Raw genomic sequence first — 72,089 nt, 5'->3', positions numbered from 1 at the left:
TTTTCTTATTCAAAATTCTCTAAAAGGTAATTGAGTGCTCGAATAAAAATGATTATGATCGATTGTGGAGTTTATGACATGTGCAAAACAAAGTATAATAACAGCACAAAACTAGAAAGGGAAAAACAAAAGTACATAAATATAGTATATTAGGGTTTTTCCACTCTGTGTGAAGTGGTATAATGATTTGAAGATTGACTGTGATAAGTTAATGATGCACATCACAAACTCTAAAGTAACCAAAGAATTAGAACTAATAAGCCAGCAAAGGAGACTAAGGGAAATCATTAATAAAAACCACTCAATCTAAAGGAAGCCATAAAAAGGACAAAGAGAACAAAGGACAGATGGGACAAATAGAAAACAAATAGCAAAGTGATAGGTTTATAGGTAACTACTGTATAACAAAACTACATAGCATTTGTGTTAGTGATTGAAATACTCCAAACGAAAGGCACAGATGGTCATTTTGGATAACAAAGCAAGATTCTACCATATGTCACCTCTGAGAAGTATGCTTTATTTTTTTCCTCATTTATTTATTATTTATATAATATATATTTATGGGATGTAAGTACAATTTTGCTACATTGGTACATTGCACCGTAGTGAAGTGGGAACCTTCAGCGCATACATCACTGAAAAAATGCACATTGAACCCACCAGGCAACCTCCCTCATCCAACCCCCCCACCCTCCCACCCCTTCAAGTCTCCATTGTTCATCATTCCATGCTCTGTTTCCATGTGTACATATTATTTAGCTCCCACTTATAACTGAAAATATATGGCATTTGTTTTTCTGCGTCTGGTTAAGACGATGGCCTCGAGTTCCACCCATGTTACTACAAAAAACACAATTTCATTCTTTTTTACAGTTGGACAGTATTCCCTTATGTATATATACCATTTTCTTTAACCAGTCTTTCATTGATGGGCACTTACGTTGATTCTGTATCTGTGCTATTGTGTATAATGCTGTTATTAACATAGGAGTGCAGGCATCTTTTTAATACATTGATTTATTTTCCTTTGGGTAAACACTCAGAAATGAGATTAGTAGTTCCAGTTTTAGTTCTGTGAGAAATCACCATACTGATTCCATAGAGGTTGCACTAATTTATATTCCCACCAACAGCATATGAGGGTTCCCTTTTCTCCACACTGTTGCCAATATCTGTTTGTTGTTGTTGTTGTTTGTCTTTTTAATAGCCAATCTCATTGGTGTAAGATGACATCTCACTGTGGTTTTAATTTGTGTTTCTCTGATAATCAGTGATATTGAACACTTTTCATATAAAGTTTGATGATTTGTCTTCTTTTGAAAAATGTCTATTCATGTTCTTAGCCTACTTTTTAATGGGTTTAATTGGAGAATGGTGTTGCTGAGTTGTTCGAGTTCCTTGTAAATTCTAGGTATTAGTCCCCAGTCAGGTGTATAGCTTATAAATATTTTCTCACATTCTGTAGGTTGCCTGTTCACTCTGTTAATTTATTGATTTTTCTTTAATTGTCTGAGACAGAGTCTCACTTAGTCAACCTAGGGTTGAGTGCCATAGCATCATAGCTCACAGCAACCTCAAACTCTTGGGCTCAGAGATCCTCTTGCCTTAGTCTCCCAATTAGCTGAAACTAAAGGTGTCCACCATGCTTCCCAAATAGTTTTTTCTATTTTTAATAGAAACAAGGTCTCACTTTTGTTCAGACTAGTCTCAAATCCATGATCTCAAGCAATTCACCCGCCTCAGTCTCCTGGAGTGCGAAGATTACAGGCATGAGCCACCAGGCCCTGCCTGATTACTTCTTTTGATAAGCAGTATCTTTAGCCTGTGACAAGAGAGGATGGAGCCTCTTCCAGGCCAGGAGCATAGGGAAAAAAACTGTAGAGTATAGTCTGCTTGTGTTTTGCTCTTAGAGCAGCTGGTTGGAGGCTGGTAGATATTGTCCTATCCAAGCCAGAAGACCCTGGTTTCCTTGTTCCTCCTCAGCCTGGCAGTGGCTGCAGCCAGGTTGACCTAATCTCAGCCCAAGTATAGACTGCAGCCCAGAATTAAACTCTCAAATGGTACTTTGGGCCTTTGACCATCGAGGATGGGGCCCCTTCTGGGAAAGCAGCACTGCCAAGGATCCATGGAGAGTGTGATCCACTCACATCTCAGCCCCAACAGCAGCCCACACCACAGTGGTGGGGACCTCCCCGGGGCTGCGTGGGAGCACCTAGTGGATTTCCAGCATCTAGGTGCTCAGAATGGTGCCCTCTGAAGCTGCTCTGGGCTTGGACGCCTGCGGAATCTCTGTGGAGCAACATCTCTGCGCAATTTGTTAGGCTCCCCATGTTAGTGGGGTCTAGGGGTTCCCCTGTACCTGACTTCAGAATATGAAGCCCTGGAGGTTTCTCTAATACTATTTCTCAGAGTCCAGGAGTTCCCCTCAGCTCAGCCACTGTCTGGCCAGGCAAGTTGCCTTGCGTCACCTCCTTCCTTCCTTTTGGAGCTTTTCCTCACTTCTCTGGGGAATCCTAGCATTTTTCTCCTAGGCAATCTGTTCAAAACGTATCTACTTACTGTTTTGGTTCTCTTTGTGAGGCAGTACATCCTACCTGTATCTAGTTGGACAAAGTGACTTTAAATATAAAGACACAAATAGGTTATAGAAGAAGGATGGGGAAAGGTGCTATACCAATAAAAACAATGTGGAGTGGCTATTAATATTAATATTAGACAAGGGAGATTTCAGAGCAAAGCAGATTGCCAGAGGCAAGGCAGGAATTTCATCATTATAATGAGGTTAATTCATCCAGAGAACATGAAAATATTTAACATTTATGCATCTAATAATGGAGCTTCAAAGTGCATATAGAAAACTGATGTGACTAAAATGAAAAACAGAACGCATAATTATAGTTAAAGATTTCAATACTTAATTGGCGTTTATAGAATATTCCACCCTCAAAAACAAAATACATGTTATTTTCCTTTGTACAGGGAACATTATGGAGATAAACTATAAAACAACTATCAATAAATTTAAAAGGATTACGTTTATATACAGTCTGTTCTCTAAATGGAATTAAATTAAGAACTTCATAGAAATACACATAAATCAACTAATCATTCCCATTAAAACACAAAGATAGTGATATTTGGTATGTGTGTGCATGAACACAAACATGACTGGGTACTGTTTGCAAATGCTAGGCCTAAGACGTAAAGGCTCAGAAAAGCTGAAAATCAAAAAACTGAAAAGGATATTTGAGGTAAAAAAAGATCTAAGGCTAGTTTAAAAAATAATGAAGAGTGTGTGGTGCCTGTGGCTCAAAGGAGTAGGACACCAGCCCCATATGCCAGAGGTGGTGGGTTCAAACCCAACCCTGGCCAAAAACTGCAAAAATAATAATAATAATAATAAAGATACGTTGAAAGAAAAAGCATTACTAGGATAAATAAAGTCACTATAAAAATGAAGATTTTTAATTCACCAAAAAGGTAAAACAGCCCTATTATACATTAGTCAATTTAATAGATATCAGTCTAATAGAAATAAAAAACAAGTACCACATGAGAGTTTTTCTGGGTTCTGTACCCAAAAGTAGAATTGCTGGCCCAAAAGAAACACAAGTTCTTGACTCGATTAGATTTGCCAAATTGCTCCCTGCAGTGTCTGTACCAATTTCAACAGTCAAAGTCGCTATTTCCTTCACGTCTTGAAAAACATTTGCAGACTATAAAATGTTTGCTGCTGTAATAAGCATGAAATGTTTCTATGTTTATTTTGTCCTTCCAGATTTTCAGTGAGTTTAACTATCTTTTTATATGCTTATTGTCTAGTCAAGTGCCTGCTTATATATATTACATATGCGTGGACACAGACAGAAACACACACACACACTCACACACTTGATTCTCATTATTCACCATACTTATAGAGACACCACAGATGTTGAATTAGCAAATAGGAAATGATCGCTCCTAGAGAAAATACACAGTTAGGTTCCTATGAGCCTCTCTAGTCACAATGTTTTTGTTACCAATCAATATACAACATTGTATTGTGTCGGTTTCTTTTTAGAAACACTTTATTATATATTGTTGGATCATTAACACTGAACTCAAGGCCAACTGCACTGTACACCTCATTCCTAACCAAAGCTTATCTAACTCATGTGTTTTCTCCATATGACACACCACAGCCTTCTCAGGCTTTGAACACTGGATAGCACTTCAGCACCATGCTGGGGCAATTTTCGACAGTGAAATCACCAACAAAGAGCACAAAAATGTAATAAATGTGGCATTAAAAAGATCACTAAAGGACATTTCTGAGAGCTGAACCAAGGAGACAGACTATTACCTTAGTTAGGAACATGTGGGTTGAGTGACTTAAATTTTTTGCTACTTTATATATCCATGAGTGATTATGAAAGCTCTGTGAGTACTGAGTCAGGTGTATGGCATACCTCTTGGGGCTTTACCTAACAAATGCAATCAGTGCAACTAATTCCTTGTACTCTTAATGAATTCTAAACAATAAAAAAATTAAAAAGAAAAAGAAACAGGATCAGCGCCCATAGCACAGTGGTTACAGTGCCAGCCACATGCACTAAACATGGCAGGTTCCAGCCCAGCCCAGGCCAGCTAAACAACAATGAATAACAACTGCAACAAGAAAATAGGTGGGCATTGAAGTGGGTGCCTGTAGTCCCAGCTACTTAGGAGACTGAGGCAAGAGAATCTCTTAAGTCTAAGAGTTGGAGGTTGCTGTGGGTTGTGACAGCATGGCACTCTACTGAGGGCAACATAGTGAGACTCTGTCTCAATAAATAAATTAATTAATTAAACCTGCTCGATTTGGGTTAGAATTGCGTTGGGTCACATTAGAGATAGTTGACAGCTTAACAGTATTAAGTCTTCTGATGAGAGTATTTCTCCTTTTATTTAGTTTTACTTGAATTTCACTTGGTTTTTTTTTAAAAAAAATTTTTATTAAGTCTTTCGTACATAGATCATAAATACATTTATGCCATTATAGGATTCAATGTGATGATTATTTGTACAAATTGGAATGTTTACACCCTGAAGGGAGGAGGGTGGGTCGATAGAAGGAGGTTTAGTAGGGGGACCACACCTATGGAGCATATTGCAAGTACAAGTTGGATCTATCAGGTGTAGGGCATAAATGAAGGCTATAATGTTCACTTGGCATCTTATAGTTTACATTTTATAGATCTTTCACATGTTTTAAAAAAATTATCCCCAAGCATACAGGATTTTTTGTGGTACTGTGAATGGTATTTTTTCAAATTTGAATTTTAGATGGTTTATTGTTACAGACAGAATTTATTTTTGTATATTGATCTTGTATACCACAACTTGATACATTTCCAAATGAACAATTATGTTGTCAGTGAATAAAGACAGGCTTCCTTGTTCCTTTCCCATCTGAGGAACTTTTCTTCTTACCTTGTTGCACCAGTTAGAATCTCCAATATGATGCTGAATAGAAGTGGTAAGACGAGACAAAGGTCTGATCTTGAGGAGAAAGCTTTCAGACTTCCATCACTAAGCATGATATTAACTGTATGTTTCTTGTAGATGCCCTTTATTAGGTTGAGAGACAGACCTCCCTGCACCACAATGTATGTTACATCTTCATGGACTGTTGGATTCACCTTACTAAATATGCTTATAATCTTCACTTCTATGTTCATTGTATTACGTTTTCATAATATTTTTGTCTGTGTTTCATGTCAGCCTGATGTTGGACTTATACAAGTATTTTAGAAGTATTTCCTACTCTTTAGGTTTTCTGAAAGAATTTGCACAGCATTGGTATTTATTTTTCTCCTTTAAATACTTGGCAGAATTCACCAGTAAAGCCATCTGGTCCTTGAGTTTTCTCTGTAAGAAAGTTTTTAACTACAGAGTCAATTTTTTTGAATAGATCAAGGCTATTCAGTTTATCTGTTTCTTCTTAAGAAATCTCTGGTAGTTTGAATCTTTCAGAATATTATCTATTTCACCTACATTTATTAACATAAAATTATTTATAACATTCCCATATTATCCCTTTAATAAAGTCATGTCACCTTTGTTCTCCCTGTTAGAAATTTGTATATTCTCTCTTCTTCCTGGTTACTATAGCTAGAGGTATATTAATTTTATTGATCTTGTCAATGAATCAGTTTTTGGTTTTGTTGCTTTTCTGTTTTCTATCTTACTGATTTCTTCCCTACTCTATACTATTTCCTTTCTCCTACTTACTGTGTAGGCTGAGTTTACTCTTTTTTTCTAGTTTCTTAAGGTTGAGGTTGTTGATTTAAGACCTTTCTTCTTTTCATTTCTTTTTAAACTTCATATTAGCATCGGGTACATGCGTTTTGGTTACATAGCTAGCCTTTGCAAGTTTAAAGTCAATTATAGGTGTGTCCTTCACCTGGAAAGTGTGCGATATATCCGTGATGTTTGCCACCATAAATTTTCCTTTTAGGACGGCATCAGCATCATCGGACTAATTTTATACACTGTGTCTTCATTTTTATGTAGCTAAAACTAGTTTATAATTTCCCTTTAGATTTATTTGTTCCACAGGTTATTTAAGAGTATGCTAATTAGTTTCCAAATATTTGCAGATTTTGCAGATTTTTTTCCTACTATTGATTGCTAATTTAATTCCATTACGACTCAGAAAACATTTTTATGTCTTAAATTCTTTTAAATGTATTGAGACTTGTTTTAATAAACTTGTACATGTTTTATACATGATTGAGAGGAATAGTGACTCAAGGTTTTAAATCTTTATTGGTAAAGCTTTATAATTGTGTTGTTTAAATCTTCTATATTCTAAGTATTTTTTGTCTCGTTGCTTTATTTCTGATATGGCCATCAAAGTCTCTGCTATGTGAATCTGTTCATATCTTCTTATAATTCTGTTAGTACTTCTTGCAAGTTTCAATTTGTTAGATATATACAAATTCACAATTGCTGCGTCTTTTTAAAAATGTATCTTTTAAAAATGGTCTCATAATGCAAAGTGTGCGTCTTTCTTCCTATTGAGGCTTTTATTTTTAATTCTTTGTATGGCAATAACATTGCTACACCAAATTTTCTATTTGTTAATATTTGCCTGTTGTATCTTTTTCTATTTTTTATTTTCAATTGTTGTATGTAGTTTTGTTCTAGGTATGTCTTTGTTTTAATCAAATATGATCATCTTTCTCATTTGAGAGTTTGACCCCTGTACACTTACGTAGTTGGATTAATTTCTACTCTATTGTGCTGTGATTTCTTTGTACCGTGTTTTTCTCACCGTTGTTTTTTGTTTGTTTGTTTGTTTTACTTCTGCACCCCCGTCCACATTTCTTCTCTTGGATTTATTTTTAAAAATTGTTTTTTTCTTGAGCATCACCTGTGGCTCAAAAGGGTAGGGCACCAGCCCCATATGCCAGAGGTGGCGGGTTCAAACCCAGCCCCGGCCAAAAAAAAAAAATTGTTTTTTTCTTTTTCTTCTTTAGTGGTTTGGCTGCTATAGATTGAATTTCTGTTATTTTGGTGATTACTTTCAACATAAACATTAAATCAGCAGATGCCCTGGCATGGATTCTGTCTCCGCTGCCTCCTCTGCTTCCTCTGGCTGCCACAGCTACACAGCTATACAGCTTTACTTGTATTTTCTCTCTTAAACAAATAAAAAGCTTTTTAAAAATGCCAGTATTAAATTAGATAAATACAAGGTATCCCCCAGCCAATGGTCATAGCCTCTTTTCAGCTTCCTGTCATGGCTAAGAAACCTCATCCCTGCCCTGTTGTCACTCTTGCTAGCACCAGCATGCAAAGTGTTCTTGGTCCTGTGTACCCCACAGGAATGCAAGTTCTGGCCAACTCTGAGCATTTCTGGATTCAGAATCCAGTGGGTATGTGGTCTCCCTCCTACTTATAGCTGGATGCTTCTATTTTGATTTCTGTCTGCATAGACAGTCTGGTTTGGGGTATGGAATATCTTTGGAGTGTGTGTGCAAGTCCACATGTGTGGCTGCATGAGTGTGTGTTGCATTTGAACCAGTGTAAAAAGTGAACTCACACCACCATACTTCAAGGAAGCAGAGAGCAGAGTTTCTCCACCTTCCATAGAATCTGCTCATTTTTGATATTTATAAAAATCTTAGGTATACTGTTTTTACATATAAATCATTCTATACTATTTGAAATTTCAAGATACTATAAATAAAACTATCACTGCCTTGACAGGAAGCTTGAATTCTTTCCATAGACTGTTTTAGAATTACATATGTCACCCCACCCCGACCCTTTCCACTCTATGTCTACCAATCTCCCAGGTTAAATATCACCAACCTGAAAGGAAACAAGTTACTCTAATCAGATCAGCTTCAAAGAACTCAGAAAGGAGAAGAGTTAACATCCAGGGACTCTGTGTTATTTGTGGCAGACAGCAATGCCTGGAAAAAAACCAGCTTGATGTACCCACACAGAGGGAGCCCCTGGTTCTAGAACCCAGGAGAGAAGCTTATGGAACTGCACAGCCAATAACCATGCCTCGCTTGCCCTGGTCAATTTGTTCTCAAATTCTTACCATGGAAATAAACACTACTTTCAGTGAAAACATTTATTTTTATTTCAAAAACAACTTCATGACAACATTTGCAGAAATTAAATCAAAACCCATTTACCCATAGGTAAATAGGTAAAGAATAAGAACAGGCAGTTCTCATAAAAGGAAACAAAAATTGATCTATCATACACGTGCGTTCTCTTTTATATTAACCATGCAAATGAAAATTAATGTACTATTTTATATCTAGGAACAAATTTTAAAATAATACTCAAGTATAAGATTGCTATTAAACTAGTATATTCATACTTGCTGCTACACTGGAAATTGGCACAATCGTTTGGAAAAGCAATATAGCGATATGTACTGGGAGCTGTAAAAATGGTGGTTTATCTTTTAGTCACTAATCCAACTTCTAGAAATTTATCTTAAGGAAACATCAAAAGGAAAAAATCTTCATGCAGGAAAGTGCTCCTGTGGCATTATTTACAAGACTGCATCTAAATATTGAAGGGGACAAGCAGGGAGCAAAACCCCTCAACAACTTTAACAGCTTTTATCAAGGAATAATTGACAGCCAACAAACTACATTTAGTTAAAGTTTGTAATTTGATGAGTCTCGACATGTGTGAACATCCAGGAAACCATCACCACAACTGAAGAAACAAACATAACTACTGTGCAACATTTTTAATTGAGCAGAAAACAATTAGGGCCAGACACTTGTTAAATAAGGCAACCCCAGCCATCACCCTCCACTCACTCTGCAGCAGCTGACCCCCCACCCCCACCCACCCACAGCAACTTGGAGTCGCTGGGAGGACAGTGCTCAAGCTGAGTCTGTTTGCTTTCCCTGCTCTCCCTTATCATTCATCCTCTAGTGGCCAAGAAATGGGACATCCAAAGAATAACAGAGATTAAAGAACAAGTCAAGAGGAGACCAGCACCCACCTGCTGCCTGGACAGATCCACGCCTCGATCTCGGCAAGCCCACTTGGAAGACAGTTTCTTAGCTGGAGATTTCTGAGAGTAGAAACTTGCTGGAGCAGCTCAGACCAGCAGCAAGATGGGCTCATGTTAGAATTGTGCTTGGGTAAAACATGATGTTACACTCTATGGTCGGCTGTAGCCCTTGAGGGTGTAGAGGAGAATCTAGTGGCTTTCCTGGTTCACACGAGGGAGCTGAGGGGTAGAAAGAGAGGCAGGAACTGTGGTGCCCACTAGCCAAGGCAATTAATGTCCTACTGAGACAGGGACTTGAAGGTGGGAGCCAACAGCATGGCTTAAAAGGGATGCCACTGTCCCTTTCTGAAAGGGTCCACAGTGACAGGAGGGACCAGAAACACAAGCCTAAAAAGTCACATGAGATAAGTATGTAGCTCCCTTTCTTCTTCAATTCCTCTTCTTCCCACTCTCAGAATTTTTGGAAAGAGAGGAGTAAAAAAAAACAAAGCATGTCCTTTCCCAACTATACTTTCTAAAGACCATGATTTAGCCAAGAGGAAAAAGAGAAGAGAAAATGGGTGTAAAACTAGACTAGACAGAACTTTTAATAGTGAAAAATGACTTTAAAACTATGGGATATATCCAGAAGACCAAAATCACATTATAACAAAGATATACGTACCAGAATGTTTATTGCAGCCCTATTCATAATTGCTAAGTCATGGAAGAAGCCCAAGTGCCCACTGACCCATGAATGGATTAATAAATTATGGTATATGTATACCATGGAATATTATGCAGCCTTGAAGAAAGATGGAGACTTTACCTCTTACATGGTTACATGGATGGAGCTGGACCATATTTTTCTTGGCAAAGTATCTCAAGAATGGAAGAAAAAGTATACAATGTACTCAGTCTTACTATGAAACCAATTTGTAACTTTCTTATGAAAGCTATAACCCAATTATAGCCCAAGAAGAAGGGGAAAGGGGAGAGAGAGGGGAGAGAGAGGGGAGAGGAAGGGGAGGGGAGGGGGGAGGATGGGTAGAGGGAGACCCTACTTTGGTGGGACCACACCTACAGAGCATCTCACAAGGTTACATGTGAAATTTACTAGGTGTAGAATATAAATGTCTTAAACACAATAACTAAGAAAATGCCATGAAGGCTATGTTTACCAGTTTGATGAAAGCATTTCAAATTGTATATAAAGCCAGCACATTGTACCCCATGATTGCATTAATGTACCCAGCTATGATTTAATAAAAATAAATAAATAAATAAAAGAAATGTAAAACTATGGGATCATCTCAAGATATCACTGAAGGACAGGAAAGGGAGGTGGGGATTGGAAGAAATCAACAGATTCTTCATGCTGTTCCTCACTCAGTTCACAGAATTCACTGTACCTGACCCAACCACAAAACTAGGAGGATAATTAATGAAAGCATAGAATATCAACTCAATGCATTATACAACCAATAAAAATATAATTAGGAAGAACTATGTAGAAAAACGGAGTATGTTTATACAGAACCATCCTAAATAATGACAATAATAATAACACAACAATAATAATAACAGTGATTAAATAACAGAATAATGAGAACAGAATAAAGAACAGAATAATAATAACAGCAATTAAAACATGTACATAGATAAAATCTTAAAGAGACTAAGAAAAATAAAGATTATTTTGTTAATGTGGTATTATTGTTTTAAAAATTACTTCTATCACATTTCTTTTATAATATGAAAAAGAGGGGGAAAATCACCCACTACCCTGTCTTACTGTCAAGGAAAATATTTTTATTTCCCATGTTCTTTTCTCCCTGATGCTTTGACAAACAGTTTTGAGCACTTAATCTGCCAACTTGAGGGTATGCACATGCTATGGACACAGTCTAGGGCAGGGGTGGTGGCCTCCCTGACCTCACTGCCCTGTCCTGTACAAACCTGCAGGGAGGCAGTGAAGTAGGGTGGCCAGAGAGGGCACTGGAGGCCCTGAAGGCTTCCAAGAGAAAGTGCTAAGTATGGGGGTGGGGGGGTGGCCAGGGGAATGTGAGGGAAGAATGTGCCAGGTGGGAGACAGAGTTTACAATAGAAGTTCTCAAGGGCTGGAAAATGAAGTTCAAGGTTGGAGCTTCAAGTCAGGGGAACAAGAATGTAGAGATAGAAGCTGGGTCCAGCCTTACAAATCTTGGTAAGAAACACTGATTTTGAGATAGAGTGTAGATTTTAAGATAAAAAGAGATATCAAGATAAAATTTTTAAGAAAAACATTACCTTAAGGTAACATATAAATTTACGTTAATACATATTCATTCATGATACCTGCTTTTTGTTTTTTGTTTTTTTTTTTTAGAGACAGAGTCTCACTTTATCACTCTTGGTAGAGTGCTGTGGCATCACAGCGCACAGCAACCTCCAACTCCTGGGCTTAGGCAATTCTCTTGTCTCAGCCTCCTGAAGCTGGGACTACAGGTGCCCTCCACAACTCCCGGCTTTTTGTTGTTGTTATTGTTGTTGCAGTTTGGCTGGGCCAGGTTTGAATCCACCACCCTTGGTATATGGGGCTGGCGCCCTACCCACTGAGCCACAGGAGCCACCCCATTCATAACACTTTTGCAGCTGAGTTTCTTAATTTCTGTGAAGTAGGATACATGTTTGAATTTGAAACTTCCCAGTCTTCTATAATATCTCCAATTCTGCAGGTTATGATCTTGGAGTCTGCACCATTCTGAGACACAATGCAATTATTTAGATGATGCAGGATGTTACCGGGGGCTCTCACGGCAGGCTCGGGGCCTGCTACTTCCATCTACATCATTTTTCTCCATGTTACCAGCTGAGAGCTGGACTTCCTCAGGGTCATTCTCAGAGGTCACAAGCACAATCTTCCCCATGTATGAAGCAGTGGTGCAGAAACTAGAGGCATTTCTAGCCGTGAATTCGGATTCACTGGTTTCAGCTGTTTGTCATCCACCTGCAGCTTACTCAGGGCCAAAAAAAGGCCTGGGTTTCCACAAGTTTCTCCCACAAGAGGAAGCTGAAGTAGAAGATATGAAGGAAGATGTTGCTGTTAACAGATTGTATGGCAAGTGTGGGTCCTGGCCATGAACTCTTCACATACAGTTTATGAGGCAATGATGGGGCAGCTCGAAAGAAGCAAATCTCTGAGACTTGACAGTTCTGTCTTTTGGCCAAAGACCATTAACAGGGGATCAGCTCAGCAAACACACCTGCAGAAACAGCAGAGCCGCAGCTGCAGAACTCCAGCCACACCAGCCCCGGGGCAAACTGATGAGCCAAAACAGTTCACTCCCCACGGCCACCAGCTTCTGAGAATCTTCTTCGTCTCCACAAAATTTAACAGCTCAAGGAAAGAACCTGGAGGAAAACTTTTCAGCGTGCGTTTTTCCCCTTACAATTTTATTTAAGTTTGAATATGCTTTATGTAGGAATAAGGGAGTTAGTTATGAATTATTTTTGCACCAAAAAGGCTCCTATTTTAATTATAGGAAGTTGTTTTGTAGCTTAAATATAATTAGAAAGTTATTAATGAGCTTAGACTTTTCCTCCTGTTTTCCTGACATGATCACATCTCTGTGTGTTTTTTGATCAATAAAAGTAACACATATTCATGGCAAGTTATGTAGATGTGTATACACATAAATATTAATATATAACACATGTATATTTCTACATACTGCCATATACATGGCATGCACACAAATACACATCTATATACATACATATACTCACATACACACTTCTATATGACTAAAAATAATCTGGAGAGTACAAGTGCCCCATGACTGCTTTGATCCTTTCTGGCCCGAAGCCAGCTCTCACATCAGTGTTGGCTTGGGGAGATCACTGTCCAGATGAGAAAGAACTCCCTTGCACCCCTCAGTCCTCTGCTACTTCTGCCTAGAGGGGTCAGAAGCAGAAGATCATGCCACGAGGGGGCGCTGGGGAGACAGCAGCTTGACAAGGCCCACTTGCCCTGGTTTGCCCTGGACTTTAGAACTCATTGTCCTATGTCCTACAGAACAGAGAGACCACTCCCACTTTCCCTTCAGGGCACTAGGTCTAAGCTGTAGGAGGTGACAATGGTTAAGGCTAAATCAGGTGGTAAATTTGTCCATCACAAGAGATTGATGTTGGCCAGTTACAGTGGCTCACACAGGTACTCCTGGCCCTCTGGGAGGCCAAGGAAGGTGTGGATTGCTCAAGCTCAGAAGTTCCAGACCAGCATGAGCAAGAAGAGGTGCCCATCTCTACTAAACAGAAAAAGTAGCTGAGTGGGATGGTATGTGCCTGTAGTCCCAGCTATAGGGGAGGCTGAGGCAAGAGGATCACTTAAGCCCAGGAGTTTGAGGTTGCTGTGAGCTATGGTGTTGTCACTGTACTCTTTCCAGGATGACAGTGAGACTCTGTTTAAAACACACACAGGACTGATGTTTTGTCTTTGTACTGAATTGAAACTGTATTTGCAATGTAGTCTAAGTGTGTAAGCACAGAACTGCCTCTTACCTAGCATGAGCAGACAGACCAGAGTCCTGACAGCACTTTTATCCAGAGGCAGTGATGGTAGGGACAAAAAATTTAAGTTGTATTGTAAATATATAGATGTGTATAATTTTTGAAATAGTATATTTTAAACAGCATTTTCTGACATTTTGCTTTTCTTGCAACCCATCAGTCTGTAAATGTAGACAACCTATATATTTAAAAATTAGGGTGTATTCACATAATGTGATAATATTCTCCACTGAAAGTGAGACAGATCCATATCTAAGAAGGTACAAAGAAGTCCTATTTGAGCCTAAGCTGATGAGTACACATTTGGCAGAACATTGCCCTGAATGCCAAGGGCCAAGTATACTGGGATCTCCTAAGAGTTTGTTAGATGTACAGAACCCAAGGCCCACGAAGACCTACTGAACAGGAAGCTTCATTTTAACACGATCTCCAAGTGATTCATTTGCACAGTAAGTGTGCAAGTGTGCAAGTGTGAGAAGCTTGCACCATTCTATTTAATGGTTCACAAATAATATAAGTGTGTGATTGGGCCATGGTGCCTAGAATTGAATCATTTGACTCTAACTAGTGTTTGGAGAGTTTAACCTTCTGGATGGCCAGGAGCCATTTACTAGAAATTTTTGTTAGAGCCAATCTCATTGTCCTTGGGTGACAGAGACAATTCCTGCTGGGCTGAAGCTGTAGGAAAACTGTGGGTGGAAGCTGCACAGGGAAGGCGTCTTACAGACAACTGTTCTCAGAACTGTTTAAAAAAACATGTTCACTATGGTATGGTGACAGGTGCCTCCGAACAAAGGGAACAGGAAGCGGCTGCCTGTTCTATCTGCCATTCAACAGGGCTGAATACGTTCCATTAAATTTGCCTGCAAACTTTGCTGAGGAACCCAGCAAACAGAGATGAAAATTACAGAGTTGCTCCCAGGCACTTTAGTGGGTAATCAGCTGAAATTGAGCTGTTTTCCATATCCTTTGCTGATAAGGCAAAAGGAACCTTTAAAACAAACAGCTCCAAGTTACCACACATCCTAGAAACTGAAAGGGCCCATGTGGTCCACACAGATGCTTCCACTGCAGCCCAAGCCCTGCCGCAGAGTACTGCTTTCCCGCAGCTCTCAGCACCAAGACCCAGCAGGCTGCCTGCACCTTAAAGAATGGCCAGGCTGAGCTGGGGGTTTCATGGGTCCAGGGCCAATCATCTGGATGAATTACATGGCAGGAAGTAAAAGCAGCTCTAGGGAAATGGCAGCTCTGTCTAAAATCCCTGTGATTTTCTTCATACCTGGCTCAGCTTTATCTTTGAAAGGCGCAAGCTCGTGCTGTCCAAGAGAAAGGGCTGGGGTGATAAAGCAAAGGGCTCCATCCCTAAAGTGGCCTCAGGCTTTAGATGCTCCAAGGTCATCAAACAAAAAAGCAGAAAACAGATGTAGGAGTTGGTGGTTTGGTAAAAGCTGACTACTTTCTCCCAGATTTTCTTTGCTCTGAATAATGCACCTGAGGGGGGAAAAAAATCCCTTTTGTGGGTTGCTCAGGGGTCAAGGGAAGGAACAGTGGAAAGGGAGCTGCATGCCACACAGCAGGAAGTGCAGGGGGCTGGGACACAGGCCCCAGTCAAATGGCAACCCGCCAGGCCCTACCTATGCAACCACTCTTAATGATGACCTAAACTGTCTGACCCTTAATGTCTATGAAATAGAGTAATTATGTCCTCATGAGGAGAGATGCTATCGCCTGGGACATGGTAGTTATTTGATAAACGTTGTTTGCCCGCTTTCATCCCCTGAAAATGAACAAAGCATCACAGCCTTCCTCCTCTCTCATCCCTCACATCTGAAATATCAGAGATGAATGCAAAGGCCCAGAGAAAGCACTTGTCGCTTCTAGACAGTTATGGGTGCACATGATATTTTTAGTGTTGTTTACAAACAATAATTTTTTTTCCAAAATATTTGCTTCCCCTATAAACAGCTCTCAGTTTAATTTCGGTAGGAAAAAGTATTCTTAGCACACATTTGATGTGTGAAATGTAAAAAAATCCTGTTGTCTGGCAGGAAAATGAGTCCTCAAACACACCCGGTGAGTGTGTAAATTAACACCAGAGCAGTGATTTTCAAGTGGTGTACTGTGAGAGACTCTTAGGTGTGCTGCGAACAGTTTTAAAGATCATTAATTATATTATTTTCTATAGAAGCTTAAAGCACAGTAAGCATATTCTTTTTTTTTTTTACTCTATTTTTTTTTTATCAACATCATTTATAAGTGTGCTGGGGAAGTTTAACTATAGGTTCATGATGTTACAGATGTTAGTGTCAGGGAAGATTTAAGAAGATAGTAACTTTATTCTTTCCATTTTTTAAATTTGTACAATTCACAAATATTCTTCACAGAAGTCAGAGAAAAATAGTTCCTTAAAGGCATTCTTTGCACGTGTTTTAAACTTATGTATAAGCTTTAAACGTAAGTTTAAAACACATACAGGGCATGGCCGTACTCTGAGAATTGGCCTTGTAGAGAAAGCTCTAAGCAAAGGACCTCTGCCTGTGTCGTGGGCTCCACCCAGAAGGTCCAAAGGCGCTGTGGCTCTATGTGTGTGTGGTGCTTCCTGTTTGTTTCTTAAACCTCTAAGTGAAGGCCTGCCCACAGACACAGCTGCTGATTCTTTAGACATTGTTGATCTCTCATTCTCTATGAGGCCATGAAGAAATCAAAGACTCATCCTTCTGTGCACTATGGAATCACCCATGCAAAATAACAAAACTTGACTGAACAGCATCAAGGCCACTGGACATGATGCTTGAGCCTGTTTACTTTTATTATGCCCCAGCCCATCCTATGAGACCACATAAAAATTCTAACACATTGACATTCTTGGTGTATACTGACAAGTCTCAGAACCCTCATTCCGGGCTTTGGGTTAATGCACAATTGTTTGAACAATAAAAACTGATTTTTTTTTTTTTTTTTTTTTTTGTCCACAGTAGAGCTTTGTGTGAGCAAGCGTATGCGCTTTTCATTCAAACATAAATAGCCCCACTTGATTATGAATGAAATCAGTGTTTATTGTACTAATAATTCACAAACATGAATTAAACATACCTAGAGTTGAATGAGCTTTATTTCCCACCTTCAACCCTGACAGCTCTCCCCTTCCTCATTCTCTACCTCAAAAGGGTATTTAGAAATAAATTCTGAATTCATAAGAAATAAAAATGAATACAGTTAAATCTGTTGTAATGTTAGTAGACATGAATAAGACCTCCTTAGACGTCAAATGTGCAATCTATTCCTCTGCTTGAGTGCTGGCTTTATATCACATTCAATACCTTTTCCTTGCAGGGAGTTATGGGAAAGATAATACACTGAGTGGTACACTTATTTTCTCTCCTGAAAACCTCAGACTTCTCAATAATAAATGTCCCATTCCAGCTATGACACTTTATGACTAACAGTCTAACAGTCATAAAGACTGTTGATAATGATAATACAGTTGATAATGATAATGTCTACCATTTATTAGATGATTCCTATGTGCTGTCCTCACAGCAATGCCACCAGGTAGTTATTGTCATCCTCCCCACAAGGAAGCAGGTGGACAACCATGTCCAAGGTCACAGCTAGTAAGTGGAGAAGCCTAGGCTGTAATCCAGTCCTTTTTCTTTCAGCAAGATGATTAGAGAGTGAAAAAACAAAAATCATCCCCAGCATTGTGAGATTGTTCATTTTAAAGAACATGTAAACAAGCTAATAGATTTTTCTCAAGTTTCTATTTGTCTTGGGCTCCACGGCTAACTCTCTCAAGTGAACTTAAGAGCTCAAGAAAAATCTGGGGTGGCTGTCATCTCCACAGCCCACACAAAGTGGGATGATGGGGAACTGAGAGTGGGAAGAGGCCTTGGTGTGGATTCTAAGGTAAACAATTTGAAGACATTTAAAGATCTGTAATGTGAGCCTGGAAGGTTCCAGGCATAGAGGTCAAAGACCTTCAGCACTGACTCCCATTACCCAAACACAAATCTCTCCAGGCCCCAAAGCAGTGATAGCAACTTGTCTTGACAAGTCATATTTCTGGAAAGTACAAAGTACAAGAAGTTGTCTTGCATAGATTTCTGCTGTGTCTTCATCAGTGATGCATTTGGCCACCAAAGGAATGGAGAGCATCAAGCCATGATCAGACCATGAGGTGTTTCTTGTGAAACAGTAAGAAAGCATATGATTCCCCAGTCAAATGGAACTAAAAAGTAGCTATTAAATACAGCTACACTGACACCAAACATGCATGTCTAACACACATGTCACTTGGCAATACAGACCCTGTCTTAGTTTCTAAGCTGAAGGAGGGGCAAGGAGAAACAGATATGCTCTTTCTTAAGGTGACCAGATTTTAACACTGGTAAAGCGGGACACCATTGATGGGGTTGGGGGGGTTCTTAATTAAAAATTTGGTCTATATGGAGCAACAAAAATTTTCATAGAACACAAAATAGTATTGTAATATTTTTTTTAATTTCACCATAAGTACAATCTACAAATATGATACATTAAAAAAATTATGTATAGTATTATTTTATTCTTTGGCATATTTCTCATTTGAGTGAAATTTTTTTAGTAGATTGCTGTCATTGTTTAAAAGGTCATGAAATTTTTCACAAGAATTTGTTAAATTATATTTCACACATAAAATGGCTTTCAAAGTTTCAACATTTAATTATGATTTTTCTGATGTCCACACTTTATTTACTGTAGAAAAAACGCATTCAGTCACAGCATTAGTTCCTGGTAAGGACAGTACGTATCCCACAATTTTTAGTGCATTATTGTATGGAACGTGGTTTGTTTCAAAATGATGAAATATTTCTAACCATTTGTTCTCTATTGTGATTTTTGCTGATACTGAAGATTTAACCTTTTCCTTATCAATATATTTTTTTTAATAATAATACCTCGTAAGTCATAAGTGTCACTTTCAAGGCTGGCACTAGACTTTTTGCTGCCGCTATAAAATATAAATAATACAAGTACTGTCTGCTAAATTCATGAAATAAATAAATAAATAAATTACCTAAATTATCTGAATAGTTGATTTGTTGACATCACTTGTTTAGCACTAGCACACAGTATAATATGTATTGTCTGAGAGCCAGTTACAAAATGTTTTCCTCATTGCCAATGCCAAAAAATGCCATTGTTCATTAAGTCCAAACAATGGTGGTTGAATTCTAACAACTGATCAACAATGCAAACTTTGATAAGTAGTTCTCGATAATCAGTTCTCCACAATTATTCGTTATTATTAAAATTTAACATTATAAAATTAACAAAAATAATATAAAACTCACATCCTGGCAAAATAGCCACATGGCAGCCAAAAACCATAAATTTGCTTTCCATTCTCCTGCCGTTACCTAGCTTGTTGTGCATTTTTTCCAAAAATTGGGACTTTTTTAAAACACCACGGGACATGGGACAAATTGTTAAAAATCAGGACTGTCCTCCGAAAGCAGGATGTCTGGTCACCTTACTCTTTCTCCCCATCTCTTTGCTTTCCACCCCTCAAAGAAGGAGAGATGTTGCTGTAAGGGTCTCACGGAAAAGCAATGTCGTGGAGAATAAGCACACTTATTGAAACTGTGTTTTAAATAAAGGTGACCATCTGCTCACTTAGGCAAAATGGCGAGCTTCTCTATTTGTGGTTGGTTTATACAGGGAATTTTGTACATGCGCACAATACAGCAATGACCTAATTGATCCATTTAAACATCATGTGACTACCTCATGATTAGCTTTTAATAATCCACTCAACATACAGTTTTTGACATAACCCTTTCAACATAACCCAATTTAACATAACTTAATGGAGAACATGTTGTTAGTCATTACTTCTTTGTTATTATCTGATGATGCCTGAGGCTATGGAGGAACAAGGTAGATTGAATACCTGCCCTTGCTGGCCTTGCCATTTGGAGACTGTTACTTCGGATCTTTAAACAAGGCATAAAGAAACTTCTTGGGCATACAGGAATTTGTGTGCAAACCTCTGCTCCCATGTAGGCCTTAAGTCAGGGGGGTTTTGCTGGAATCTTTTATAAGGAATTTTCAGGCTGGACTTCTCAAAAGCCTTTCACAAGCCCAAGTTTCATCTATGCCATTAGATACCTGTATGCATTGGGTAAATTCCTCTTCTCTTGAGGTCCCCAAGCACATTTCCATTCCCAGACCCATCAGCAAGTAACCTTCTTTACTTACCACAGATCAGGAAAGGTTACTGATGGGTATCTGGCCAGTTTTCTAAAGGGCTTTTTTATTGGCCTTATAAAGTCAACCTTAATTCCTTAATGCAGTAAATGCTATTCCAGCTGAAGCCTTCGTCGTGTTAGGCTGACAACCAACCTGGCCACATGGGATTCTGCCTCAGTTTCTTACAAGTATGCCTGCACAAAGTCTTTTCACTGCTCTCTCTTAAATGGCTTTTTTGGCCAGAGGCATATAGATGTTTCGCCTATAGAGAGGGGGCTGATGAGTGTGGCCAATGGGGTTCCTTAGCCACATTAAAGAATGGGGTGAAATATTTTCTTACCCAGGATCACAGTTAGTATTAAGATCTTTTTTTAAATTAAGTCATATGTACATAGATCATGAATAAATTTTTGCCACTATTAAGATCTTAAGGGCAAGAATTGCTGAGTGGTAGACCAGTGATAAGTTGCCAAAGCAGAGATTGGGAGTGGGGTTGAGGCCATCACCAAATAAGACAGGAAGCTGAGGTCCCACTGAGTTAATCATAAATGAACCAAAATCAGAATTTGGGAGTCCACAAGGAGGGTCTGAGCCATTCCTAAGCCCAGGGGCTACTCTTTGAGACTGTAGTGCACCAACAAATAGACTTACAGGGCAAAGAGAAGAGGCAATAGGAGATGCCCTGGGAATCAACACTGGAGCAACCCAGGACCATCATCACAGTGGGTGACTCTGTGGTGCCTTTATTTACTTCATGCCAGCCTTATGCTAAGTGCTCTAAGAGTATTGGTCTTATTTAACCATCATAGACCCTATAAGGGGAAGAGCTGGCCACAGAGCCCAGCTTCAAACCACTTCACACTATTGCTACCTAAAGAACCTCATGCCTCCTGAGTCTCAGGCATGTCCTTCTTAAACGTCAGCTCTCAGGCTATTCTGAACAAAAGAAGTGACTCATCCCAGAAGCTCCTTTCACTATTATGGCAGATTGTTGTACAGATGCTGTTCTCTGCAGAAGCACCAGCACTCTAATTGTCCTATGGGGGGATAATCGATGCCAGCTGCTAGACAGAGGAAGGCAAAGCCTCCACTGAGTAACAAAAAGCCCCCTCAGAATCTGATTGGGAATGAGTTGAGAGAAATCTTCTGATGTTTAAAAATAAGGAAAAATTAGAAAGCATGGGAAGAGGGGACTGAAGATCCAAGAAGAGCATTTGTGGCAACATCCTGGAAATATCTCATCTTCCAGATTGAGGACACACTGGAAAAGTGACAGACATGTTCACATGTCCTTGGGAATCTAGTCTGCCACAAAGCAAAGTTTTCCTCAGTCAAGAGTTTTGCTTCATTCATTTGTTATCTTCTTTCACCTTTAGCATTCTCCCTTGTTCTTTCTCCCTTGATCTTCTACCACCTAAAATCTTGTGCTCTGACATGCCTCAGGGTTCAAGAAAGTATCTAGGATGTTAGCCCACATTCCAGGTCTTCCAAAGTAAAACTCCTATAGGCCACTGTGTTAGATTAGAAGCAGAGCCTGAGACAAGGATTCTTGTGAATGTGACTTTTTGAAAGAGGAATCTACAAGATGAGAGGAGGGGCATACAGCAGAGAGAGGAGCTCAATGAGTGTGCAGTCTCAGCAGGAGCCCACTTCGGCCTCATCTGCACACAGCCCATACCCAGTGGGGCAAAGGGACCAGCCTTTTGTCCCCTGTGTGAGTCAGTTCTTGGCTATAATTCTCCCAGGCAAGAGACAGCTCTGGCTTGACCACTTTCCATTTTCATAGTTTTATTAATCCTATACTTTGTTCCCAGATGAGGTTTCACACTTTATATTGCCCTGTTGGGGTTGTTCAAAAGGAGGGAAAGTCTTCCTTCAGTGGCTCAAGAACATAGCACTTCTCAGTAATCTGTCAAACTATATACTTGTATTATGCTGGTTTTTTTTTTTAATCTATTTTTAAAATTGTAGAGAAAGCCACCAAATCTCTCCTGGCTCAACAAATTGCACAGCACATGAAAGTACCTTTGTAATTCAGTGTGCATGTCTGTCCCCTCACAAGATATAATTTGTTCTGCCTCTTCTCACTTCAACACCAGCATAAATGAGGCCTATGTGTAGAGATGGCAGAGGGATGGCACCATGCAATCTTTACCTTTCCTAATTTCCTAAAGGCATAAAGCTGATTATTTTCTAGCCTGCAGATGGCACATGTTTTAAGCTCAGAAGATGAAAGGACCAGGGAATATTTCACTGTTGTTTAAGAGGCAGGAAGGAAAGAACAATGAGTTATGTGAAGCTATTCCAAGAAATATGGTTATAGGGTAGATGACTTATTTGGGTGTTTGGTTTAGGAAACAAAATTCAAATATGGAGGTGGACAGTTTTAATCTTTGAACTAACTCCAAATTTAGTGTCTAGCATAGCAGAGAAGCTTAGAGCAAAGGCTCTGGATCTGAGTCTCATGGTGTCTAAGAGTTTGAGTTCAAATCCTAGTCTCTCCACTCTGAAGGGTATGCATGATCCTTTGTGTGATCCTGGGAAAACTACTCAACCTCTGGAACTCATTCCTCTTTTGGAAAATGGTGATGATAGTGTGTACCCCAAGGGGTAGTTCAAGAATTATGTGAGAAAAATGTATCTATGGAGGTTAGCAAAATGCTTGATAACTGGTAATTCTGTTCTTTTGGTTTCAAATAACAGCAAATTGCTCAAGTAGGCTAATCCTTAAAAGTGGAAATTTAATATTAGGCTACACAGCTAGTTCATAAAATCCAAGAGGAATGGAATATAATCAGGTCCTAGGAAGAAACTAGAGCCTTTGTGTTGTTAGTTCAGGCCCTCCTGAAGCAGAGGCCAAGATGGGACTAGTTGTACAGAAGTTTAATTGGATGAACTGCCCATAGAGAAAGGAACTGGAGAAGATGAAGTGCCTATGGATCATGGTGTAGGTCTGATGCCTTGAAGCAGGAATCAGGGTTAGATGAGGAAAACCCTGGACTGCATCTTAGCTTAAGAATATCTCAGTCAGGTTGATTAGGAGTGCTAGAATCAAAGGCTCAGGAGTCCTGTGTTCTGAAGGAATGAACCTGCAATTCCATCCTGTGGAACATAGTCCTTCCCAGGGAGCAGCCCATGGTGGGGGCCTTTGGAGCTGACATGATGGTGCATCCAGGGAAGCAACAGCTGGAGACTTTAGCTGACTCTCTCCTGGAAGCAGGAGATTTGGAGGGTGTGTGTTCATGGTACCAAACCCAAGAATCAAAGACTGTTGGGAAACCTGGGAGTCCTTTCTCTCTCTCTCTCTCGCTCTCATTTCTGCTTTTTCCTGTGTTTTGTTTTTCACTTGCTCTCTAGACTGACTGCCTGTGCTCCTCCAACTTCAGAGAAGGTAGAAAACACCCCTCAGTTCCCAGGCTTCACATGGCTCCAGCCAGCCAAAAAGTAACCAACTCTTCCTCAGAGCCCCAATTCCCAATTTCATGGAATATGAGAGAAAAATCAGCCATCTCTGACCAATCAACTGTGTCCAGAGAGAATAAGATCATCTATATTAATTGTCAGGTGCCTGGAGGGGAGATGAAATTTTCAGAAAAGTGAGGATAGGAATGGAGACTGGTACTAGCAGATAAATCAATAGAAAAACACTCAACAAAGGGAACCAGTGATGTCACTTTAAAATATTCCTCAGCATAGATGGTGAGTGTGACATTATGGAATTGCTAACTAGCATAAGCTTCAACTCTGTGAGCATTCAACTGCCCTAACAGGGGACCCACATTCCAAGTGGTCAGCTAGGAAAATTTTAGAAACACTCTGCGAGGAGAGTACTGCATTTGTTGCAACAATCCACACACATCAATGCCCAAGACTGTTAATTAGTAAAGTGAATGTCAGAAATAGGCTTTTATGAAAATAGTGGCTTGCAAATGAGTATGATATTAAAAATAGACTTTCATTTGTAAAAATTACAGGTATTTAAAATGTACGGATTGGCTGAAATCCTTAGAAACACATCTCTTTATTGCTTGAATGTGGTATAAGACTTCAGTGTTATAGGAATGGTGTCTGAGTTCTCAACCCTACCTGGTCCTGTGTCTAGCCTTTGATTAGGAGGATTCTGGTTTTCTGAGAATCAGGACTTTACTGAACTTAAAGAACAGGATGTTAAGTGTTTAGTGAGTGCTCGCTGATGTACATCTGTTTCATAAATAACTGTACACGTGGCAGGATTTGGTCTGAGTCTCGTTTTCATATTACACAGTAGTCAGTGTATGAGGAAGGCCCTACCCCTCACCAGCCTCATGCTTCTTTAGGGTCAGAATGTGACTAGACTGGTTTAGGTCAGGTTGAAGTGAAATGAGCAATCCATTAAATCAGTGGCTCCTCCATGAAACTCTATCCTCCTGCAACTCATCCAGAATAGAGCTTGGGTCCTCTGAATGTATGCACCTCAGCTATCACTCTCCTTGGTGATATAACAGGTTTTTGTTTGGGTTTTTTGTCTTTTGAATACATAACTCTCTTCCTGATGCAGAGGGTGTCCCAGTGAAAGGAGGAAGACCCCTTGAACTTGCCAAGGGGGTTCTTGGCTTTGTACAGGAAAGAATTCAAGTGTGAGCCAACTAGTGAAAGGGAAGTTTCTTCAGATGGAGATATACAACAGCTCCTACTCAACAGACAGAGTAGAGGTGCTCCCCTGAATAGGAGGAGAACTCCTTATGGGGCAATGGTAACATTTTTAAATGTTCAAAACCCCATTGGGAAAGAGTCATAGGTGAATAGCATTGCCTGGTAGGCAGGCCATAAAGATTAATTATAAACTGTTATCACAGAAAGGTAAATGCAAACAGTTTGTAAGGCATCCAGTTTAGTAATTCACCCATATTTGGGGGACCTTGGGCCAGCAACTTGCTGGCAACTTCCTTGTTCAGAGTAGTTAAGGTCTAGAATCAGTTAAAATGGCTGCATTCAGGCTCTTTTGACCTTCCTTTTATACTAATCTCTACATAACTCCCAAGATTGTATTAGATGAGAACAAGAGAATATATCGTCACATACACCCCTTGTGCCTTATCCATAATACATGCTTACCAAAAATCTTAAATAAATTGATGCATGCTTAAATGAATGTGCAACATCATTCCACCATCCTGTGCAGTTCTAAGGAGTACATGGACCTTCTGTATTTGTTCACTCCTCTATATATTGACCTTCTTTTCCCCCCTTTCCTTCTTCCAGAGGCCCTCCGCCCACCAGAATGGGCACCACGTCCCACCATATTTCAACAGAACCAACAGAACTAGTGCTTCACATAAAACCGCCTGTAATCATACAAAACCTGGTAGGTAACAGCATAATAATAATAGTCAATCTCCAGCGTCCTGTAACTTTCTTCCCAACTATTGTATATTCAAGTGGTGGCAACAAAAGACAAAGGAAGCTGGATTGGAAGGAGCTATACAGTATTTGTCCTGACCACATAAATATGGAGATGACATCCCCCCACCTCTCAGCATGTTCAGCATAGGACTTTGCTTCACTTAACACAACACTAAAAGCTCACAAAGGTTTTCATTATTCATTTTCCAGAAAAGCCATTCAATTTTAGCTTTTTTTGATTCTCATTCCTAAATGTAATGTTTTGATGTATATTAGCATCACTATAGCGGGCATGGAACCAAGGTAAAGGAAATGAAGGAAGAAAAATTTTGAAAGGCAATTTTGCCTTAAATCAAGGTAGTGATTGAGCCTGCAAAGAAAGCTCAATGGAGAACTGGTGACAGACAGTGGACTTCCAGTCCCCTGCATTAGGCCTACATCCCTATCTTAAGGAATAATCCAGAGCTATTCATAGAGACCCAAAAATCTTCACTTCAGCATGGTCCAGTAGCAAGGGGAGACACTATTTGCTACCTTTGATAGTGTTTATAAATTAAGTATCTTTAAATCTCAGTTTTTTAAGCTATAAGATAGGAATTGGAATAATTCCTCTAATTAACCTAATTCAATAAAGGCATAAATGTAAACTCTTTTGTAAATTGTACCTAAAGGCTATGTCAATAGAGGATTACCATCAACATTCTTTTTCTCAAAAACACCTCTCATCAACATGCTAATCCTCATTGTCTGGGTTCATGGGCTAGATAAAGGAGACTGAGTTCCTTTAAAAATGTAAGAGACCAGGTGTGGTGGCTCATGCCTGTAATCCTAGCACTCTGGGAGGCCAAGGCACGGTGGATTGCTTGATCTCAGGAGTTCGAGACCAGTGTAAGCAAGAGCAAAACCCCTATCTCTAAAAATAGGTGGGCATTGTGGTGGGAGTCCAAGCTACTTGGAAGGCTGAGGCAAAAGGATTGCTTGAGCCCAAGAGTTTGAGGTTGCTATGAGCTGTGACGCCTCAGCACTCTACCAAAGGTGACAAAGTGAGATTCTGTCTCAAACAAATACACACACACACACATACATATATATGAAAAAGATCCTTATCCATGCCACCCACTTTGGAAAGAGAGTCTCTTGAAATGTCGGACTAAATGAAAACTTCACTTTTGAGGATTATATTTAAATGCATAAATGAGTGCTAGAAAAAGATAATCACTTTAGCTTCAAAACAAGGGTTTCCATAGATTTGTATTCCTTCCTAACATTATCTAATTTTCTCTTAGTTTTCTAGGATCATAAATTAATATCTCTTGGTTTTTTTTAAAGAAGAAATACAGTGCACTCCAGGCTCGAGCCTGCTGTTTCTGGTGTGCAATGTTATCCTGTCCTGTGCAGGACAGAGCAGGGGAAATGGATAGAACTCTCGTCCCATCAGATCCCACACATCCAGAATTGGAATAATAGGGGTCTTGCTCTGGCTTGAACTGGTGTCAAACTCCTGAGCTCAAGCAATCCACCTGCCTCAGCCCCCTAGAGTGCTAGGATTGCAGGCATGAGCCACCACACCCGGCCTCATATATTTTTAAAGGAACTCAGTCTCCACAGCTTAAAAGTCGAAATCTTTAACTCACCCCTTCTATGGTCTGACTTTTTCCCCAAAACTTCATATGTTAAAGGTATATGTGATGTTAGTTGGAAATGGGGACTTTGGGTCATGAAGCTGCAGCCCTCATGATGGAATATTGGTGTCCTTATAAGAAGAGACCAGAGAACTTGTTCACTCTCTACCTCTGTCTCTTCCCCCTGTGAAGACACAGCAAGAAGGCAGCTGTCTACAAGCCAGGGAGAAGGCTCTCCCAAAGAACCACATCAGCCAGCACCTTGATCTTATATTTCCAGCCTCCATACTGTGAGAAAACAAATTTCCTTTGTTGAACTCCCCCTCCCCCCAGCCCACCAGGCTATGGTATGTTGCTATAGCGGCCCAAGCCAACTAAGATACTCCCAAGCAGTAAAAGAACAAATGGATTCATTCTATAAGTTAAAGTATAAATAAAAAATGTATTATTGTAGGACAATTTGGGTTGAGGGCAGATTACTCTGCTTTCAGCCTGGGAAGACAATCCAGGGTTTGACCTCACAATGGCCTCTGTGTACCTTCAACTGGCTATGTAAGCTAAATGGAAACATTATAACAGATGAGCAAAGGAACCTTAGTACACTGCAACCTTCTTCAGAATCTAAACTTCAGTAAGTATCAATTATTCCCTCCTCACATATTAGTCCTGATGAGTCACGTTATGCTGCAAAAACAAAAGAAAATCCGAATTTCATTTTTACTTATGCTACATGTTCATTGAAGATAGTTGAAGGCTTTCTCCACATCCCCTCTCTTAGACCCAACCTGACCATCCCTCCCTGGAACAGTGCCCATTGCTATGAAAGAAGGGAAAAGAAACCTCAGCAAGCAAAGCATTGGCTCTGAAATCTGCCAACTAGAAGTGGCACATGTCATTTTCACTCACACTTCATTAAAGAAGCAAGTCACCAGGCTATACTTACAGGAGAAGGGAAGGGAAGCCAACTGAATGCCCAGATGAAGGACTGGAAATACTCAGTGAGCAGCTTAAGAGCTGCCACACAGTGCTGAGAGGTAAGAAAGCATCAGAGAAGGGTTTCTAATCGGTTTTCTTTTCCCTGTTGTTTTCTTCCTATGTCTCCCGAACATACATGCCAGTCAAAACAATCTGCCTCCTAGAGTGTTTAAAATTCTGATATTCCAGACTTTTCAGGACTTCCAGGATGCTATTTCCTTTTAAGATTCAACAACACTAAACCAAGCCCCCCTTTTGCCCAGGTGTGTCATGATACCCACATGGTTGGTACTTACCAACCATGGTAAGTACCAGGTATCTGGCTCTTGAGTGCTGCCACAATTTCCAGTCATCACTACCCACTAAGAATCTGCCACTAATGTGTTTTGCTTCACCTGAAGCAAAGGGTACAGGGACAGCTAAAACCAAGTGGAGCCTTGAGTGAGGATTTATTAAGGAATTGAAGACACCAAAGTGATTCTGCTGCAGAGAACTTAAAATTCAATACTAGCTATGACTGGGTGCTTTTCGGATCCATAAGCCCAAGCCTTCCTTTCCATCCCTCATCTTAACACCATGGAATGGAGTAACTCCCCTCCTTCTCCTCCATAGATATTGCCCTATCTGGAGTCTATCCACTAAACATCAGACAGAGAAAACAAATTTCCTCTTACCCAAACTGTAGGCCTGACAGTGAGACCTAAATTTCTAAGCCCAGAGGTGCCTTATTCCAGGAGACTGACTAGTGAAAAGTCCATTCCTTTTATGACCTCCCTGCTCACCCAAATTGACCATCTGAACAGAATTCTCAATCCCTTTCAAAAGGTGTGCAATTAAGCCTAAAAGAATCTCATTTTATACATGTAGTCTCAGCAAGAGAACATTTAAAAGCCCCAAAGTTGGGCTACACCCTCATGACTGTTAATAGATGAGAATTGCTCCATTGGGACCCAGGTCTTCTGTTTAACATACAGGTTAAGTCCAATGTGCTGCCTTTTTGCCTGGAGGCTTTGGAAAAATGCCAGTGAGAGAGGAATTTGGTTCCAGATCATTTGATCTCATGCAGTACCACTAGTCTTCTAAGTGGAATTGGATTATTTGGCATCTGCTTCTTTGGCAGACTCCTTATGTTTGAAACGCAACCAGTAAAACAATAGCTGGCCTTGAGGTAGGATTGTCTGACCTCAAGCCTGCCTTCAGGCCCGGATCTCTTTAACATTCCCTCCAGGTGGTCTGGATACCTGCCAATGTTTGAGAAGCCCTTGGAAAGCTTGTTAAAAATACAGGTTCCTGGGTACCACCCCAGAGATTCCTATTCCTATTCCATGTGTTTGTTGTCAGCCTGAGAACTTCATTCTGCTCAAGCTCCCAGAGGATTCTGCCTGGTCCACAGCTGTCACTTTGAGCATAAGGAATAGGTGGTTTATCATTTATTAATCATTTCTTTTTCGGATTCTGAGCTGCAATCTTGCTGACCAAAAGGCATTGAAAAAATGTCTCCTTATAAAAAAGGAGAAATTTGGACACAGAAACAGACATGCAAAAAAGGAAAAATGATGTGAAGGGGCACATTCAATCTGTTACCCCATCACGCATGGTGTAGCCTCTAGATAACTCCACTGCAGGTGCATAAGGAGTACAAGGGAAAGGGGTAAATAATGCCTTTGGGTGTCTATGAAAATAGTTTTGACCTCATGAATTCCACATAAGTGTCTCAGGGCCTCCTAGAAGTCCTGGAATACACTTTAAGAACTCTCTAACATCAAGCATCTCCAGCAGGAAGACACTGGCCTATAACTAAACCATTTTCAATTTCCAGTTATTCCCAACACCTTGCAATCAGAAACTCTATATTTTGTGTCTTTTGGACTTTTCAATACACAATGACATAGCTCTTGATCACATTGTACAAGCTAAAAATATTTGTTCATTATTCCATTCATTCATCTCATAACAATAAAGATGATAAAGATGAAGCACATCCATCTTTGGGAATAAAAGCATGGAAGCCAGTCTCGGTCTCTTTCAGTAAACAACTTATTTTTCCATTCCTGACATATTTAAATTATAAATACATATGTTTATATTTTAATTAAAGAGAAATAACCCACTTTTGAATATCCCCCACAGGCATCTATTAGAGCAGTGCTTCTCAAATTTTTACCACCATGACCTCCATGACAATGATTTATGTTTATCACACATGCCAGTGATTGGATGAATCGGGATGGGGCACAATTCCCAACATACTGATTATGACTCCATTTTTTTCCCCTCTCTCAAAAGGCAAATGGGAAATGCATGAAAGAGAAGTTATTAGGAGAATAGCTGTATATCTGCTTCAAACTTAAAGACTACTCCAAACGTTATTTTACCTAAATATATCTCACATTTGATTGCTACATATGTCACAATCGAGTTTCTGAAGTAGAACTTCAAAACCATTAAGGAAAAGAGGCATCAGCTCTAGGGCGGCAGAGATCAATGCAAGATTACTGGATCTCATAGTATTGTAACACAGCATAATGGCCAAGGGTAGGTCTTAGAATCAGGCAGACCTAAGTTCGGATCCTGGTTCTACCATTTATAACTTAGTTATACCTTAGGTAAGTTTCTTAAACTCTACTAGCTTCAGTTGCCTCACCTGCAAAATAAGATAATAGTAAGGAGTAAAGGAGACAGTATGTAGTTTAGAACACAAAGTAAGTGCTCAGTACACCAACAATAAATTGTACGATGTACTGAAGCTTGAAGAGATTATAGAATGAATACAAGAACAAGAAACAGCAATCTAATGCTGTGGGAAAGGCATAGAGGACATAGAGAGGGACACTGAGAAAAGCCCACTAGCAACCACTCCCACACCCTGAGCATAATGTAATGCTACCAGATTTGAAGCCAGGGGTGCCCTGAAAGTAGTATCAGCAACCATAATAAACCCAAATGCAGCTCAACTCTAGACCAATTCAATCACTGTACCCTCCTCCCCCCCATAGCCAAATAGAAGAGCTCTGTTCATTTTTAAACATAAATTATTTGACTTCAGTCTCTACTGTCTCACAAAGTATTCACATTCAATGAAATATTAAGACAGATACAGCAAAAAAGAAAAATAACATTACACTAAAACTAAAACCAGACAAAAATTACAAAGTAAGAAAATGCAAGGACAATATCCCCCATACATATAGATGCATAAATCTAGAAAATAATAGCAAATCAAATCCATCAATAATACAAAGAATCATGAAACAAGTTGCATCATCCTAGGACTGTAAAGCTGGCTCAATATTCAAAAATCAAACTTTAATTCATGATATTGCCAGACTAAAGAAGAACCAAATGACCAGATTAATAGATACAGAAAAATCATTTGATGAAATTCAACATAGAAGAGAAATTCTTCAACCAAGAAAGGCATCTATAAAAAGTATACAAGTAACACCATATTTTATGGTGAAAGACTGAATGTCTTCCCCCTAAATGGGAAAAGAAAGAAATATACACTCTCATTTCTTCTATTTCACATTACTTCCATTTTCTAGCTCATGCAATAAGAGAAGAAAATAGAATAAAAGCAAGATAGAATGAATAGGAAGAAAGAAACAAAACCATCTGTATTCACAGACATGTTTGTCTTTGTAGAAAATCCCAAATAACAACAACAAAAAAAAAACTTCTGGAACCCATCTACTAGTCTACAATAGAAGCTCATAGTACATGAGTAACATCAGTAGAGATACAAAGCCTAATAAGCAACAGTCAATCATATTCCATATAGTCAGTGAACAATTGAAATTTCGAAAATTTGGCTCAGTGCCAAATTTGGCACAGTGATTATAGCACCAGCCACATACATGGAGGAGGGCATGTTTGAACCCGACCTGGGCCTGCTAAAACAACAATGACAACTGCAAAAAAATATAGTCGGGCATTGTAGTCCCAGCTACTTGGGAGGCTGAGGCAAGAGAATCACTTAAGCCCAGGAGTTGGAGGTTGCTGTGAGCTGTGACGGCACCACACTTTACCAAGGGCGTTATAGTGAGACTCTGTCTCAAAAATAAATAAGTAAAAATAAAGAAATTTGGAAAATATTTAAAAATACAATTTACTCTAACACAAAAAATCAAGCACTTAGGCATAAACTTAACAAAATAAGTGTAGGATCTGATCTGTATGCTGAGAACATTGATGAAAGAAAATTGATTAAATAACATCAAAGAAGATTTAAATAAATGGAAAGATCCTCCATATCCATGGGTCAAAAGATTCAATATTCTTAAGATGTCAATTCTCCCTAGTTGATTCAAGGCAATCCCCGTCAAGATGCTTTCATTTAGAAATAATATCAACAAGCCAATTTTAAAACTTATATGAAAAAGGAAAGAGACTAGCCTAGCCAGAGCAGTTCTTAGAATGAAAAACAAAGTTAAAAGACTCACATTACTCAATTTCAAGATTTACTTTACAAGGTCAATAATCAAAGACAGTGTAGTATTGATAAAAGAGTAGATGACAGACACATAAAATAGAAAGACCAGAAATTGAAATACACCAATACAGTCAACTTATTTTTGACAAAGTTTAAAAGGCCAAAGAAAGGATTCACTTTTCAACAAATGGTACAGAAACATTGGATCATAGAAATATAAATGTAAAACTTAAAGCTCTAACTAACTAAAACTTCCAGAAGAAACTACAGGAGAACATATGCATTACCTGTGTTTAGTGAAGATTTTTTTTTTTTTTTTTTTGCAGTGACATGAAAAGCATGATCCATACACCAAATGTGATCATTTGGAATTTACCAAAATTAAGAGTCTGACAAAAATGCTTAGAGTCATGCAGTGACTATCACGATCAAGTTACAGAGCAATTGCATTACTCAAAAAGTCCTTCCTAGTCAACATTTTTGTAGTCAATCTCTAACTCCATCTCCAATCCCTATTCCCTGATCTGATATTTTTATCCCTATAGCTTTCCCTATAAGGGGAGTCACACAGTGTGTGGAAGACACTTAAAAGAATGAAAAGACGAACTGTAGATGGTAGGAAAAAATATTTGGAAATCACATATCTGATAAAGAACTTGTGTTCAGATTATATTAAGAATTCTCAAAGCAAGATAATAATAAGACCATCCAATTTAAAAAGGAGTGACAAAAAAAAAAAATAAGGGTGGTGCTTGTGGTTCAAAGGGGTAGGGGGCTGGCCCCATATGCCGGCAGAGTGGCAGGTTCAAACCCAGCCCTGGCCAAAAACTGCAACAAAAAAAAAAAAAAAAAAGAATGACAATAGTTATTTAACCAAAGAAGATATACAGATAGTAAATAAGTACATGAGAAAATGCTCACATCATAAGTCATCAGAGGAAATCAAATCAAAACCACAATGAATTACTACTACATATTTATGAGAAGTGCTAAAGAAATCTTTTTAAATGACAATATCAAGTAAAGAAGCGGAGCCCCTGGAACTCTAGTTCATGCTGGTGGGAATGCAAATTCACACAGCTACCTCGAAAGGAAAAAAGTTTGGCAGTTTCTTATGAAGATAAACATATTCACATTCCTAAGTATTACCCAAGAGAAATGAAACTTATGTCTACCCGAAAACTTGTTATCATTTATAGCAGCTTTGTTCATGATCACCAGAAACTAGAAACATTCCAAATATCTTCTAACTGATGAGTTGGTAGACAAACCATTGTATATCTACACAATGGAAAAATATTCACCCACAGAAAAGAATGAACTACAGAAACCCTCAATGACACGGATGAATCTCAACTACATTATGCTAAAATTAAAAAGCCAAGCTAAAAACCCCACATACTGTGCGACTCCTTTTATAGGACATTTTTGAAAAGGAAAAGCTATAAGGACAAAAAACTCAGGTCAGTGAATGCCTGGGATCAGAGATGGAGTCAGAGATTGAATACAGAAAGGTTGGCTAGGAGGGATTTTTTGGAGTAATGCAATTGCTCTATAAATTGATTGTGATAGTCATTACATGACCATAATCATTTGCCAAACTCATTGCACTGTATTCTAATAAGATTTAGCCTTATTTTATGAAATTAGACCTCAGCAAACCTGATGTTTTTAATGCCATGGATTGAGATACAAAGTAATAAAATAGCATCTTTGACTTGTACATCTGTTTAGAGACAAGAGAAGAGGACGGAGGGGGTTTTTTTGTTTGTTAGTTTGTTTTAGCACTGAAGGCTAATTCATAATTTTTTTTTTTCCTTAGGAGAGAATCGATTCAGGGAATTACGCCTTTTGAGGCACATCTTCACAACAGCCACTGAATGTTACCTTTCCTTACACTATTTGGGGGGGGGGTGCTATTTTAGAAATAAGCAAGCCATTCTCTATAATATCCTATCATTTTGAAATACTAAACTTGTTCCTTTTTGTTTGTTTGTTTCTAATTGATCCACAATAATTGTACATATTTATGGAGTATGTTGTGATATTTCAATAAATACATACATTCTGTAATGACCAAATCATAGTATTTAGTGTATCCATCACCTCAAACATTTATCATTTCTTTGGATACAATATAATTTCTTAGATATAATTTTTAACTAATAGTTATAGGATTACAGCTTTTCTCAGCCAAATTACATGGTTGAGATAAAAATTCACTCAAGTATACATGGGCATAATAAGCAAAGATGATAGTTTGTATGATGAAAACATCAACTAGGAAATATTAAGCTTTAATAGAAAAATAAGTATATTGGCACAGCTTTCTGTGCTATATTTCTATTATACAAAAAGAAAAGCTTAGATTTTCATAAAACCTGGACATTCTTTATACAGGTAAAGATTGAAATAGTTCTTGGCTTGCGATTTGGTCTTTTTTAAAGAGAGGAATTGCCCATGTGGCTTCCATGTGAGAACAGGTCATAGCAGATACACTGTTTGCCCATACAGCTCCTGTGTGTGAATTCGAAAAAGCTTTTCTCTTCAAGCAAATAGCCTACCCTAGGAAACCCAACCCAGCCTTCACTGAGAGGACTGGATTTCAGACTCCATTTGCCCACTCAGCTGGGAGTCCTTGTGTATGACACAGCCATACATTTTGGCCCTGTTGCCACCACAGAAGTAGGAATCTCCAATTTGGAAAGAAAACTGGAAGTCAATAGCATAATACGGCAATAAGAATGGATGCTGGATGGCCATGGGTTCGTTTTAGCCCTTCAACAATGGAATCAGGTAATGTTCCTTGATGCCCCAGAGAGACCTTTTTTAGACAAATTAAAGAAAGCATGACCCTACCCACACAGTAGGTACATCAAGAGTTGGTTCTGGCAGGAAAGAGAATCTAGGTAAAATGAAATTGTGCCTGATCCAGGGAGACTAGAGCAGTTTGAGATACAGACACTGTGTGAGACTGAGATACTTTCCACTCTTCAATAACCTATTTCTTCTCTCTTGTGTCTAAAACTCATGCAATTTAACTATAATTCTGTTTGCTTTAGTGAGCTCATACTGCCCCTGTATAGTAATATAAATGTCCTTCCCTTAGTAGAAAGAATGATTTTTTTCTCTTTTTCTCGCAATCAAGGATGGAAGTGGACAGTTGGATTCTGAGTGGCCCCTGCACGGTCTTGCTTCTTAACCGCATTGTGTAGCTCATTGCAGCTGCCCACTTATAATCACTTTAAAACATCTAAGCTGTTCATTGTGGAAGACAAAGGGAACCTTGAGATCTACACAGAAGGTGGTGAAGGGTCTCTCTTAGGTCCTGGTCTACTTTCAATCTTTCAATCTGCTAATGTGACATAATTATGGGAATGATACGCTATAACCTTTGCCATGTATTGGTTGGAAGCTGGTCCTAGGTTCCACTCACACTCAAGGGGAGGGGATTCCACAGGCTGTAACTCATCCAGGGTCACCCTAGAGTGTGGCCCCCATGCCTGAAAAGCTTAATAATAATTGGAAGAAATTCTGATTCAAATGGTTCTGGGTAGGAACTTAGCCCTGACATTTTTTTAAAAGCTCCCTCAGCAGAATTTAATGTAACTGGGGTTGAGAATCCTAGCCTGACCTTCATTCTCAAGTCACCAGAATCTCACACCTAGTGACCTTGAATTTTATGACTCCAGGTGGAGTGGCTCTTAAACAGCTTTTAAAAATCAACTGATGTCCCAGTAGTCTGGGAGGCTGAGGTGGGTGGATCGCTTGAACTCAGGATTTTGAAACCAACCTGAATAAGAGTGAGACTCTGTCTCTACTAAAAATAGAAAAACAAACTAGCCAGGCATTATGGCAGGTACCTGTAGTCTGAGCTACTTGGGAGGCTGAGGCAAGAGGATGACTTGAACCCAAGAGTTTGAGGTTGCTGTGAGCTATGATGCCATTGCACTTTACTGAGGGTGACAAAGTGAGGCCCTGCCTCAAAAAATTAAATTAGGAGGTTATTGTGTGTGACACACCTCTTGAAGGCAGGACATAGTTATAAGAGGGACCTTACCTAACAAATGCAATCAGTGTACCCTGGTTCTCTGTACCCTCAATGAATCCTCAACAATAAAAATAAATTTAATTTAATTTAAATTTAAATCAGCTGATGGTGATTTAAGCTCGATCAGGTTCTTCTGAAGAGAACAATGAATCTCTAGCCTTGTGATGACAGAGTCTGGAAACTCAGTCAGAACTTTTGGTCTTTGGTCTACCTCAGGGCTCTGTTCCTCCCGCTGCAGTCACCCCCAGGGTGTCAGCTGAGCAGAAAACCCACAACAAGCTACAGGGAGGCATGTCTGCGGGGATGTGCCAGGTGAGGTTGCTCCCTAAAGCAAGATGCTGGAAACCCTACAGACACACTAGGACATCCATTCTGGGGCAAGCAGCTCATTACATTTGGACAAAACTCCTTTACGGGTGAAAGCCAAGTCCCTGCCTGTAATAGCAGATCACGGGGGTACTTCAGGATCTGCACAGTGCTGGCTACTTCGGTTTACCTGTTTTGTTTTGGACACAAAGGGTCCTGTGGAATCTGCCAAATTAAGAAGGTGAGCAGTCACTGCCTTCTCTGTCAATTCTGGCTATTGCCATTTGCACAAATGACTCTTCTTCCACCTCCCCCACCCAGCCCCTGGATATGATTTGCATTAATATACAGAAAGATTCTGCAAAAAAGAAATGGGAGAGAATAGTAAAGAATGTGGCAGTTTGCTTTAAACACACACAGAGCCAGTGTTCTGGAGACCATCACCGTGGAGAGGCCTCTCTACATGCAGGTTACTGATTTTCCAGGCAAAGCCACTATGTGTGTGCCTGTGTTACTAGTTTCTCTAGTTGACCCTGATTGGTCTGCCCTACTCCTACCCAGAGGATGGGGCCATGTGTGTCCAGTATCGCTCACATCCAACACACACAGACCCCCCTACTGCAGAGATTTGGCATTTATCATCATGAAGAACTGTTCTACAAAATATAGGGGATTTTAGTTCCCTTGATCCTTACCCCCTAAATACCAGTAGCAGCCCCAGTTGCTATAATAAGCAGAAACACGTTCTCATATTTCCCAGTGTCCCCAAGAGAGACTGTGCCACCCTACAATGAGAACCAGCAGCTGGATCCATGTGGGGTATTTGGCCTCACTCCTCAGAGCAGCGGTCCTCATCCTCAGCTGCATGGCAGAGTCACCTGGGGAGATTTCAAAGCCCCTTATGCCTGGGTGCCACCTCCAGAGATTCTCAGGTAATTAGTATAAACTGCCTCTTTAGTTTTTAACCAGTAAAAGGTTAAAGGTTGATTCCAATGTGTGGCTGACAACAACCTTTCCAGGGCTGATCCTGCCGGTCTGGGACTGCTGTGGCTGACTCGGGCAGTGTCTCTCCTGCCCAGGAGTACAGGCTGCCACAGCAAGAGCTGCAGCAGCTGCCTTTGAGTCAGGACCAATGTTCCACTCAGTTCACCTGCGCCTCCAACACTGGGATCTGACATCCACTTGCCTATTCTGTACCATGTCCCCCGACTGCCGAGTGATATACGGATCAGTGAGAAGCTAACTGCTAAATGAAGCAGCCTCCGGCTCATCCTCTCCAGGAGACACAGAAAACAGGAAATGGAAAGCTGTACATATACTGCTTGGCCAGAGAAACAGAGAAACGCGGTCTCTGGCTTGGGAACGGGAGTCCTTCAGACTGCCCTGGGCCTTCTGGAAGGGCATTACCACCCACCACACACTGGGGCCCGTTAAAGGTCTCCGGGTAGCCCCGCTTAATTACGGTGGCACTTAGCTACCCCACACTGAGTTCTTTAATGAATATCTCCTCCTTCATTGCTCCTAGGGGACTTCAGTCTGTTGTTGTCATTTATCTAGCTGGAGTTTCCCGGGAAGCTGATTTTGTGGGACAACAAAGATAAGGGTTTGTCTCAGAAAAAAAAAAAATCGGTTTTGTTTCAATCTTGCTTTCTAAAGGTATTTTTTGCTGTTGTTTTAGGAAGTAGAAAAGCTTGGATTCTACAGTAAGCCAATCTTTCAAGAAGACAACTGAGAAGGCATACCTCCAGCTGCTTCCAGCTCTAGGTTCTTATTTTTACAGCAAGCCAGAAATGCCAGAAAATAGCAAGGTAGTGTGTGTTGGGGGTCAGGGGTTACTGTGCATTTGCCAAGTTCCGTAATGTTCCACAACTCCCACCTTGGCTGATTTCATGCTCCCAACATCTTTACAACTGGCTGTCTCATCTCCCATCCCATCCTCTCCAGTGTACACACAGCTGTAAGCTAACTACCCATTTATACTCCCTGAACCCACATGATTTAAATACCCTAGGAAAGGGTGGTGCCGTGTCTGACAACTTGGAAAGACAGAGGCACAGAGACTTTAAGAACAGGCCCTGGGGAGGCTGTAGATCGAGAAGCCACAAAGTTACAGAGAGACTCAGGGGTGGGTAGAGAGGGTAAAGACACCATCACACAAAGTGAGGTGCTGACCTTCCAGAGGTCTCCGGTTCAATTAGCCCTTTTCTTCTCATTAGAAATCTAGGAGGTGTGAGCAGTATATTTCGAAAAGACCCAAGAAAGGAAGAACAAAGCTAAAGACCGTTTGCTGTGGGGTCTTGAAGAACTGAGGCTGGTGCTTGTTGAATCTCTGGACACTGTGGCAAAACCATGGATTTCAACCTTTGAGCCACGTGGGTGTGGGGGCCATCTGCTGATGAGGATTGGACCCACCTGGGGAAGGTGAGCCAGTGTACACAGACACCAACTCCACCCTGTTTCTAAAGGTTTACAGCATTGCTTTTGGGTAATGCTATCTTTCCTTAGAATGACATTTTAATTCTCAGGACCACTCTCTGAGGTGCTATTATTAACTCCATTTTACAGACGAGGAAACTAAGGCACAGACCATAACAAATGCACTCTACATAAAGAAAAGAAAAAGAGAAAGTCATATACTATTAGTATTAGCAATTAGTGCAGGTTCTATAGTAGTGGAAGTTAACCTGTGTAATAAGTAGATGTAGATAAAAATAGCAAAAGGCGACATTTACCATCATTAGGCACTGTTTACATACTTTCCTAGAATGACATTTTAATTCTCAGGACCACTCTCTGAGGTAGGTGCTATTATTAACTCCATTTTACAGATGAGGACACTAAGGCACAGACCATTTAAGTAATTCATGCAGGCTCACACACTAATAAGTAGCAGAATGAGACTGAAGCCTGGTGGCATGGCTCAGAATCACAAGGGTGTCTTTGGGCAATATAGGTCATGTCTTTGGGGCATGCAAATGTTTTCCTGATTTTCCTTTTTGATTGTGGGTCCTCCAGAGAACAGATCCTGAGCTTCTGCCTCGTCACAGAGTCCCCAGAGGAACCAATTCCTGACTTGTGGTAGGGTCTTGAAGGCAGAGGTACCCTGTAGTTTGAACTTGAACTTGGTACTGACTCTGCTTTTTCCTTTCCAGAAAAGGGAGGATCCCTGCCAGCACTGAGTTTACACAAGAACCAGGAAGAGTAATATCTTTAATAGTCCCTTATATGAAAGCAGATAGATTGCTAGTGTGAGTTATTTGCAGTGAGGCCACAAGGCAGAAATGTGACAACAAGAGTGATTTCCAGATCAGTCCAGACCTTGGCAGAGTATCCCGTTACCCATTTGGGGCTAAAAGAGGCTCTGCTGAGACGTGCTGCTTCTGCTCCTGCCTGCATGTCTTCCTTCTGGAAAAAAATGCAAGTTTGTAATGTTGGCTGATTAACTGGGGAACTTTAAACTTACATACCTCATCTGAAACATTGATATCATAATAAGCATTTGTTGGTGGAAGAATGAAGGAAGGAAGAGAGGTTTCCCTCAGCAGTGGGAAAATTCACTGCCAGTGACCCACACCAAGGAGGAAATTCTCAGATCCCCTTCCTGTGCGGGCCCCTGGGTCTCCTCAGCCTGTGAGATGTGGGGTCTTCAAAATTAGTCCCTCTCTCTGACTCATCACCGGGGTCCAGCAGGTGGTAGAGCCTCAGGGTTCCCAAGGTGTGAGTCACAGAGAAAGTGAGTTGTTCACAGCCCCAAGGTCACACAGTCTCCCCAGGGTGGGAGAGGAGCTTGGTCTCCCCTCACCCTCACATCCTGCCGGTGCTTCGCCCATTGGTTACGGTCAGATTTGACATAATTCAGACTCACTTTTGAGAATTAGTTTTTCATGTGAGTTGCATTTAAACCCCAAACAATATTTTTTCCCTCTTTTCTATAAAAGTCCTGGTTATACTTTCTCTCTTTTGTTCTGGCTTTCTTTTATTTTTCCTTCAAAAAGAGGAAATAAAATATAAACCCACTTATATAATGTATTATGGAAAGACTCAAAGATCTCACAAACCTGTGTTTTGAAAAATAAGAGGCATTTTTGCACACCCAACAGCTTCCCTGACACAGGAACCTTGGAACGTCCAAAGGCGAAATTATCACTGTAGTTTTCCCACAGTCTGGCTGAACTATTTCCTGCCTCTATATCAAAGAATCCCATTACCCTCTGGGTGTACTCCGCCGGTGTTTCAAAGAGGTGGAATATTGCCTGGCTTAGAATTTGCAGCTGCTAACACGCACAGGTGGTCCAGAGCACAGCCCTGACTGGTGGTGTGTACAGCAGCAGTAGTATCCAGCAACGTACAAGAAATACAGATGCATTTCTCAAACATGCCCAGTGACTAGTGTTATGAGAAATACCCGCAGGACCTTGCTCACTCTAGGGCAAACTTTTTAATTAAAGGAGAGATTTTCAGTAGCTCACATCTCGGGAAAGTCCAGTGGGTTTAGGAATGGAAAGTTACTGGGCTATCAGGGATAAATCGCTCCTCTCCAGGCTGGGGTCCTTTGTGTTCACAGAGGAGAGAAAATATTCAGATGAGCAGAATTTACAAAGTGGCTTGATTAAATTCAAGCAAGGTTGTGATAGCAGGGCCAGACCCAAGGCTGCCAATATCTAGTTCTTGCTCTGCTCATGTCTGACTGGTGACATCAGGTCAGTTGCTGGGTGTCTGAGCTTCAGTTTTCCCATCTGTGACGTGGCACAGACCAGCATGGTGCCTGGCACATCACAGATGCTCAGGAAGGATTCCGTAACACAGCTGCAGACTCTAATATAAAATACCACATGCTTTCCTACCTTCCCCACCTTCCCAAGCCCCAAGATCCCAATCCACAGGAGACCGGGCGGGGATGCTGCTCTGGGAACAACAGCTGCCTCTGGCCCTCTAATGAGAAGCAAGGAAGGAGGCATCCCTGGAGCAAACCCAGTTACAGAAGAGTGAGTCAGGGCACAGAGCCCCTCCCGCCCCCACAGCACTGCGTGGTGGATGCCTTCCTTCAGTCCCTCCCAAGCCCTTTCTGCTTTGTCCCAGGCTGGGTAGGGCGGCTTCAGCCCTAGACCTTGGCTTCTCAGTCCTTCCTGCCCTTCCTCTCATTCCTGTGTCAAGGTCAGAACCTTTCTCTGCCAGATCCTGGGTTAGGGGCACAGCCAGCTTCCTCTCAGCCTGACTCACCAGCCTCCAGAAGTGGCCCGCGGGGCTCCTGCTTCCCAGGAATGAGCCAGGAGCGAGGGCCGGCTTGTCTCCTGTGGCTTCCCCCTCTGCTCGTCCTCCTGCTGCTGCGTCCTTCTGGACCCCACCGTTTCTCCAAGACGGATTCATACGTCTTCCCCTCAATATGCCGAGGCAGAGACAAAAGTGAAGAATGTTTGAAAATTCACAGCTCCATCCTCTTCCCCCCGCCCAATTTCATAAAAGTCTACGTTGGCAGCAGGGCATTCTCCTCCCTCTCCGTCCCCCAAACTCCCACTTCATTGCACACAGCGGGGTCCTGAGTAGGGAAGAAGGTTCACATCAGAAAGAAAAAGGGAAGAAAGTATTTTGAAATAGAAGAAGGAAGAAACAGATCAAAAAGTGCTGAAGAACGTGGACACAGAAGACTCACACAGGCTTTAGGGAGTTGGGGCTCAGGGGTCCAGGCAATGGACAAGAGTTTCCGGGATTCACTGCATCTGCAGAGACTCAACAGAGAAGAGGGTGGGTGTGGAGGGGAAGGGGGTTTGCCTCAAGAAGAATGTACTTCCTCCAGACTGAAAAAGCTTTGCATTAGTGATGACTTTACTGTGCATCTCTGAATATGGCCCATGCCAAGACTGATCACGAACGACCTCTGGTATTTTGGAGACAGTTCCTGGGAGGAGGCTCTGTTCCTAGGCTGGGTTCCTGCTGTTCCTTCCCAGTCCCTGACCTACGCTGATCCACTGTCCCCTTCAAAAAATACAAACATAAATTGCTTATTCCTTGTCCCAGGCATAGTAGAACTTTGCAAAAGTCCTTCTCACTCAGACAGGCTTCCCGTCTCTCCGTTTTCACTACTAGCCAGTCACATCTTCCTGCACTAGCAAGCAGCTTCCAGTGCAGCCGGGGAAGCGAGGAAAGGGTGCTGGTAAAGATGGGGGGCACTGAAGCCCAGGTGGGGGGAGGGGAGGCGAATAAACTGAGGAGTTTGCCTCAGTGTCGACACCAGTATCCTTAAATAAAAACACTCTTCAGATGGTTTCTTTAAAGTAGGCATTAGCAAGGGCAAACGTCAGTGTAAAAGGCTAGTTTTCCTTGAAGGCGCAGGAGTTACAGAGGATTGGAAAACACGCACGCATGTGGTATTCCATGCGATCAGAAGTCTTTCCCGCCTATAGCATCCTTAAACTCTCCTCCAATTCTCAGCCAGCAGTGCTGATTAAGTAGATAACTTGAAGACAGCCAACAGCACACAATTTCCATCAAAAGGCAATTCAGTTTTCTTAACAGTGGGGATGGCTACTGGTATTAGAAAGGCAAAAGTGGCTCATCCATCTCTGGGGATAATTTATGTGACTGGGATGACATTTAATTTAACATAGGTCAGCCAAAGAGATGGTGATTTTATGCCCTAGATTTTTTTTAGGTGCTGCTTTGCTATCATTAGGTGAGTATCACCTCACAATTCTTTTGATTTGAAAAGCAATCTGTTTGAAAGAAGTAATTGTAAACCATCACACTTCCAACTGTGGGCAGGGAACAGAACCCCCAAGGTCAAATAGCGGACCCTGAATCCCAGAGTTAAGCTTCTGTGTTCTCAGTAAGAGGAATGAATGTAGATGTGTGAATGTGAAAAGAAAAAGGGAGTCCCAGCTGTCCCTAGGAGATGAAACCAGCATAAAGTCCAGGCATGAGACACAAGAATTTCCTCTTTGCACTTTTATGAGAAAAAAATTCTGCCATGGCCGTTACCCTGAAAAACTACCCCAGCAACCTGTCTGTTACAGGAAATGGCCAGTCACAGAAAGCCCTCTGCCTTATTACTGAACAATCCTTCTTCTTCTGAAATGTCCCCAACCTGCTACTTGTCAGCTAAATAAGACGGTCAAATGCACCTGAAGACCAACCTGAAAGTCTCCCCTGCTTTTTAAAAACCCCACCTCTGTAGATCAGTTGCCAATCAGACACTGCCTCAATGTTCCCTGCCAATACCCATGAACCCCCAATGTCAGTGAAAGGACAACTGATGGGTGTCCTTGCCACAAGTTTATGAGAAAACAGCCTTTGTTAATTTTTGTCGTGGACTTAGTTTTACTTTGATACCTTAAGGTGTACAGTGTTCTCCCAGAGCACTGACAAGCAATAGGAAGTTTGGTGACATTTATGATTACCCAAAGTCTGGCAGGGAAGCTAGAATTTGACCCCAGATCTCTGTGCCCCAAAGTCATGCATTTTCTCCCAACAACCCAAACTCTGCTACTATAGTTCAGACAATCTCTACTTTTATAATCAGCTTGCTCCAGAAGAGAGAGGATGCTTAGAGGGAAGTGGCCTAGGGCTCAAAAGCAGAAGGCCAGAAAAACCTCCAAGTGAAAGGGCTCCTTAGCATGTGTTTATCTCACCAGTGACCACAGCCACCACTGCCCCGCAGACAAGCCTGGCGCACACACACTTGCTCTCTCTCCACCTTAAATTGGATGTTTTCATAATGGAGGCTTCACTTGCGCATTTTACCCTCACCTTGTGAAGCAATACTGAGTTGAGAGGTGGACAGATATGGGCCAGGACTTGGCCTGTGCGGTGCAGAGCCTTGCAGGTCCCATGCTGAGTCCTGACTTCATGCTGAGTCCTGACTTCTCCAGAGATGGTCCCAAAACTCTAAGCAGTTCTCATAGGAATCACCCGGGATCTTGTTAAAGTGCTTATTTTGGGTCTGTAGGTCCGGGTGAGGGTTGAGATTCTGTACATCTAACAAAATGCCTGTAAGACTGTAGTAGACCATTAACTCAAAGGAGACTTTTAAGCCAAAAGGCCATTATCTTCAAATGGCTGGAGCTGCCTCTCCGGGTATCAGGGAGTCACTCTCATTCCTGGCTGCATGTTAGAGTCACCTGGGAGTTTTTAAAATAATGCTAAATACAAGGCCCAGGCCCAAAGATTCTTATTTAAGTGGTTGTGAGTGGGGCTTGGGCACAGACACCAACATTCTAGAATTCCCCCAGCAGCCAGGCATGAGAACCACTGTACAAGAGCCTCAAGGTAATTAATTCTGGCAAGTCCAACTCTCAAACATGAAAGGACGCGATGGCTGCCTCCAACATATAAAATGTCAACAGTGGCATTGACGTTTAACCTTTCATAGTTCAAGGTGGCCTTTCATTCCAGTGACTCTACTCAGTTTAAATGCTTCTATATTCATGACTATATCTTAAAATACGTCTCCTCATCAGGAAGCTGGATTCCCTCTGTGGCCCCAACAGCCACTAAAGTTTAAGTGCCAGGGAAGAGGGGGCAGGAGTTGCCTAAGTCGGGGAAGTTCACTGAATAGGGAAGGAAAAGAAGGCTGTGCTGGAAGTGGGGTTGGGGAGTGGCCCCCGGGAACAGCCCTGCTGCTAGAAAAATGAGCATGTCAGAGGAAAATGAGCAGGAGTTGAAGCAGGCAATGTCTGTCCCTGCCACATTAACAAAAAAGGCCACGAGCCCACCCCACGGTGGACTTGGACAGCAGACACCAGCAGGGTGACTCCTGACCCAGGAGAAAAAGGGCACTCTCACAGAGGAAGAGAACCCAGAGGACACAGAGATCAGCAGCTGGCTCCAGCTTCCATCCCCTAAAGGTTACTCCTATGTCCAGACTGAAAACAGTTGGGGGACAGAAGCTCACAAGACTGAGGTAGACCATTTACTCAAAGGAGACATTAAGCCAAAAAGGCTGCAATCTTTAAATTTAGGTTCCTCTGGCCACGCCCCATTCTCATAAAAGTAGGGAGGAGACTTGGTCTCAGAAGTTAAAGGAAATAAAGGATGCCGCTCTTCTTTGGGACACAGTTGAGCTGTCTTGCGTGAGTTGTTGACCCTACATTGCTACCTGTGTAACTAAGTCATTCTGAGCACAGAAGGCCTGATTTTTCTCTTTAAAAATAGCCTACAGAGAAGAAAATATGAAGTGATTCACCTTGCCTCTATGGAATCTTAAAAGAAGCAGGAGAAAGGTCTTTGTAGTAAGAAAAACACAGACAATTATTGCCATACCTACTGAGTACTACAAGTAAAAAACCCATATCACAGTGCTCTTGTAAATCTGGCCAGGTAGAGAAAGTGTTTCTCAGCAATCTGCAAAATTGGTAGCAAAGAGCTTGTCATGTTGTTTATAGCCAAATCAAGAGTCCTCTAGAAGAAGGCCTTTCCAGATGTTTCACAGCTGCCAAGCCACTATTTGGTGCTCACCCCCGCCTCCTCCCTGTATACCAGCCCCACCCCCAGACCACCCTGTGATGGGCCCATTCCCTGGGAACTTCACGGTCTTTTTAATGTACACCAGAAGGCTGTGTTGACAGGCCCTCATTCTAAGCAGTAGAAATGCTCATTTAGAGCAGTGTTTTTCAACCTTTTCTTTATCTCACAAAACACTTGAACCTATAGTTAAACTTTCATGGCACACTTAAATTACATCGATCAAAAAAAAAGTAGTGAAAAAAAGAATTATATTTACTTTGCTTCGAACTTCTTTTGAAAATAATTTGATTAATAATCTTTAAAAATTTTCGTGGCTCACCTAAGATCCTCTCTTGGCCCATGGGTCCCGAGGCACACTGGTTGAAAATCACCAATTTAGAGTGTTCTCTTGCTGTCTGTGTAATAAATGTGTCCTTTTATTTTTGAAGCTTTGACATCTGGGGTCTTGTAATGCCTTGAAAGCCTGCCCCTCGCAGGGCTAGCCAGTTTCTGAGGACAGTTGTTATTTGCTGCAAGAGTGAGAGTGCCTTTCATATGCAAACCAGCCAGGGCACACCAGTCCCCCCACACAGGGCTTTCTCAAACTGGGCTCCACACTGTACAGTTACCTTATTGCCCTTCCAAAGGCCCAAAACAGAGGGAGATAAATACAATCATTTCACACCATTTTCAAAGACTCTCCAAGCCCTCTGATACTTCTTTGCTCCCATCCAAACACTAATTGAGCCTGACTCTGCTTAACATTCCAGACCAGATAAGACTGGGCACATTGAGGATGGTATGGTTATAGTAACACAATAGAACCTCTGTAAGATGACCACCCAAGGGACTGTAACAAACTAGTCAACATACACAGGTGGTCAACGTAAGGAACTAGGCCTACTATACTGGTATGCACATGTGGTGCATGTCCAGTCCATGAAAATTAGGTCAATATAAGGATATGATCAATGTTGGGAGGTGGGCAACTATGGAGGTTCTACTATATTTCCTTATAATACTCCTGCTTATTCACCATATGGCTAGCTGATTTAAAGCTTGAATCTGATTATGTGGCATTTTTACTATTTGCAAAGAACCTTTGCTCCCATCATCTTGTCAAATTCTCCTAAAAAGTCTGTAAGGTCAGTAGGAATTAAATTTCAATAAAATCCCTCTCTGCTCAATCAATTTCTACACATCAAAGGAAACCTTGGCAATATCATAACATATTGACTACCAACGGGATTCCAGAATGTTTGGGACCACTTCTACCCATCCTGGAAAACATCTTTATAGAGCCAAACAGGGCTCTCTTCAAGAAGGGCTGAATCCTGCAGTGACATGAGAAAACTAAGGGAACATATTCTAGTAACATCCACATCTCTAATACTTAGGTCAAGACCATAAGCAAAATACACCCATATTCTGCACATTCATTCATCACCAAGGAAAAACTCAGAGTCAGGAGGCTCAAGGAACAGTAATGGGAAAATGTGTTCACCACCCCACTACAGCTAGCACCATGATGAGGAGGCTTGTGCTTGCCAGCTCCTGATATTCAGGAAAACAAATAATCCTTACCAGTGCTATGCTTCTCTTTAGGGTTATGAAAATGTGATTTTTTAAAAAATTACAAACTGGATAACAACTTACAGGTAAATCTTGCTTTATAGAGTAGATTCTTTTTTAAAAAATGTGTAAGGTGACTGAATGTTTGTAAGTCAAATTGCACTTTACATGAAAGAATCTGGGGAAAAGGGAGAGAGAGTTTGCTATTTAAAGAAATCTAATAGATAACTTTTTTAATAACTGGAAGAATAATCACTTTGTAGTAACATCTTCTAATTTATATATTGTGTAAATTTGAAATTTTACATAACAGATTTGCTTGAAATGGGATACATTTGGAATTAGTTTACAGAAACAATTCATTTAAACTCTCTTGGTGGTTGGGCACCTGGAGCTCAGGTTAGGACACTGGCCACACGCTCTGGAGCTGGTGGGTTCAAACCCAGCCCGGGCCTGCTAAACAAAACAAAACAACAAACAAAATGGCCAGGCATTGTGGTGGGTGCCTATAGTTCCAGCTACTCAGGAGGCTGAGGCAAGAGAATCGCTTGAGCCCAAGAGTTTAAGGTTGCTGTGAGCTATGACATCACGACACTCTACCCAAGACAACAGCTTGAGACTCTGTCTCTCTTAGTTCGAAGATTTTTTATATAATAAAGTATGATTTTGTAAATATATGTTGGTGGTTGCACTGAGTAAAGAATGTGAATGTCATTTGCTAGTACTAGTTTTGATACAAACTAGTTTTATGACTTTAAACAAATTACTTAAATTGTTGGGACTTGGTTTTTTCTTCTGAGAAATGAGAAGGTTGGATTATGTCATTTTTCATTCTCTGATTTTCATATACACTCATTTCTTTTACTCTTGACATAGATCAGGATGTTAAATATATGTCAAGATGAATTTTCTAAGAACAATTTTTCCATTTTTCCTCACAGTTTAATGCTATTAAATTCAAGCCTACTTAATGTTTCTACCAGGCTATGATTTTGCAAGACGTTTTATGCATTCTGCCTTGTTTACTCCTACGAAGCAAGGAATATTGCTTGAAAAAAATAACTGTGTGCTGCTATCCAATGGAGAATAATTACATTTATGACCTTGAGTTTCTATTAAATTTCTCTCTATGTGTTTATGATCTCAAACTCAGCCAATCACCATATGTTCTCCTCAATATACCTACTATTACTGTCAGGGATAAGCTTATAAGATTTATTTTTGGTCATTATTTATTTTTAATCATATTTATACTCTGGTGATAAATGAGAGAAGAGAGATGCATCATTTCCCCATCCTTGGCAGACAGAAAGGAATATACTCAAACTCAACATGGTATGTACTCACGTCTCTGCTTTAAAACACAGAGTACTAGAATCACGGTGGCTGTGTACAGTTATGTAGGTTACATAGTGTGCAATCTGCAGGGACTCCATTCACACCATTCATATGCATTGTGCAATATACAACCTGCTGAGCCATATGCTGGGATATAGGCACCCAGGACTTGGGGCAGTCAGCATATTTCCAAGGGAAAGAGGCGATTCTAATAGTGTGTAAAATACATGTACCAGGGGGTTTCTAGATATATCTTATATTACCAGATATAAGATAAATCAAACAGAGTCAACCATCAGTGCCCATAACTGACATAGATTTCTCTTTTCTTCTAAATTTCTATAATCTAAGGATATATCTGCAGTCTCTATTTTCTTCTTTCCTTCAAAACTCCCTTAAGCACAGCTTCTTTGCTCTAACTGAAATTGTGTTCTCCCAGGTCATTGGTGACATGGTATTGATGAAATTTCACAGTTCTCATTTTCTTTGGCCTCTCTCCAGCATTAATTTTGCCAGCTGCCCTCCTTTCTGTGCCCTTTCTTGCTGAAATGGTTTCTATGGACAGCAAAGGTCAATCAGAGGGGCACCGGGAATGGATGAAGGCTGTGTTTTGGTAGGAAAATTGCCAACTACATGCCTGGCAAGAGAAAGAACTCAGCTAGATGCCCCCAAATAGGGTCTCCCTAGAGGGGCAGAAGTAAAGAGCCTCCACCGTGGGAGGGTGTGGTTGAGCAGGGGGTCAGGAAGGGGTGTGGAACTGGGGCTAGGCTCTGACTGTGCCTTCAGTTCCTGCTTTGGCTCTGCTGAGTGGCTTCAAGGGCAAACTTGTCTCAAGCAGTAGAGCAGACAGGATCCAGCCTTCCAGCAGCATTTGCACGACAACCATGACCAGCACAGGAAGAGAGGACCAGCCTCCAGCAGTGTAGTCTGACCCCTAGTTACTGGCATGGATGGGGTCCCCACCTCTGTACAGCCAAGAATCTCACTCCACCCTGAGTGTCATCCACTGAAGGAGCCTAACCCCGTCAGCCCCAGTGTTTCTGGACCAGCTTGAGCACTTGTCCACAGTGGCTCAAGCCCCCGTAGCCTCCCTTTCCTGAGACATCAGGATCTGTCAGAGATGGGACTTCAGCCAGCTTCTGTCAACTCTCTAAGAAGAGTTTCTGCTTATGGTCAGGAAAATGAGATAGGACTAAGCCAGACTAGACCCGTTAGTCCCCAGACTGTCATAAGTACTAGGGAATCCTGAAAACTAACAGGGAAAGCATAAAACCTTGAAAGGAAATAGGACTTTGGGAATTCTATTTTGAAAAGACAGGGTTGTAGAGAGCCTTAACTATTTGCATTCTGGGGGGGAAAGGTCACTTTGGCTACACCAAACTGAAAGGTTACCCCAGTTATAATATTAAGCCCTGGTGGCCCTTCTCCTTCCCCCTTTGACTGTCCTTCTGCCCTTTCACTGTCTTTTCTTCCTCGTCATGCCACCCTAGTCACCCCCTAAGTGCAGACTAAGCTGCACTTCTTTGCAATTTGCTATTCTCTCTCCAACATCTTTTTCTTACAGATTTCCTAAACTTCCACAACTTTAACCATGTCCTAGGGCAATCAGGGAAAAACCCTGGATTTGGAGACAGCCAAGAAGAAGCAATCCTGAAGATGCCCTTCAGACAAGCCCAACCCAAAGATAAATGCTCAGGCAAAGGAGCATAGTACAAGATAAATCCATGGGCCTAGAAGAGAAAAGAGGTTCCCTCTGTGAATGACTGAAGGCCTTGATGGACTCAAAGTCCAGAAATGCAGAGACCATGGCCAGAGAAATGAGGATGACTTTCTCAGCCTGAAGGATAAGCTTGACCTTAGGACTAAAGCAGGGACAGGGCCAGTCTTCCACCAGGGAGTAATCCTCCAAGGAACACTCTACCTAGACAAAACAATTTCCCAAATTTTAGACATTATGACAAACTGAAACTCTTACCAGTCACAAAGAAGGAAGAAAGTATGTTTGAAGCAGAGAGAAGAAGAATAAGGTTGAACTTTGTCTTCAGTGAGGACAGGAGGAGACCTGGGGAGAAGAGGCACAGACCAGAAAGGTGCTGTGGTCACACACACCTCAGTCATCTGCTCTCCTCAGTGAAGAAGGAGCTCATTCCAAGACCTGTTGACTGAAATGACTTGGCAAATTCCTAATTCTTAATCTTAGCAAATTTTCAGTCTACAAAGAAGACTATCTATCATCAATGGAAAATTGAAAATAGGTGAAAGTCATTGTATGAATCGGGGTTCTCCAGGAGAGCCAGTGGTGTTGCTCCAGGCCAGTCTGAGTCTGAGGGCCTGAGAACTAAGGGCACCAATGGTGTAAGTCTAGTCTGAGGACAGGAGAAGACAGACATCCCAACTTGCACAGTCAGTCTCAGAGAGTAAATTCCTCCTTTCTCCACCTTTCTATTCTACCCAGGCCCTCGGGGATTAGATGAGACCTACTCAGAGTGTGAGGGTCTATTTGCTTTGCGGGCTGTCTACCAATTTAAGTGCTAATCTTATGCAGAAACACACACCAGAAATAATGTTTCAGCAAATACCTGGGCATTACATAACCCAGTCAAGTTGACACACAGAATAAACTATCACAGGCATTCACAGGGAGAAATATTACAGTATAGACGAAGTCAAGGTTAATGATATGAAGCAAATGAAGGAGATAAAAAAATGAGTAAAAACATAATGGAGCTGAACAAAGTAATTAATAGGCAAAGGGGAGACTTTAATGAATAACCAAAGGCATTTTAAAGTATATCCAGGGAATTTCTATTAAAAATATTATATTCTGGCATATAATCTGTACTTAATAAAAAAAAAAGTTAAAAATTCAGACTACCACTTTCTTGGATCATAGTGCAACAAAATTGACATCATTTTAAGCAGGAAACTATGTCTAGTTCCATGAACGCTAATAAAAAAGGAAGGACAATTCTCAAGCAGTGCTGAGTCTTGGAAGGAATCCATAACACCTGACACAAAATGTTTTAAATACAGCAAATATACAAATAAACTACACTGGTATTTGTGGAACACTACGATGCCAATATTAGAGAATTTCTTGTTTTGAATATCTACAGTCATTTTTAAAAGGGTAACATAAATGTAATGTTAACATTGTTACACGGAGTTGAAGAACTAAGGCAGAACCAAGTAGAAAAAATAAAACTTTGAACCTAAAAATCAACAAAATAGAGAAGTAAAAACAATAAAACTTATCAATAAAATCGATAGTTCTTTAAAAATATAAAGTTGAAAAATAGGAGGTTCCAGTTCCTGCAAAGATGGTGAATTAGCTGGATCCCCAAGTTTCCCAAGGAAGACATGGAATAGGGAATGATGAAAAGAAATAAACACGGGAATCCTGGGGAGGCAGGACCCCAAAGGCTGTTTTAAGGTGGCTCAGAGGCTGCTGCTTACCAATGAGAAGGTGAAGGAGGGAAGAAAGAGCTGCTCCCGTCCTGTCCCCTCTGTCATGCTGCTGAAATCACAGCCCCAAGACAGACTGGCACAGGTGTCTACTGGGGTAAAATCAGAGTAAACTCAAAGCCCTGCAGAGGAGAGGACGGGCACAAAATAAAGGGTGAAAAATAGTCAAGGTATTTCCAATGAAGAAAAATAAAGGAAACTTGCCCTAGAAGGTGTTAGAATTTGTTATGAAAATGGAACAGTTAATTAGTGTACCATTGGTACAGGTATAGACAATTTGATGATGACACGGAATAGAGTGCCTCCAAATAGGATTATTGCATGTGTAGAAAACAGAGCAGATCAGTGGGAAATATAGGTAATGATTGTTCAATGAATGGATCTGGATGAATGGTTATCTGTATGGAAAAACAAATAAATCACAACCCTTTCCTCACACCATACCAAAAAATCAGTTCAGGTAGATTCAGTGTTTAACATTAAAAGCAAAGATTTAGGCCAGGTGTAATGGCTCACTCCTGTAATCCTTAGCTGAGGCAGGTGGTTCATCTGGGCTCAGGTGGGTGCCTGTAGTCCTACCCACTCGGGAGGCTGAGGCAAGAAAATCGCTTGAGCCCAAGAGTTTGAGGTTGCTGTGAGCTGTGATGATGCCACGGCACTCTACCAGAGTGACAGAGTAAGAGTGAAAGAAAAAAAAACACAATAATAATAATAATAATAAAATAAAAGCAAAAATTCAAACTTTTAGCAGATAACATAAGTATTCTTATGACCTTGAGATAGGAAAGGATTTCTTTTTTTATTTTAAGACAGAGTCTCATTTTTTTTTTTGTCCTGGGTAGAGTGCAATGGCGTCATAGCTCACAGCAACTCAAAATCTTGGGCTCAAGTGATCCTCCTGCCTCAGTCTCCTGAGTAGCTGAGATGACTCAGGAGGCACATGCCACCCTGCTCAGCTAGATTTTTGGTTTTTTTCTTTTTTTAGTAGAATCCAAAGAAGGGGTTGGGAGGATCTCACTTTTGCTCAGGCTGGTCTCAAACTCCTGAGCTCAGGCAATCCACCCACCTAGGCCTCTCAGAGGAAAAGATTTCTTAAATAAGACACATAGGAAAGTGCTGCCCATGAAGGAATCTACTGATAAAATTGATTATACTAGAATTAGAAATATTCATTTAGCAATAGAAGCCTTAATGAAAGTGAAAATACAAATTACAAGGTATATATAAACAACCTAAAAGTCCATCAACAGGAGAGTGGATAAGTAAATTATGAGATAGCCACATAATAGAACATCATGTATCTGTGAAAATGAATAAACCATAGCAATAAGCTACATACAGTATGGATGAATCTTAAGAATACAACATGGAATGAAAAACACAGATCCAAGAAAATTAAATAGAACCTGTTGTCCTAACCTGGCCTTACAGTCTATGCTCAATTATTTGCCATTTGCCAAAAACCCTATTCCAAATATTCTGATTCCTTCCTGGCCCATTCACTTAAGCCAGTTGAATCAAACACGTTTACTACCAGGTTCTTGAGAGAGGCCTATTTCTCAGAGCTTCTCAGAAAGTATTGGCACAGCCGTCTGCCACCTTGCGCCCAGCCTTCATACTGGCATGGAAATGGACGTGGTGGGAAGAACTCTTTCAGGGCTACGACAGCCTCCCCTACCTTCACAATCTTACTCAGGGAAGGTTAAAAAGTCAGGACAGGCCTCCAAACATCTGCTCTTTCCTGCTCTCCTCCAGTTTGCTTCTTACCTGGCCAACTCCTTGATTTTCAGTTCTCAGATTAGATACTGCTTTGTTGAGGGAGCCTTTCTTTGACTTCCAAGCCTAGGTTAGGTGACCCTGCTGCTGTTCCTCCACACCCCCTACTTATTAACATCCTGACCCTGCACACCAATGATTTTCAACCAGTGTCCCCTGAGGGGATCTGAGGTGTGCCACAAAAAATTGTGAAGATAATTAATTAAATTCTTTTCAAAAGAAGTTCAAAGCATAGTAAGTATATTCTTTTTTTATTTTTTATTTTTTTTTGCGATAGAGTCAAATTTTTTTTTTTGAGATAGATAGGCACCTGAGCTATGGTGCCATGGCATCAGCCTAGCTCACAGCAACCTCCAACTCTTGGGCTCAAGCGATTCTCCTGCCTCGGTCTCCCTCCCTCATTCAATCAACATAATTTAAGTGTGCCATGCTCTGTGGTTGAATATACTCTCACCTATATGGCACAATAGACTACAGGATCCTTGAAGCTGGAATTGTCTTGAGATGTCAACTTTCTTATGTCAGCCATGCCCAGCACAGAGCTGGACACAGAGAAGGGACACAGCAAGTCTTTATTTTAAAAAATGCAAAATGGATCCAATATTACTCACAATATACTGAAGCAAATTCCAGCTTGGTTTAAAGACTTCAGCAATTAAGAACAGAAATAAAATTGGAGGAAGCATATGGAATCTCAGTAGAAAGAAGAAACCATTCTAAATACTGAAAATATTGAAGTTGTCATCAGACGGATATTCATATAAACATAAAGATGAAAACAAAATGTGGGAAAATCTATTTAAATAAACAGGAATGCAGCAGAATGGGGGAACTGTGATACACATAACAGCATTCAACATACATGAATATTTGATACAAATATGTAAGACCTTATTTTAAAAGTGGAAAAAAGAAATAAATGCAAACAACCCTCCAAACGGTAACAAATGTATTGCCTTTCCTATACACACAATTCAAGAATGCAGTTTTTAAAAGCTTGACAGTAACATAACATTCCTATAAATATAATAAAAATAATTTCCTTAATTCTGTGATAAAATACAATGATTACCACTTTTTGTTTTTTAAACAGGATATCCCTCTGTTGCCCAGGCTGAAGCACAGTGGCACAGTCTCATTTCACAGCATCCTCAAACTCCCGGGCTTAAGTGACCTGCCTGCCCCAGCCTCCAGAGTAGCTGAGATTATGAGCCCATGTCACCATGTCCACTACTTTTTTTTTGAGACAGAGTCTCACTATGTTGCCCTGGGTAGAGTACTATGGCATCACAGCTCACAGCAACCTCAAACTCTTGGGCTTAAGTGATTCTCTTGCCTCAGCCTCCCAAGTAGCTGGGACTACAGGTGCCCACCACAACGCTGGGCTATGTTGTTGTTGTTGTTGTTGTTGTTGTTGTTGAGCTGGCCCGGGCTGGGTTTGAACCCACCAGCCTAGGTGTATGTGGCTGGTGCCCTACCCACTGAACTATGGGTGCCCCCATGTGTCTGCTACTATTGACATTTTAAATTGCTTCAGTCTAGAGGACGATCTGTTTAAAAGATGTTTATACACAATACTTTACAATTTCACTTTGGGTGTGTGGGGGGGGACATCCTAAAGAATCGATCTAAAAGATGGCCAAAGGTGGGCTGTATAAAGAAGTTCCTAGTAGGGTTATTTATAGATTATGAAAACTGGAAACAATCTGATTGCCAATTGATGGAATTAGGGGATATAAGTGTGACGGGCATCTATTACTAATATGATACACTCAGGGACGCAGCCTAGAAACCTAATATAAAGTAAGAGAAAGAGAAAATGAGCCCAAAACATGTACACTGTGCAGCCTAGTAGCGGTCAGACAGGATTCAGAGGTGCTACCTCCACTCTTCATCTTCCCTGCCTTCATTTGTTAATAAAATTGCTTCCCCCGCCTAGTCTTTTTTTTTTTTTTAAGGAAAATCTTTGAAAAAAGATGTGACTGCACAAGCACTTTAATTAGTATGCAATGTACATAAAGTTTATCTCCAGCTACTATGATAACAATCATTATTATTTAATGCAACAAGATCAGAATTGTTTTATTAAGTTAGAGCCAAATAATTAAAAGAAAGGGTATTCGGTGGCTGCAAAAACACACCATCTTCCAACACACATCAGCTTCTGTGTTCTAGAATATCCTTTCCTGGCCGCCCTGTGCACACACATCCCAGGGTGTGCCTTCTTATGTTCCCCATTCATGCCCCCACCCTACTCATTTCTGCTGCTGGTTTATAATCATGCAAGTTTAGTTCAAGTTTGTATGGATTATGCCATGATGTCTTTGAGTAAAGACACTGTAGAAATCTAAACCAATGTCAGGAATGGTGACTCACACCTGTAATCCTAACCCTTTAGGAGGCTGAGGTAGGAGGGTCACTTGAGCCCTAGAGTTTGAGACCAGCCTGTGCAACATAGCAAGACCCTGTCTCTATTTAAAAAATAGAAAAATTAGCTAGGCATTGTGGTGTTCACCTATAGTCCTAGCTACTTGACAGGCTGAGGCAGGAGGATCACTTGAGCTCAGGAGTTTGAGGTTTCAGTGAGCTATGATGACACCAGAGTACTCTACCCCAGCATCAACAGAGCAAGACTATTGAAATGGGAAGGGAAGGGAAGGAGAGAGGAAGAGACGGAATGGGAGGTGAGGGAGGGAAGATTAAAAAAAAGAGAGAGAGAGAGAGAGAAGTCTAAAAAGGCAAAACCAAGAATAATTTGGGGTTACAAGGAGAACTGTAGTGACCTCTAAGGTGGCAGAGGGGTATGACAAAAAGGAGCTTGGTCCAAAGGGTTTTTCGCTTTTACCCAAGTTGCTCAATACCTCCGGGCTTCCATTTCCTCCATTTTCACATCACTAAACTGTATAATTTCTTAGGTCCTTTCCTGAAATGTTATCCTTCTTACTGAGTGGGCTGACAGGTGGTCCAGGAAGCATCATTTCTCTAAACTTTGACTCCACCTTTTTATCCTTCTTATAATTCGTAAGGTGGTTAATTTATTCATTGTCTCAATAGCCTCCCAAATCTGTCAATATGACATTTTTTCTTTGGCCATCACATTTTCATTTTTCTTCCAGAGTTCTCTGAAGCATTTTTTATTTTATTTTTATTTATGTATTTATTTATTTATTTTTTGAAAGAGAGTCTCACTTTGTCACACTTGGTAGAGTGCTGTGGCATCATAGCTCACAGCAACCTCAAACTCTTGGGCTCAAGAGGTTCTCTAGCTTCAGCCTCCCAAGTAGGTGCCCCCACAATGCCTGGCTATTTTTAGAGAAGAGGTCTTACTCTGGCTCAGACTGGTCTTGCACCTGTGAGCTCAGGCAATCCACCCACCTCAGCCTCCCAAATGCTGGGACTATAGGTGTGAGCCACCATGCCCCGCCTGAAGCATTTTTTAAAACAAACTTTAATCTTAGAACAATTTTAGATTTACAACAATATTAAATTTAGATTTAATCTTAGAAGCACTTTGAGACATATGTAGAGATTTCCTTTAGCACCCATGTAAAACATACAAAATACTCATAATTTTGGCTTAAAGTTATTTTGTAAGTGCCTAAAATATTTCTACATTTTCTTTCACTAGAAAAATAATGGAATAGAGAATAACTGCTAATTAAGAACATATCCTCTTGATTCCTAACCCATCTCGAAGCATAGTTAAGCAACTAAACTATTTCTTTTCTTTTCTGTTTTTTTAAAATAGCATTGCTCTCCCTTTATGAAACAGAAAAATGGCACACAATTAAGCCATTAGAAATTCTAGTAAGTATAAATTTAATGTCATATATGTAGATAGAAACAAACATATTAAAATGTAAGTGATGAAATTGTTTCCTCAAAAATATTCACTTTTGTGAAAGAAAGGCCAATTATTCACCAACCCTGTTTCTATTCCATGTTTTAATAGGATCTTCCTGTATTATAGGAATTTCTGGAGCCAGCCACTTTGCATAGGTTACATTTGTTAGAACTACCAGGGTCTGACTCCTTAAAGATATAGCTAAAGACCTAGGGACTCATTTGAGAAGACAGATAAAGTAGAGATTCGTACATGGAACACAGAGAGATAGAAGGGTATAAAAATTTAAGTTCATCTGATTGTGGGTTGTGGCCTTCATGACAGATGAAAATGGTCCCTTGGTTATCATGTGTGCTCACCTGCAATGGGGTTACACCCCGAAGAAATCCCATAGAAGGAGAGTTCACATTTGAGTAACTTTTTAAAAAATAGAAATGAAGTGATAATAAAAATGGAAGGGACTCAATGGAAATTTTTATGTTTTTTTGGAACCTTGAAATAAAGTATTAAAGATAGTCCACTAAATCAAAAAACCAATGTCATTTTACGTGCCCTAAATTAATAGTGGTGGGTCTGTATGACTGATTTCCAAGTACTATTCCTCTCTCTCTAAAATCTTTTTGCTTATTTTTCCTGGAGTTTCACTGGGATGTTTATAAATTCATTTTGCTTTGTTGTAGAAATTTGCACAATAATAGGTCTTATGACTCAGAGTTCCTAAATCCTGCTTCTGGGAAATTGCTGTGTTCCCAAGGGCTCAGAATAACTGGGCTATTTTATAAGAACAAAGTTTCGAATGACCTCTGTTCAACCTACTTGTCAGATAGCTTTCAATTCCCTTGTCAACAATATAGATTTAGTTCCATCTACAATAACCTCATTGAAGCATTTTCTGCACTTACTATATGGCTCACCTCCCCTCTCCTCTGATGCCCATGTGTAGTTCTGAGGTTGCTTCCATTTTCTTCCAAGCCTTCAATACATTAATATCCACTTCCTTCTCAGCCACCTGCTTTTACCAACTTTTCTATGACCATTCTCTGGTTTACTGTTTTTCTCATTTTCCCCAACAAGAACATATGAGCTTCTTGTCTGCCTTCATATGTTATTGCTTTTCGTGGCCACCTTCCTGCCTTTCTAAATATTTAGTCCAAAATCCACTATGTGAGCCAAGCAAGGCAGGCATCTGTGTGGAGGATCCAGTGTGGCCATGGCAGGTGTTGGAGCCAATCGGGATGAGGACGGCTCCCCCACAAGTTGGGGGGTCACACAGTGGCCTGATGAGGAGGATAGGAGCCTGAGTAGGGTAAGGAAGGATCCAGGCCATGGGGAGTTAGAGCAGGAAAAAGATCAAGATAGAGGTTAACTGGAACCAAGTTTCTTGCTGTTGAATAAGGTAGCTGCAAATGTAGTGTTGAATTGAAATTGGGATTATTAGCATGAATTTAGGGTTCTTGGTGTCGAGAAATACAGGAAAAAATACAGATCTGGGTGTGTTTGTGTTGGGGCAATACCAGACTTGGTGTTCAGACCTTGGTTTCTAAACACCATTCTCATTAAAAAGAACCAGCACTACTTGGAGAAATGTCTGATTCTGGGGCTGGAGCAGGAAAAGTACAAGATGGGTGTAGAGAATCAAATTATGTAGTATGTCAGTAGTAAGGAAAGACTCAAAGGATAATGGATTGTTTGTCAAAGGAACCCAGGAGCCAGCGTGAAAGGGTTTCCACTGGCCAAATCTGGGACCATGAGAGCATCAAAATAAATAATGATATCAGTAGATTACAACCTATTGAATCCAATAGCAAAAATCCATTAAATGAATGAATGAAAAAGCCATTCCTTACTGTACAATGCCAACTAATAAATGTAGAAGTAATGATAGAACTAGAACATCATCATATAACAATTATAGTAATAATTAATTGAGCCAAGAAGCATCAATGAATGCTAAAACTAGTGAACAAAAATTTGTTGAGAATTAAGATATTTATGTAATTTCAAAATTATCCTGTAATCTTCCAAAATGTTAAGGTCATGATAGTCAAGAAAAGACTATGTCACTGTGCAGACTGAAGGAAATGAAAGAGACATCACAGTAAATAGAAGACATGATCTTGGATTGAGTTTGTTGCTATAAAGGACATTATTACATAATTGCTGAAATTTGCATAGGTCTGAAGATTAGATGGTAGTAATGAATCAACCTGTATTAAATCTCTGGGTTTGGTGGTTGTGTTATGTCCATGTGGGAGAATGTTCCATAATAATATGTAGCAAATACCTGCTAAAATATACCAGGGTAATGGTATCAAGTCTACAACTTAATCACATAAGATTCAAAGAGAAAAATGTTGCCTGTACCATTCTTGCAAGATTCCTGTAAATTTGAAATGACTTTTAAAAACTAAAAAAAAAAAAAGGAAATATGAAAAGTAATGTATTTCCATGCTGCAAGCATGGAAACTAACAGTGGGCAACTTGAAAAATAAAGAAATACAGTAGAACTCCTATAGTTGACCACGTCCCTACATTGACCACCTCCTTAAGTAGACCAGACACGTGCCACATGTATGTATCAACACAGTAGACCTAGTTCCTTATGTTGGTCACTTCTGTATGTTGACCAGTTTGTTACAGTCCGTTGGGTGATCAACATAAAGAGTTTCTACTCCATTTAGAAATATACACACTGTATCAAGTGGCTTGAATTCATGAAGAATATCAATATAAACAGCAAATATGGTCCAGAAATCATCACCAATCAAATGCGATCAGATAGGCAAAGACAACAAACTCGAAATATAATTCACTGAAATACATCGTGTTAAGATTTTAATCAATCAGGGATAACAAGCATTTTTTCATGTATTTTTTGGCCATTTGTCTGTCTTCTTCAGAGAAGGTTCCATTCAAGTGTCTTGCCCCCTTAAAAATGGGATTGTTTGATCTTTCCTTGTTGATTAATCTGAGTTCTCTGTAAATTCTAATTATCAGCCCTTTGTCAGATTAGTACCATGCAAACATCTTCTCCCATTCAGAAAGCTGTCTGTTTGCTTTAGCTGTTGTATCCTTGGGTGTGCAGAAAGTTTTTAACTTGATCATGTCCCATTTACTTATTTTTGGTATTGCTGCAATGGCCATGGGGGTCTTCTTCATGAAATCCTTTCCCAGGACAATTTTGTCAAGAGTTTTCCCCACACTTTCTTCTAGAATTTTTATCATTTTGTGTCTTAAATTTAAATATTTTATCCAGCAAGAGTCAATTTTCTAAGTGGTGAGAGGTGCGAGTCCAGTTTTCGAGTTTTCGTATTCTACCTGTGGATAACCCCTTCTCCTCACACCATTTCTTAAATAGGGTTTTTCCCCCCAGTATATGCTTTTGTTTGGTTTACCAAAGATCAGATGGCGATATGTGGCTTGTTTCATTTCTAGGTTCTCTATTCTATTCCATAGGTCTATATCTCTATTTTTGAGCCAGTACCATGCTATTTTGATCACTGTTGACTTATAGTATAACCTAAAGTCTGGTAATGTGATGCCACCAGATTTGTTTTTATTTCATAGAATTGCATTGGCTAGTAAGGATTTTTTCTGGTACCCTATGAAATGCAGCATTATTTTTTCAAATTCTTCAAAATATGACATTGGTGCTTTGATGGGGATTGCATTAAATCTGTAGATTGCTTTGGGTAGTATGGACATTTTAAAAATGCTGATTCTTCCCAGCCATGAGCATGGTATGTTCTTCCATTTGCTAATTTTCTCTTGTAGGCAACCAGTTGGCTCAAGGAAAGGAGAAGCAAGAATTAAGTGCTGAATACTCCATACCTATAAGAAACACCTGTGATATAACATCTCCGTAATATGACACCTTGGTGATAAGGGCATGGGGAAGGAATTAGGCTCTCATTAACATGAGAGCAGGAGAGCAGGAGCATCAGTGCTTGACAGCCTCCACACCTGTGGTGCTAATAGCCATGGGATCACTTCTATAAATAGCAGCAGGCGAGGTTAGTCCAGATTCACTCTCTCACAGACTCGCTCACTCTGACTCTTTTGCCCCTCTTGCTCGGAGGACACCTGCCTGGCACTCTTCTAAGAAAACTGCAAGATTCGCTCTCCTAAGACAGTTTCTCTCCCTTGAAGACTATTTTTCTCTCTCTCTCTCCCCTGCTAAGACAAATAGCCCTAAGGGGAGTTGATCACAAGCAAGGTAGCAAAGCAGTCCACGTCCTGACAGTTTCCTAGGCCAGGTTGGTGACTTGGTGTCCTGGCTCCAACATCTTCTGCTATTTCTTTTCTCAGGGCTATGTAGTTCTCTCTGTAGAGGTTCTTCACATACTTTGTTAGGCACATTCCTAATAAAGTGGCATACACTCTGAGAAATCACCTAACCCCTATGAGAAGAGCCCATATCACAAAATCCCAAAGCTGCAGATGCTGGCATAGATGTGGGGAAAAGGGAACACTGCTGGTGGGACTGCAAATTAATACAGCCTCTATGGAAACAAGTATGGAAAATCCTCAAAGAGCTAAAAGTCAACTTTCCATTTGATCCTGCAATCCCATTGCTAGAAAATAAATCACTCTACCATAAAGACATTGACGCTAGACTGTTTATTGCAGCTCAAGTCACAATCATCAAGACATGGAATCAACCCAAGTGTCCATCAACACACGAATGAATTATATAAACTGTGCTATATATACTGTATATGGCTGAATACTATTCAGCCATAAAAAAGATAGAGACTTCACAACTTTTATATTTACCTGGGTAGAGTTTAAACACATTCTTCTTAGTAAAGTATCACAAGAATGGAAATGCAAGTAACCATACTAATGTACTCAATACTAATATGAAACCAATAGATTAACAACTAGAGGCACCCAGGAGAGAAAAACATAATTAAATTCAAATGGGGGAGGGGAGAAGAGGGAGGAGGATCAGTAAACTCTACTTAATATGCACAACGTAAGGGTATACAGCACCCTGCTCCCCCCACCCCAGTGAAGGGCTCAACTACAACTTGAAATTTACCTAAGAAATGCAAACAAAGTAACCTAATCACTTGTAACCTCATATTAATCTGAAAATAAAAAAAGATTTTAATCAATCAGATGTAGCTTTCTTGTTAACTTCAAAATTCTACTTTTGGCGGTTTTATATCCTGCATCAATTTATACTTACTTTGACTTTCAGCTTCCAGATTTTATGGTTTCTAGTCCCAAAATCAGATCAGTCACGGAGACCCCATCTCTGCCCCCAGTCACCCAATTTCCTGTAAAAAAAGAAAACCCACCAGAACTCCTAGGCCTTCCTGCCGGTCACTGCCCAGGGCCTCTACCTAAGCGTTTCTCACATCCACATTCCTGCTAAAGCACTCTGACGAGAGTTAAGGTGAATGGAACTTCGAAGAAAGAGGTACTTATTTTTCAGTTATAAAATGGACTTTTTTGATTTCACTGAACACTGGTATAAAGGGCTGAAATACCTGAGTTCTCAGGCTCCATTAACCAGTATCCCATTAAATGTCATGTCAAGGGAAGAGAAATCTCGAGCCTCTTCTGCTTCCTGGGCTGTGACACTTTTTATCTTCATCCCCTGTGAACCCCACTAAATTTGTTTTCTTATCTGCTTCCCCCAGCAACACAAGGAAGCTAGATCTGGCATGTTTATCTAATATCGAGATCACCCCAGCAGCACAGTATTCTAACAGTCATTCTCGGGCCCCAGCGATGTGACATGATCTGATCGAAGTTATCAGGTCCAGTCCGAGGAATGCTAAGACACTCTGCTTGTTATCATCTAGGGAAAATAAATCAGAGTTTTCAACTTGCAAAAACATTGGCTTGTTCCCCAAAGTCCACAGGACCAAAAAGGATAACATAAATGTGTGAATCCAGTAGAAAAGAAAGTGAGAAAATAAGAGCAAAACTTACCAAAATGTATTCAGATTAAAGAAAAACCAAATTGTGCTCAAAGTTCTTACAAAATCATCTGCTGACCTGTGACTCTACCATATTTATCTAAATCCTAAAAAGGTGCATATGATTCGACCAGAATGTTTTAGCTAGGTATTTTAGTTGGGCTCAAGGTTAAGCTACTCACACAAAGACTTAAAAATGCAGTGGCTTGAATAAGACAGAAATATACTTCTGTAACAGACTAGATGCAGGTGGGCGGTCTAGGGCTGTAGGCAGCTCTGCTCCCTGAGTACTCGCAGATATCCAAGCCAGTGGAGCAGCCCAGCTGTCCTCCACAGATGCTCTAAGTCAGGGTCTCTTGCAGCCACCACTACTTCCCAAAGGTGAGAAAAAGACACGTCCTCCGAATTATGCACATCACTTCCATTCAATTACGTGGGCTCTACTGGCACGCCCACACACACTACTAAAATCCATGGAGGAAGTTGTAAATCTAAAAGACAGATAGGGATCTCAGATACTGGGAGGTAGCAATAATTTCTGCCATGCTAGGTTTTCAGGTAGAACCTACATCAGTCTCCATAAACGTAAATCTATCTTCAGTCTGTAAAAATGGATTGATTGATAAATCAACCCTGAATCAATCAGCTTTTGATCTTCGGCATTTAATTTTGCACCAAACTACCTCTATATGAATGATGAGAAGTACTCGCAAATTCTCTTGTTGTAGCACCACGGTAGTAGGAAAGGTAAGAGTGATGTGTGGAAAAGGGTGGATGGTAATGAGCCTTAAGAGGCTCATTTGATAGGTGTAATAAAAGCCATCAATTATACTTATTACTAGTACATTACACACTATGAAAACAACGGCAAAAAAAAAAATTAAGGACTGATACAATTCAGAGCAAATGCCAGGGGCAAAAGCCTTATTCTTTATCATTTAAGCACTTACTTATTGTTGCTGGTTTTTTTGGTTTTGGGGGGTTTTTTGGCCAGGGCTGGGTTTGAACCTGCCACCTCCGGGCACAGGGAGCCGGCACCTTACTCCTTTGAGCCACAGGCACCGCCCTTATTGTTGCTGTTTTTAACTCATCTTATTCCAAAAGGAGACGATGGAAGCCTAATGGGTGAATACCCAAAATACATTAGGTGACAAATTAGACTTAAGACAGACATTCATTAAAACCAAGATGTAAGTATAAAATGGGTCTAAGACTGAGCAGACAAGACTTTGATAGTGAGTTTTAGTTGGTGGCAGCCTAGACCACCAACTAGAGAAGATTGATTGGTTACAAAATCATAGCATTCCTATGATTGTTTTTATTTGATTTCTATTCCTTGGACTCAGTTCCCTGGGTATGCCTCGCATTTTCATACATCTGTGACTATCCTGTGCTGTTGTCTCTGCCTGCATTACCTTGCCCTACCTCGCTCCTTACCATAAGCTCCCTTGTCCCAAGGTACACAGTTGCTTGCTCTGGGATTTCCCCTGGTAGAGTTAGTCACATTCTCTTAATTCCTCCCACAGTCATAATGTAGCCACCATGATCAAAATTTATTCCATTTATTTTATCTTAATATTCCTGTCAACAAAGTGTACTCATTAAAGACAAGGCCTGTGTTTCCTTTACTCACCTTGGTTTTTCCCTCTTCCTAGGATAATGCTGCACACGTAACAGGAGCTCTGTACCATGGCTGCGTTTACAAACAAAGCTGCTGCCTACTGCAAGATGCTCCTGGTTGCCCATTCATCCCAGCATCCACAGCTCCCATACCCGCCCGTGGAGTCACATGTGAAGATGTTCACTGCAGCATTATTTATAAACCTAACTGAGGCGGGTGGATTGCCTGAGCTCAAGAGTTTGAGACCAGCCTGAGCATGACTGAGACCCCATCTCTACAAAAAACAGGAAAACTAGCTGGGCATGGTGGCAGGCACCTGTAGTCTCAGCTACTTGGGAGGTTGAGACAAGAGAATCTCTTGAGACCAAGAGTCTGAGGTTGCTGTGAGCTAGGATTCCATAGCACTTTGCCCAGGGCTACAGAGTGAGACTTTGTCTCAAAAAACCCCAAAATAAAACAAAACAAAGAAGCAACAACAACTAAAAACCTAACAACCACCTAATTTGTCTATCAGGAAGGTCATGTAAATTTAAAATGTTTAATTCATACACTGAATACAGTATAGCAGTTAAAAATAAATAAATTGATCTATGTTTATTAATCAATAAGACTAAACCTCAAAAAAGCATTAAATTTTGGGTGGTGCCTGTGGCTCAAAGGAGTAGGGCACTGGCCCCATATTGTAAAGGTGGTAGGTTCAAACCCAGCCGTGGCCAAAAACTACAAAAAAAACAAGCATTAAATTTTAAAAAATCAAGTTCATGAACAATATATAAAGTATGATACCATTTATGTAAATTATATGTAGAAACTTTTCAATGAAAGGTATTTTTTTTGAGACAGGATGTCACTCTGTTGCCCAGGCTACAGTGCCATGGTGTTAGACTAGCTCACACACCCTCAAACTCCTGGGTTCAAGTAGTCATTCTGCCTCAGCCTCCCAAGTAGCTGTGACTGCAAGCCTCACCATGATGCCTGGCTAATTTTTCTATTTTTGTAGAGAGAAGATCTTTCTCTTGCTCAGGTTGGTCTCAAACTCCTGAGCTCAAGGGATCCTCCTGCCTCGGCCTCCCAGAGTACTAGGATTATAGACATGAGCAATTGCACCTGGTCAAAAGAAAAATTTTTTTAAAAGAAAAATAAATTTAAAAAACAAGGACCTTTCCTTTAACCCCCTTTTTCCTCCAGCTTCTATGCTATCTTTTTACAATTTGCTCCAGTCTGAAGTTCAGGAACAGGGAACAAAACTCCATAAGCAGGAAAGACCAGTGCTCAGAGTCCGAAAGTGTCTTTCCAATATAGTGCTCAAGTTTCTCTCACAGTAAGAAGTCCAAATCTAATCTAAACCCCCATGAGGAACCTCTAAGTAATTCTTTGACTACATGTAAGAGAGACAAAGAAAAAAATTGAGGACTCTATTAGCCTTTAGCCTCCAAGGAACTACTTAGAGTACTCAGAGGAAATGGAATTTAAATGTATGGATTTTAAAACCTTGGCAGTTAACTATGAATTCATCCCTTGGCGAGGGGGGAAAGAATCCACGCACCAGGAAAGAAGACTAAAAAATCTCTACTCCTAAGAGGGAGGGCTCTGTGCCTCCTCCCCTTTGGTTCAGAACATTAAATTCAACCCACGTTATAACAATTCCTAGAGTCTGGGAAAAAGTGATGCAGGAAGGAATATTAAATGGGGACTCAGGAGAACTGGGCTTCTGACTATTCTCTGTGCTCTCACTTCCAGGCCCATCCTCTGCCTTCCTCTGCCTTGCTCCAGGTCCAGACAGGCTGGATTCTCTGTGCTTACCACCCAGCACTCCCCCTTCCACCTGGGTTTGCCCAGTGGGAGGTATTAGCAGGAGACCTGGATGGGAAAAGAGACTTTGGGCGTTTCTTCCTCCTTTCTTCCGTGCCTTGGTGCCATCATTCTGGCAGTGGCTGTGTCCCCGGCCAGCTAAGTGTCAGGCAGTATGCCCTGCAGGTTCCTGTGTTCAGCAGATCTCTTTAAGATTAGCCGTTCACTACTTCAGATCTAGGGGAGGCAGTGGCTTCCTGCTCTCACAAGTCTCAGGGTTTCCTAAACTCCCTTGCGGATTTCCTTAACTTTGCCTACACCTCTATAGATAGTGACCTCTTTCAAGTCCCTTCAGTTGCATCATCAGAAACTGGGACCCTGACCAGGGCCTCTGTTCTAGACTCAGCTGGGGCCCTGGCAAGCGGAAGCAGCCTGAACAAGCCCCTCCCCTCTGGGCCTCAGTTCCCCCAAGTGAGGAATGAAGGCCAGATGACATAGACAATCCCACCTACCTTGAAGATTCTGCAGGCTCATCGAGCCCGATGGAAGACGTCTCCAGCGGATCTTTATAGCATATCCAGGCTTATAAGGGAAGGTACAAAGCTTTCCCTTCCAGTTTTTATTCTTTCTGAAGAAAATGTTTCAGCAGAATGAGTCCGACGGTGTGAACTGAGTATTTCCTTTCATTACCTCTTCCCTCCCCTGCTCAGAACCCCCACAGAGAAGGTATCCAGACAACACCCACCAAGCTTCACAGTTGAGGCAGCAGACTACATGTCTGCTGAGAACAGCTCACAGTGCCACAACCACCACAGGCCTGCTGGAGTCACACAGCCAGTTCCAATTCTTCCTGCTCTCCAGGCCTTCTTTCCTCTCCAGCCTGTGTAGTAATATGTCCTTTTAGAAAATGTTTTTGCTTTTTTTTCCTTTTTAGCAATCTTAATAGATGTGGGGAGGACAAGTTGAATTCCATTACATGTATATATTATACAGAGGTACAGGGCAGCTCTCAGCATACCTATTGCCCAAGTAGTGTACACTGTGCCCCACAGGTAATTTCTCATCCTTCACCCCCTCCCAGCCTTCACTCTTGTGAGTCTCCAATGCCAATTATACCACCCTGTGTGTAATTAACTCCCAATTATAAGTGAGACTATATGGCATTTATTTTTCTGTTCCTGAGTTACTTCATTTGGGATAATGGAATAAAAGAAATTATTTCATTCTTTCTTACTGCTAGGTAGTATGCCATGGTGTATACATACACACATTCTCTTTATTTGCTCCTCAGTCGATGGGTACTTAGGTCCATTCCATATCTTTGGGGTTATGAATTGTGCCACCGTAGTATCAGTGAGGAAATCTTTGCATATGGTTTGTTTTCCTTTACTGGTAGATGCCGGTACTGGGACTGCAGGATCAAATGGTAGTTAGTTCTGTGAGAAATCTCCATACTATCTCCAGCGAGGTTGTACCAATTTGCATTCCCAGTTGTGCTTCCTTTTCCCCACTCTGGGTCAACATCTATTGTTTTTTGACTCCAAATTCATCTCCTCCCTCCTCGTCACCTATTCTTTCTCATCACCTCCTGTTCTTTATGTCCCACTTCTCAAGATGATCAGAGGGGCAAAAAGCATAGGGCTCTTGGTCCTATGGGTCTAGTGGTTTATTCAAAGAGCCCACCAGCTACAAGGCTAACTGGAGACTTCTGATTTGATAGCGGGAACCACTGATCTCTGCCAGCTCTCAGCACCTGTTCTAAAGTGAGACCTTTCGTGAAGCATCCATGCCTTGGATCTTTCCCCTTTTTTGAAATACAAAAGCCAGGAGTTCTGCTTTCTACCTTGCCATAGGCCTCCCCTGAGTTGATGAGCATAGGGCAGGTTCCTTGCTCGAGTAGGGGAAGGGAGGAGGGTGGGGCAGAGAGACCAGTAAGATCACAGGTCTCCAGCTGGCAGAGCCGCACAGTGAGTGCCACCACTCTTCCCCCATAGCTCCTTTATGCCCCGTCTATCCTGCTCACTTCAGGCCAGTCTCAACCTCCTGACCTCGCCTTCACCATTCTGTAGCTATCGTGGGTACAGATACTTTCTTTGCACACATAACTTACCAAGCAGGGACACTGTTGCCCACCTGTGTGGGCACTTCCATCACCTACCCCATTCCTACTGGCACTCTGCTGGGCCCAGAAGCCCCGTGAGGGTCTCTCAAGGCCTTCTCCATGGTCCTTCCTAGACCAGTGGGAGGCACTGCTGGAGGCCACGTGGCAGTAGGGTCCTGGACCGAGTTTGGATCAAGAGTAACTGCTTAGCTGCAGGGAAGCCTGCATCCAGACTCCAGCTCTGCCAACAAGAAGCATGAGATCGCAGGCCTCAGTTCCCTCCAAGGTGAAATGGGTACACATAGTACACGGGGCTGCCGCCAGGATACATGAGCATACACATAAGCCCCCATCCCTGGCACTTGGAAGTGCTCACTAGAACATCCTTGGGTTTACCATCATTAAGACTGCTTTCTACAGATGCCCCAAGCCCCCTGCCTCTCCCAGAGCTCTCCTGGCCCTCCTGCCCATATGGATCTGAAAAGACAGATTAGTTATGAAAGGGACAAAGCAGGCAATACAGTTCCTGTGGTGCAATCTTAGGAACCATGACCCCCACACTGCGGTCTCCCAGTGGCATCCTGGGTGACAGGTCAATCAGCAAGCAGGTGGCACATGTCCACTGCATGCCAGGCATTTCATTAGACGCTGAGGATGCAAGAACAGTGTTTTCTCCCCTTGAGGCATTAACAGTCTCTCAGAGTGACAAACTCATGGCAGATCTTCATTTAAAAAAAAATAATTTGGGCTCTTTATTGAAGTCAAGATTAATATGATTGACAGGTCACCATATTATACATATTTATACTTACCATTAAAATCAGTTATGCGACAAATCCTCCCTGCTGTGTGATGAGAGGTGAGCTCCAAGCAGAGGTGTGACAGAGACACTCCCAACCCCAGCCTGGAGGGTCCGGTGAGGTTCCTAGGAAACATAACAGCTAACATGAGTCTGAAAGAATGAGTTGAAGGTTGCCCAGTAGGACAACAGTGGAAGAGATTTAAAACAGTCACATCAGAGCACAAGAAGCAGAGAGTGAACATGGAGAAGGGAGTAGAAGGCAGATCCTACAAGCCTTTTAGATCACATCAAGAACTTTAGGCTTTATTCTGCATCTGCTAAGGATGTAATTAAATAAGTAAAATGGTCACATTTCCATTTAAAAAAAATTCTGATGGTGGTGTGAGAAATGAGCAGCAAGCAGAAGGCCTGGTGACAGAAAATATTTCAGGGAGAGCAGTGGCCCACACCTGTAATCCCAGCACTCTGGGAGGCCAAGGTGACAGGATTGCTTGAGCTCAGGAGTCCAGACCAATCTGAGCAAGAGTAAAACCTGTCTCTATTAAAAATAGAAAAATTAGCTAGGCATTGTGGCAGGTGCCTGCAGTTCCAGGTACTTGAGAGACGGAGACAAGAGGATCAATGCAGCCCAGGAGTTTGAGATTGCTGTGAGCTATGATGCCATAGCATTCTAACATAGAGCAACAGAGCGAGACTCTGTCACAAAAATTAAAAAAAAGAGAGAGAAAAAACATTTAGGAGATGATGGCAATAATCCAGGTGATAGATGAGGATGGCCCAAACGAAGGTGGTAAGGGTGACCAGGAGAAGATGCAAAATAATAATTCTTATAATAGTATGTATTGTCTCCTGTGTACCAGGCGCTGTTCTAAGACCTCTGTATGGATTAGATCATTTAAACCTCACAATGACCCTTGTGGCAGGCATCATTATTATTCCTGTTTTTCAGATGAAGAAACCTAGACATGGAAAGTCACATGGAGAGTAAACTTGCTGAGCCAGGATTCAAACTCAAGCAATTCTCTCTCCAAAGTCATAATCTTTACCATATGCTTCCAAGAGACTTTCAGAAAAAAAATAAAATTGATTGTGGGGCGTTAGAGGGAGACAACAAGGATTACCTCCAGATTTGGATAACTGGTGGGTAGTAGAAGAGAGATTTGCTTGTTTTAAACAACCTGACTTTCACACACCCATTGAATACCCAAGGAGAGATGATGCCTGATGAGCACACTGGCAGCTGGAGAGAGACTGTATCTTACTCGCCTTTGCGTTCTTAGCACCCAGCCTGTACTCAGTGATTAATAAGTGAGCAGTCAATGGTTGAAAATTGAAGTCATTAAAAGAAACTTT

Source organism: Otolemur garnettii, unplaced genomic scaffold, assembly GCF_000181295.1.
Source record: "Otolemur garnettii isolate 467f Iridium unplaced genomic scaffold, OtoGar3 scaffold00028, whole genome shotgun sequence".
NCBI classification, from domain to species: domain Eukaryota; kingdom Metazoa; phylum Chordata; class Mammalia; order Primates; family Galagidae; genus Otolemur; species Otolemur garnettii.
Note: the sequence above shows the minus strand (reverse complement) of the source record.